The sequence below is a fragment of the Mesocricetus auratus genome, unplaced genomic scaffold, assembly GCF_017639785.1.
Source record: "Mesocricetus auratus isolate SY011 unplaced genomic scaffold, BCM_Maur_2.0 Super-Scaffold_100010, whole genome shotgun sequence".
NCBI lineage: Eukaryota > Metazoa > Chordata > Mammalia > Rodentia > Cricetidae > Mesocricetus > Mesocricetus auratus.
This window is the reverse complement of record NW_024429194.1, coordinates 86,344,746-86,412,873: the sequence shown is the minus strand read 5'-3', so window position 1 is coordinate 86,412,873 and position 68,128 is coordinate 86,344,746. Positions and strand designations below refer to the sequence as shown.

Below are 68,128 nucleotides of genomic sequence, written 5' to 3'. Positions count from 1 at the left end.
TGGCAATGAGGGGCTGTGAGAGGTCCACCTTTTTGTCCTGGAATATGGCACGCAGCTCCTCTGGGCTCTTCTCAAAGCCATCTTCGGTTAGGAAGTTCATGAAGGGCATGTTGACTGAACCGCGGATGTGGCCCGAGTCCAGTCCTGAGTAGCAATAGAGGACATAGATTAGGGAAGACACTGGAGTGGGAACTGGAGGGCCTGGGGCCACCACCAATAAAAATAATGCCTGTGCTCTCTTAGGAACTCAGTTTCTTTCCTCTTCTGCTTATTTTCAACAGGCAAGCTGTAAGAGCCTGAGCCAGGGCCTACAGCCCCTGCCCCATGAGCTGCCTTGATGGAAGGATGTCCCAAGTCACCCTAAGTGACATCTGTATGCATTGCAAGCCCTCCTAATTTTTTCTCCTAACTTTTGCAAATTGCCTCTGCTCTCTACCCCACAGGTTTTCTCAGTTGCAAAATGGGCTCTTTGTAATAACCCTGACCGTCCTAGAACTCGAAATTATAGACCAGGCTGGCCTCAAATGCACAGAGATCCGCCTGCCTCTACCTCCGAGTGCTGGGATTAAAGGTGTACGCCATCACTGCCCAGGATTACTGGGTAGAGCAGATGGAATGAACTCACATAGAAATGGTGAGAAACTATCTGGGCTTTCTTGGACAACAGTTTGCAAGAGTATGGAAGCTGGCTAGCTTTGAGGGCCATTAAATAAATTCGCCTGTAAACCTATTTTACAGGTGAAAACACTGAGGTGTGTTGACATGAATGGCTCAGCTAAAGACACAAAGAAGGACAGGAAGACCCAGGACCACACCCAGTCTTGGTGTTCTGTGAGGTACATAGTTGTGAAAGGAGAAGGGGCGTGGTAGCAAGCATGTGTTCAGATCCTAGCTCTACCACTCCCTACACTGGTAAGCGCCGTTGCCTCTATGGGGAGTGAAGACCCCTGGGTGAGGATAAATGGCATAAAGGCAAATACTGAGCCAGACATAGCGGCGCACGCCTTTAATCCCAGCACTCCGGAGGTGGAGGCAGGCGGATCTCTGTGTGTTTGAGGCCAACATGGTCTACAGAGTGAGTTGCAGGACAGCCAGGGCTGTTACACAGAGAAACCCTGTTTCGAAAAACAAACAAGAAGACAAATATTGAACCTAATGGTGCCTGTCCCCATGCTGCAATCCCAGTGCCGAGCTCCACCTGTGTGCACGGTCCTGCCGTCCCCTCCACACACCTCTAAAGCTTAAGCAAGAGCAGGGCAGAGGTGGGCAGGCCAGGGTCTGTTCTAGAACACAGCCAGCAGGAGTGGCGGGTATGCATGGTAACACACATCTGCAGTCCCTGTGTGCTGGAGGCTGAGGCAGGAGGATGAAAGGTTTGAAGCCAGCCTAGTCTACATAGTGAGTTACAAGTCAGTCTGGGCTATAGAATGAGACCTTGTTTGAAAAACATCAGACGAGTAAAAAGGGGAGGCCCTCGCCAACAGCAAGGGTGGGCGGTGGCTGACTGCTGGCACCCAAAGGAGCCACGCCTTAGCAGTCCCTGCGTGCTCAGCCATTTCGCCCGTCCTTGTGCATCCTGCACCCCTCCACAGACGACACTGAGAGTAAGGCCCATGTCAAAGCTGCCTCCATCATTCAGGTTCCACAAGCCCCCACCACCTTTAAACTTGGACCACGAGGCAGGGCAGAACCAGCATGGTAGGCATGGTGGGAAGGGGAAGAAAGGGCCTTGATTGCTATGAGCAAGTCATATCCCAGCACTGAGCAGCATCAGACAGACAGACAGACAGACAGGCTCGCCCTCAGGGCCTCGGTCCACCCTCCTGTAGGTAAAAGCCCCAGTGAGCCCCAGAGCACAGCGGGCACATGGCTGGTCAATGCAGCAATGTGGGAACCCCCTCATCCCAAAGAAGATTCTAGACTCACTAGCATAAGCAGCCTTTGACTGAATACATGTCCCTGTGCAAAGGGTGGTGACATCAGGAGATGCCTTCCTGCTGTGATCTGAAACCAGCTATGTGTAACCCTCCAGTGAGGAGTTGCTGCCCTATGGACATCTACTGTCCGGTTACAGCAGTTCCCGCAGGCGTTGGGGAGCCAGATCATTTGCTCAGGGCTGTTCTCTTCTGGTCCACGACACACCAGCTTTATTGCTTTCTTGAGTCTCTAAAGGGGGCCTTGTCCGAGTAAGGTTGAAGTCAGGGATGCTGGGAAACCTTGGTTCCAGCCTGATGACATAGCAATGGCCACCTCTGCCAGGAAGGCTCAGGGCCCACCTGATTTTTCTTTCTTGAGGTGAGGGGGAGGCAGCTTGGGGAGTGTACCGGTGCGGACATGTCCCTGGAGCTGAGAGGACCACCTAGGCTAATGTTCCCCATTGGCCCGCCCCCTGGAATTTGCTGTTCTAGGGAGGCTAGATGAAGTGAGCCCCAGAGATCTGCCTGTCTCTGCCTCCCCAGTGCTGGGACAAGCACAGGTTATCAAGCTGGGCTCAGGGGATCTAACCCAGGTCCTCCCGAACTTCCGAGGCAAGGACTTGACTCACTGAGTTATTTCTCCAGCCTCTACCTGGGGACTTTAAAGGAACAGAGGCCTCAGCCTGTGTGCAGAGGGAGAGCCCAGGGAAGCCACGGGCAGGGCCAGAGAACTCTGGAATACTGCCAACCTGAGGAAGGGCTTGCAGCCAGAAGCAGGCCTCTGTCATATGCTTCTGGCCTCCCTTCCCCCACGGTGGGCCTGCCACTATTCAGGCAGCTTCCGGCAACCCAGCACCCCAAAAGTGGGTTCTCTAGAGAACTATATCTCCCTCATCCCTCACAAAACTGAAGAGACCTTCCTCCTGGCTCTTAATATGAATCCCAGGCTAAGGGAGAGGCAATAATTTCCCCAGGGACACACAGCAGAGTTACGTGAAGTCAGGTGGGACTCCAAAGGCTCTGTTTTTCAGTCACTCTGAGCTCCCCTAGAAAAGAAGGCTGAGGCAAGGGAATTACTGAGACAACTTCTTGTGTTCCTCAACTGCCTAGAAATCTAAGAATTTCTGTTCCAGATTTTGCTGAGGAGACGAAAGTCAGCATAGTAAGATCCCTTAGACCACGGACGGACGGGCATGGCTGTTGGAGGCCAGGAAAACCTGTTTGGACCTTTCTCCCCGCCCCCCATCCTCATGTTTGCTCTCACACCACCCTCCATAGCAGCCATAGGCAAGCCTCACTTTGGTGCCTGCAGCCCTGAGTGGAGGGGGCCAGGCCCTCAACAAGGCTACTGAGGATTCTAGAAGTGACTGTATCCAGAGGACTGCAAATCAAAGTGCTCAGCATGAACCAACACCCTCCCCACATCCACAACCACCCCCACCCCCGGGGACACAGGCTAAGCAACTGAGAAACAAGTGATACCAGGCCCAAATGTAGCATTCCCATTTTATAGATGAAGAAAACTGAGGCTTGCAGAGGGGTGGCAGCTTGCTACTGGCAAGCCTTCCAGAGACCCCTGGACTCTAAAGTCCCTCTCTTCTCTATGATTTTTCCTAATTACTCTGGGTGTCCAGCCCTGGGTCTGAGGGACACAGGTCACTTCTGCCCTCATTTGCTAGTGTTCCTTTATGGGGACAGTTTTTTCTGGTGGACACACACAGCTGCACCTGAATATCCTTTTCTTCTTCACTCTTACTCAGGACCCTGGAAGGCACGTGAAGGCCCAAGGGGAAGGTGATTGCTCCCAGAGGACAGGAAGTAGCCATGGGGTCTCTGAAGACCTGTTTCTTGTCTCACTCAGAGTCAAGGCTTCCCCCCCCCCCCCCCCGTGCTTTATAGATGGACTTCTGAACCCACAGGACCGTCACCGAACCCATCCTAGGCAGCAGACCATGACCTTAGCAGTGTGCACCTGTGTCCAGCAAATCCTCTAATAGAATTGGGCAAGCTGCCCATCGCCTACCTGTCTAGATGGCCCTGGACTTTGCTCAATGCCTTCCCCACCAAAGAATCCCCTTGCTGGCTTGTTGTGTGGAACAAAGGCCCTGTGCATGTGGCAGGGCTGGGCACCTCTGCTTGTTTATGACTGGGAAATGCAAGACCAAGCAGGGCTCAGTACCCTGCACATAGGAATGGCTGGCTGGCAATCAGATGAGGGAAGTGACTTGGAGAGCAGGGGCGCTTTGGAGCTCAGGCAGGCTTCTCCGCTCTCCAAGTCTTGGTTTGCCTGGTCTATAAAATGGTGGAACCCTATGGCTCTGTATCCCTCATCTCTGTTTGCCTTTCGGCCTGCTGGGAAAGCTCCACAGCCAGCTTCCCTCTCCCTTCCCCCAGCATAAGTTCCAAGAAGAAAAAGCACTTTCAGCCAAGACCAGGAGGGGCTGCAGGCATTCCTTGTCCTGGGTCTCTGCAAAATGCCTAATGAACATGAATCTCTCTCTTCTGGCCTTCCCAGAGCAAAGCAGTCAGGGATTATCAAAGGCCTGGACAGAGCTGGACTGGAGAACTCTGCCCACAACTAAACGTGTGGCCTCCACCTGCTCCTGTCTGTGGGCCTCAGCCTCCCTCTGTCCAATGGGTTGTCGGTTTAGTATTAAGACTTTAGAAACAGTGTTGCCAACATCAACCGGTAAAACGGAAGAGACATTTTGCAACAAGTTAGACAAAATGTTACCCCGGGTAAAGTCCTAAAGGGCTGGACTAAGAAAAACTAAGAGCCCAGGGGGTTGCTGGCCACCTACCAGCCAGCAGTTGCCTCTGGTTAGAAGCCTCTAGAAGACAGCATTTCCTCTCCAAAGACTTTTTGTGACTGCTAAGCTGTGCAGACTCCTTCAGCCCTCCCCCCCCACACACACACATAAGAGGGGACTCGAGGGCCATCTCTCGGGGAATGCCTGGCACAGGAGGCTCCCCTAAACCCTAGGAAGTGGTGGTAGTATTGAATGGGTTTATATATGGTTTTAGAGCCTTGGTTTAAAGCAAATTAGTACAGGGTTCAAATCCTGGCCCTGCCACTTAACTGATCAAATAACAGTATCATGGCTGTTCATCTTCCCATCTAAGCTGGGGTATTTCACAGGATCAACATCCCTGGCACAACCTGGCAGCTGGTGTCACAGCTCCACAGATGAGCTGAAGCTGCTTGTTGAGATGTGAACAGAGCTGCCTTTCAAGACACGAGCTGGGGTCCCAGAAGAACTCAGGAAAGGTCTCTGTTGATGTTTGAAAAGGTTTCGGGATCTAGAGGGTGCGAGTATATTTGTAGAACTCTGTACAGCCCTGCAAATGGTTGCTTGTGGGTAGGACACCCTTTGGTCCATCCCAGTGCATGTGGGAGAGTTGATTCCTAGCCGTGGACATGGACGGACAGGCCACCAGTCACCTCTACTGATGTGGGCAACTTGTTAGCTCACGGCTATGGGCACACTGGGCCCTCACATCAGAGCTACAAAAGCCTTAAAGGTTAGCTGTCCCTTCCATTTCACAAATAGGAGAGTCTACGTGGAGGGGCCGAGGGTCCCAGCTATTCTGATTCCCCACCCTCTTGTTGACAATCCTCCCCAAAGGTCACGGGGACACCTACCTACGATATCCGGCTCCGGTTCCGTGCCCAGGTACCGTCCTTGGGCACGGGAGTCCACCAGTTGGAACCTCTTAGACTGGAGGTTCTCCAGGACTTGCTCATAGGTCTTGAGCAGGGAGCGGTCCAGTGTGGCTTTGAAAACGGCTGGCTCTGGACGTGAGGGCTCAGATGTCACAGGGTGGCCCTCCTTCAGCCAGTTCCGGAAGCCACCATTAAGCACTGACACTGTGCGGTGGCCAAACACACGGAACATCCACCACACTCTGGGCGCATAGAAGCTGCCCAGGTCGTCTCCATCGTACACCACCACGTGTGTGTCGTTGCTGATTCCCAGACTGCCCACGTAGTCCCCAAAGTGGGCCTCACTGGGCAGCATCATCTCATAAGGCGAAGCCGTGTCCCTGCACTCCTCTATATCAAAGAAGGACGCGCCAGGCACGTGGCGTTCCTGGTACTCTTTGCGGGCCTGACGGGTCCCCGGAGAGTACCATGACGCGTCCAACACCCGAAGGCCGGGCCCCAGGCTGCCAGACCGAATCGACTCCGCCAGCCATTTGGTGGAGACCAGCGCCCGGTAGAGCACTTGATGAACCATAGTGTCAGCTGTGTGTGTCACCTGGCGCGGGTGGAAACAAGGAAAAAGTCCTCAAAGGACTGAGTGCGGTGGGCGGAGCCCGGGAGGCGGGGCTGTTGTCCCCACTACACTTTCCCAGCGTGCAATGGTAACTACACCCGGAGTTTAACTGGGGAGACTATGGGATAGGTTGGCACATTCCCTAGGGAAAACCCGCTCCGCCCCTCCCACTGCCCCGGCGCCCGCCCAGTCTGGTTCCAGGGAAAGCAGATGGGCGTGGCCAAGAGTTTCGGAGCGCTCTTTTGGCAGCAGCTGCTCAGGACCCTGTCTGCAAAATGCGGAGAACATGGGTCCTAGGTAGGGAAGATGGACCTTGGGCTTTGAGTTCCTTCTCCGGGGCGAACTGACCATTCGCCAGCCATTCTGTTTCGGTTCCCTGCAATTTGGGTTCTCTGGCTCCTAGAATGCCTAAATCGGGTGAAGAGATCTAAGCACTCAGCCCTACTTTCTCCACTAGGACCTTCCCCTGGGCCACAAGTGGCCCAACCGGCGGCCCTATCATGGGCGGCCCGATGCATTCACTCGCCCTGATAGCTGCGCAAGAACTCGCCCTTGCGCTCCGGAGACTCTAGTAGGTTCAAACCCGGAGCCGGGAGTGTCCCCAATTGGACCGAACCATTGTGCCGCCTCCCATGGGGAAGGACTTCTCTTGCAGACAGTTGGGACTTCCAGCAGCCCTGCGCTTTCGCACCGGAACTCTGTTTGCCCCTCCTGATGTGAAGCATCTCACATCTATAGGGACTATTGGAGTCTCGGGGTGACACTGGGACAGTGAACAACCCGACTACATGGCGCGTGAGTCCCCCGCAGCCCGGAGAATGGAAGGTGCTGCCAGCAGCGTCTCGGAGTGGCCGAGGCAGTGGGCCGTGCCCAAGTCTCCTCCCTTTGGCTGGCGACAGGTTGGTGGCGGAAGGAGGGGACCACTGAGGGAGCGGGGAGGGGGTGACAAAGCTGGGAACCCTGCTATCTGCTGCCCAATGCGTCCTATTTGCTTTACTGTGAGGGAGGGCGCTTTTCGGGAGGGCATAGTGTGGTACCACGCGGGAGTGGAGGAAGGGACACAGTCTATGAGAGAAGAGTTTCCAGGGCGCCCCTAATTTGCCTTAAGGGGGACTGCCCGCTGTGCTTGTGACCGCCTGTGGGTTGGGGTGGGGGTAAGAGTCAGGTGGGTAGCGGTGTCTGGTTGGGGTTTGGAATGGCCTGGTGCCTCCTGAGAAAGTAGTAAGGCCCGAGGGCGGCAGTGGTTCGAAGATCCTGTGTCCCGCAAAAAGAGAAAGTAGCAGAACCAACTGTTTCCAGGCTCGCCTGCGGTGGCACGGCCTTAAGGACCCTGATGGACAGGGCTGAAACTTCCCCCAACACGAGAAACAGGCAGTGCCAGGGCGCGCGCTCTAGACTGCCTGAGCCCCTCCTTCAGGGGTGCAGCATACAGGCTTACACTAGCCCTACGATGGCCTGGGGCCGTCCCATGTGTCCTGACGGTCCTCCAGAGACCCACTCTCCCCCGGGATCTTGTCCTTCCAAGCACAAAGGCACCTAGTCTGGTTTCTGCCCCTCAGGGACACCCACTAGCCTAGCTTCTCTGTCACTCTTTCTGCAGCCCAGGGTCCTTTGTGAGAACTGTCAATCAAACAGGGAGACAGGGTCAGGTGTCCTCGGACCTCTATAGTCCCAGCCCTGGAAGTTTTAAGAATCTGCCCCTGTAGATTCAAGAGCCACTTAGGAGAGTAAAGTGGGAAATAATGCTTTTCATTCCAATGCCCTAAATGATCAACCAAAGAAACTGCACATAGGGTATTTGGTAGCCCTTCTGTATTCATCTTTAAATCTCATTTTAAAAGGTTTTGGAGTCTGGCATGGTGATATCTGCTCATAATTCCTTTGCTCTGGAAGCTGATGCAGGAGGGGGGATGATTTCAAGTCCCAGGATAGTTTAGGATATATAGTGAGACCTTGGAGGGGGCAGGCATGGTGGTGGGATAACCCGGTTGATAAAGTACTTGCCTTGCAAGCACAAGGCCCAGAGCCTGCATAAATGGCACAAGGCATGTTACATGCCTGGAATCCCAGCACTGGGGAAGGCATGACAGGTAGAGTCCTGGGGCTCAGTGACCTGCCAACTAAAGTGAGTCCTAGGCCATAGAAAGACCCCATCTCGAAATGAAATACAATTAAATGGCTGATGCCTGAGGACCCATCTGACTTCTGAGGTTGTCCTCTGCCCTACACACACACACACACACACACACACACACACACACACAGGTTGGAAGCTTCAGTATTAGACACATAAGCCAGCAACCCTTATATACCCACACGAGCAGCCTGTGCCATGGCATTTCTGCCTGCTTTGGAGGTCTCTCTGACTTCCAAACCAGAGTTGGGAAGGCAAAATTCCCAAGAATGATGGCGTAAAGGAGCTGCTATAGTTCACAAGAGGATTGTTTCACCGCCCTGGCCTCCTTGCTCTCTGCACACACACACACCCCTGCACCCCCACTAACACATCTCATTGCATGGCAAGCACTGGGATCAGTCCTTAGCCGGAGTCCATGTCTACTTGCTTATTCCTATCCCTAAGTCAAAATGTGACTCTGCTTCCTTCAAAAAGCCCTTCCATCCCCTCCCTCCCATCGAGGCCCTGGTGCTCACACTGAACTCCAGAATTCTTCTCTCACATGGTTGCTTGAGCTGCTCTGATGCCTACCAAAGTAAAAGGTTCTCAGTGCCTCCAGCACAGAGCCTAGGCCAGTGATCCAAACCTCCCCCCACTGAGTATGTTGGTTGCTTTTTACTTTTTTGTTCTGCTTTATTGAGATGGTCTTGCTGAGCAGCCCAGGCTGGTCTGGAACTTACTATGTAGACTAGGCCCGCCCTGAACTCTGGTTCTCCTGCCTTAGTCCCCTGGATATTGATTGGTATTACACCAGGTGACTCAAAGCACATCTAGGAGCCTCAGTGGCTTTCAGGAAAAGGTGACAGTACCAAAAATCTTAAAAGGCTGTTCCTCCAACAGGTTAGGGAGAGGCTGCTGTGTCAAGTGTTGTAATACATGAGGATTAAATGGCACTAGGCTAAGGGTGAATTCTGCTTATTGCTCCTATTGGACTCCTAGAACTAAGTGCTCAATGAATGAGTGAATTTGATTGGTTGCAAAGCTGGGCTACATCTTAGAGAAGGCTGAAACTTTGGCCTTGTTTGCTTTACTTAAGGGTCAATCGGGCCTGCCCCTGGCCCTGTCCTACTCACCTGCATGCTGGACAAGGAATAGAGAGTGAGGGGCGCGCACCACCCTCCCCTGGCGCCTGTAGTCATAACATTAGTTGGAGCTGTGTGTTATTTAAGACCTGGCAGGGTGAGTCTCTGGGTGATAAAGCCTGATGCTGGCTTCACCCCAATCCTTTCTGTATTCTTGGACTCTGCTCTGCCGGCGCTCAGGCTCCACCTCCGCGGATTAACACACATGTCCCAGCCACAGCCCCTGACAGCAGGCCAGTCTCTCGATTCTGATATCTTCCCTGTCTTGCAGGCCCGCAATCCAAGCATCCCGGAAGCCATGGCCGCCCCTCAGCTTTTCCGAGCGCTCGTGTCTGCTCAGTGGGTGGCCGAGGCTCTGAAGTCCCCGCGAGCCTCGCAGCCGCTGAAGTTGCTGGATGCATCCTGGTACCTGCCAAAGCTGGGCCGCAACGCGCGACGGGAGTTCGAGGAGCGCCACATCCCAGGTGCCACCTTCTTTGACATTGATCATTGCAGCGACCACACTTCGCCCTACGATCACATGCTACCTAGCGCCGAGCACTTCGCCGACTACGCGGGAAGCCTGGGCGTGGGCGCTGCCACGCACGTTGTGATCTACGATGGCAGCGACCAGGGCCTCTACTCCGCTCCGCGGGTCTGGTGGATGTTCCGTGCCTTCGGCCACCGCTCGGTGTCGCTGCTGGACGGCGGCTTCCGCCACTGGCTGAGCCAGAACCTACCAATCAGCTCTGGCAAAAGCCACTCGGAGCCCGCGGAGTTCCACGCGCAGTTAGATCCCTCCTTCATCAAGACTCACGAGAACATCCTGGAGAACCTGGAGACCCGGAGCTTCCAGGTGGTGGACGCCCGCGCAGCTGGCCGGTTCCGGGGCACAGAGCCGGAACCCCGAGATGGTAACACTCTGGGGGAGCAGGGCGTAGGGACAGGCTGGTGTGCCCCTACACCGCCTAGCCTTGTGCTGGTCTTTAAAAGCACACAGAGCAGAGCAGAAGGGTTGCTTTCTGGGCACCTCATCCTGAGCTTGCTTCCTTCCTATATTGGAGGCCTCAACACCACCTCACGGTTTCGGAACTTGGGGCAGAAGTTGCTTAAGTACCTTGAGAATTCAAGGAGGCCCTGTATGAGCTTGACAACTCAGATAGCTCTGCAATACGGTGCTCATGTGTGGCCACGCATAACAGCCTGAGGCAGCCCCGCCTGGTTTAGGAAGCACCCAAGCTTGGTTCCTGAGTTGATGGGGTACAAGGTGTCTGCAACTCCACCAGAGTTGCTGAGAGATTCCAAGAGGGGAAGAGGGTGTGTCGTCCAAACTGAGTGGTTGGTGCCCCAGGGAAGAACCAAACGGGTTGCCTATGGCCTGGGCTTCTCCAGGAAAAGCCCTGTGTGGTGTGGGAAGGGACCCCACAAAGCAGACAGGGCTGTAGCCATGCTAATGTGAGTCTTTGAAAACTCTGAGGAGATAGACACAGCCAGCTTCAGTACCGTAGAGACCACGTCCCTGTGTTTAAACAACCTCAGCAAACAGTTTTTCCTTTGTCTGTGCTGAGAGTGTGCAGTTCCTTTCCTGATCATTATTCCTAAATGATAACAGTATAAACTACATAGCTTTTACAAACGCTATGGTAAAATGGATATTGGAAGTAATCTAGAGACGGGTGCAGCAGCTCTTGGATGGAATCCCAGCATTTGGAGGCTGAGGTAGGTGGATCATGAGTTTAGGCCAGCCTGGGCTCCACAGTGATTTCCAGGTCAGCCTGGACTCTAGAGTGAGACCCTGTCTCAAAACTTAAAAGGAAGAGAGAGGAGCTGGAGAGAATGTAGAGATGTCTTAAATGTTAGGAGGCTATGTGTAGGTTACATGGTAGGATAGCATTTCATATGATTTGGCATTCTGGGGGTCCGGGCACCAATTCTCCAGAAATCATGGAGCGATGCATGTACTGCCCTTGTGCAGGGGAGGGAAATAGCCCTGGGATGGTTGCCTTGTCCTAGGTCTCAGGAAGGAGCCACTCTGGATCAGACTCCTCCTGCATACTAACCACGAGTGAGCCACCAACAACCCCCCATCATTTGTCTCCGGCCTGCTCCTGTGCAGGAGCCAGCTGTAGCCCTGGAAGTTCTCCTAGGCCCTCTCTGCCCACTCTTACAGTATCTGGGCTCACAGTGCAGCCTGACAGTCAGTAGCTTGCATCGAGTTCATGTCCCAGAGGTGTTTGTGACTTCAGAGCCTCCTGCCACCTGGAGTCCTGTAGAATATTACTTCTGTGTCTACAACCCTCAGAGACTGTGGACATACCCCACCAGTTTTGAACCTACTCGGATAGCAGTTTCCGGTGGACTAGGCTCATGAGAGTGCCACCAAACTAAGTCCCAGGGGAAAAGCACCAGAAGCATCTGCTGGTACAGACTTGGGTTCAGAGCCCTGTCTCTGCGTGTACTTTCTATGTAGCACCTGGCAGGTCACCTAGCCCCTCTGGATGGTGGCCCTTGAATGTGTATGATGGGAGCAATAAGTAGGAGGGACCATAATGGGTGATGTCATGGTGTGAAAGAGCAAACGTACGTACCTAAATTGCCCAGCCCCATTCACCCATGCAAATAAACTACATTCAGTGGGGAATGGCATCAGCTCGGGCTCCTTCAGGGGCGTGTAGGGTGTCCCACCATCAGACTTACCTCTGAATGGGAGGGAATGCTGAGAACCTAGCAGGCTAGTTAGGCTGGTACAGGCTGCCAGGCAGGAGGGCTTTCTATTTACAGTGTCACCATTTCTGCTCCACTACCCAGCACACCTCTGATTTGCTCTTTCGGTCCATCAGGGCAGGGTGCATGTTTTCCTGGGTAAAGCTGAAGGCATGAGGAAGCCCTGACAAGATTTATCTGTAGCATCCTGGAGGGATAGCTTGCTCCTCACAGGGCTTTGGGAAGGGCTGCTGGGATGACTTTGAGCAGGCCCACTTCACTGGGGATGACCAGCCTCCCGAATCCTCTCTAAGCTCAGGAGTGCTGTCTCCCACTATCCCCTGAGGATAGAGACCCATGTGGCCCAGGAGCTCATACAAAGACCTGTCCCTCCCTGTACAGAAAAACCAAGGCACAAGTTTCTCAGAGCCTCCTTTCAGAATCCAGATGGCCCGCTGGTGAGCATCTCGGCTCCTGTGAAATGGGCATTGGTAACTTTTGGCTGAAAGAAAGACAAAATGTGCATTGGAGCTCTTGGGGCTTCAGAGCCCGGGTAAAGTGATACTCCTGTTTAACCACACTTCTGGTTTTGCTGGGGTCCTCATCTATCAGACTTTTTTTTGGGGGGGAGTGGGGGGACAGAGTCTCATGTAGCCCAGGTTGGCTTCGAACACACTGTGTACCTTAGAATGGCCTTAGACTTCCGATCCTCTTGCCTTTACTCCCCAAGTGCTGGGATTACAGGCACCACCAGAATTGGGTTTGGAGGTGCTGAGGGTGCAACCCAAACCTTCGTGCATGCTAGGCAAGCAGTCTACTAGCTGAGCCACACACACACACACACACACACACACACCCCGCACCAAGACTGAACTCTACGAGTAAACCTGATTTCCCCTCCGGCCAGACTGGAGCCCAAAGTCCTCTTCCAGGCCTCCCTCCCTGTTGCCTGGCCGTGGTGCTTTTTGCCTAACTTCGGGGTTTCTGGGTTCTTCCTGCCTTCCATGCTCTTAGTCCCACTGTCAGCCCCCCCCCCCCGACTGGGTGACTGCTACTCATCCTGGGAGAAGGCTCCACCCTCTCTAGGCACTGAGGCCTGCTCCATGGCAGCACAGGCTCTGAGGTGGGTACCGTTCGTTCTGCCCAGCACGAGCTAGAGCGTGCTACTCTTTGTATCTTATTCTCCTAGGGGAGGGGTGACACTCATTTCTTTCCCATGGCCTTGGGGTGGTACTAAAGGAGAAGATGCTGCTGAGGGGGTCCAGGCACAAAGCAAGCATTCGGCCGTGTCAGCTGTCCTGATGACTACTGCCAATTTTACGCTACAGCCCCAGGGCATTTTTGTCACACTAGCAATTATCTGGTTATTGCCTATCTGTCCTTCAGGCCTCCAGGTGCCCCAAACCATACCTGGACAGAGGTCATGTGCATTGCTCTGCTGCCCCGCAAGGTTCAAGGTCAGGAAGCCCAGGATCTTCCGTAGCTCTGGTGGAGTCTAGTTCCAGGATTCAAACTCTAGCTGGCAATTAGCTGAGTGTATCTACTTTGGGTGTTGCTTAGCCTTTAGTTTGGCCATCTGTGTGGTGGGGGTACCTAGCCCTGGTGGCTGGAGGATAAGATCAGACATTGGAGACACGTGTGGCCCCCTGCCATGGTGGGAGGCTCGATACCACGAATGCCATCAACACTAGATGTCACTCACACTGCCCTTCCATGTGTTCATTTCTGCAGGCATCGAACCTGGACATATCCCTGGCTCAGTAAACATCCCGTTCACTGAATTCCTGACCAAGGAGGGGCTAGAGAAGAGCCCAGAAGAGATCCAGTGCCTGTTCCAGGAGAAGAATGTGGACCTGTCCAAGCCCTTAGTAGCCACATGTGGCTCCGGTGTCACAGCCTGCCACGTGGCCCTGGGGGCCTTCCTGTGTGGCAAACCTGATGTGCCTGTCTATGATGGCTCCTGGGTAGAGTGGTACATGCGTGCCCAGCCTGAGCATATCATCTCCGAGGGCCGAGGGAAGACCCATTGAGGCCAGGCAGGACACACAGTACAGCTCAGGTGACATCTGACCGTCATGGTGCCAACCTGGTGGCCCTGACTCTGCTTTGCCAAGAGTCCTTCCTCAGACAACTCAGGTGGTGTTCAGAGTGACATTGGAGACCAGGAGTTCCAATGGTTATGGGCACCCAGCAAAGGTAGCACAGCAGGTGACATTAAGAATGTACCTAAGGGAGGGAGGGAGGCCAGACAGCAGAACAGCCTGCATGGTGCTAAGCTGGGTCCCCCTAGCTTGTTTCACTGTTGGGAAATAAAACACCAAGCACAAAACCTTTGTGGCTGTGAGAATGTCTGTTTCCTGGGGAGCAGGGGACTCTTGGACAGCCAGAGGAGGTCGTTCTGGAGGAACCTTGGCTGCCTTCACTTGATCCTGGGAACCCAGAGACCTTGTTCCCAGATGCTGTGGCAAACTGTCATCTGCCTATAATCCTGGAGTCCCTCTGGCTTCTGGGTTCTTCATTTTATTTGTGTGTGTGTATGCATGTGAGTTTGTGTGTGTGGTTGTGCATGTGTGTTGAGATCAGAGGACAACCCCCTTTGTTGTTCCTCAAATACTGTCCACCTTGTTTTTTTGCGATAGGGTCTCTCATTGGTTGAGAACTCTTGCCAAGTAGGCTAGACTGGCTGGTCAGCAAACCCCAGGGATCCACCCCACCCCGCAATGCTGGCACAGTGAGGGCACAGCCCCATGGCGAGCACACATTACCATGCCTGGCTTGTTCACATGGGCCCTGAGGACTGAGCGCAAGTCCTGTAAGCACTGTCTCCAAGTCCTGCCTCTGGGTATCAGGTAAAGTTAGCTATGACTTGTCTGGGATCCCACAGGGAGCCTTGTGCATGCGGGTGAACACAGGTCCTATCAGGAGAGCTGGGCCCACAGCCTCGGAAGCTGTCCCAACCTTGCCAGAGTATTCTGACGAGGGGCTGAGTCTTGGAGAGAATCAGGCCTCCATCTCTGTGAGCTTTCACTCAAAACCGGTCTCTGAAGTCGTGGCATGAAATAAAGTTTGTGACGTAATAAAAACGTTCTAATGGAGCCATTGAGACAACTCAGGGGATAAAGGTTTGCCAAGGAACCTCATGATACCTACATTTAATCCCTGGGACTCAGGAGCTAGAAATTGATCCTCTGATCTCCACAGGGATGCTGTGACATGTGCATACACACACACACACACACACACACACACACAGAGTCCTCTGACCTCCATGCAGCTGCCTTGGCATGTACACACACATACTCACACATGCTTGCAAACTAATAAATATGTAATGAACTCACACTATGGGTGGACTCAGGGCTTTGAGCCTTTCTGCTCCATTGTCCTAGAGTAGAGGCTCCATGTGCGACTGTCTTAACTTATCCTCTGGCAAAGTTGAACATGGTGTCTAGAAATCTCCTCTTGGTCTATCAAGACCTGGATCACCCTTCCCTGACTTTTCTGCCCCCTTCTGGCAGTGGAGGGAATTGAACCCAGGGCCTCAGCAGTTGTACTACCTAGCCAAGCCATACTTCTCTCATCTTTTCTCTGAATGCTCTCACCCTGAGGCACTAGATAGTTGTTACTAGGACCGTGGAAGCAGCATTGTTTTATCTTCTGGGAATAAATCCAAGCTAGGCCATGTGCTTCCAGCAGAGCTGAGACTCGGGCCCAGCATCCTGACTCTGAGTTCCCTTCCCCTTCAATTCTCCTGAGTCCACTGGACAAGGAGCAGCCAGCAGCATGGCCTTTTGCTATCACCAGCAAGATCTCTGTGGGAAGCCCGGCCCCGGGGAGCCCCAGCCCCTGTTTTATAAAGTAGGAAGCCAGTTCACTCCAGAAGGGGAGAGTCAGACAGGAACCTAGGCCAGCGCCAGACAGTCTTGGTCTAAGACATTTCAACCTGCGGTCTCAGGCTGGACAACTCTGCTGTGAGGGCATCCCGCGCCCATAGAATACTCAGCGGCATGTTGGCCGCTGCCCACTGGAAGCCGATTGACACCCAACACTCCAAGGAGAACACATTACCCCACAAGCACAGGACATTTTACAGCAGCAGTCAGGAGCCACATAGGCAGAGACATTCCCCAGCCCCTCAGTTGATGTGAAGCCCCTTACCTTCATACCCAGTCGTCCCCGGAGCTCCCTTCCTGCCTGCCTCTAGCAAACCTTGCTTTCTCAGTTCTAGGAGACGCATGAGCCCCGTGCCTGCCCTCCTGACTCAGCTCCTCCAGAGGCTCTTCTTGACTGACCGACTGTGGGCAGACAGACTCTCTTGGCTTTGCTTTCTTCTTCTCTTAAATGGGTATCACTGTGCCTTAGCAACAGGCGGGATAAACTGACATAATCCACAGAGATGATTCAGCCCGGTGCTAGACACAGTTAAGATCAAGCACTAGTGTTTTGGTTTTTATTTACTTATTTACTTGTTTTGTATTTTTCCGTTCTCTCTCTCTCTCCTGGGGAAGTCCATGGCGATTGGAACAGATCTGAGGAAAGCTGAGCTCTGCCAGGGCTTCCAGCAATGACCCAGGGCCCCCTCTGAACTCTGCCCTGCGGCCCTAGGCTGTACACCAGAATAATTGACTGCCCTAACAGGGCCCACAGTAGCTTGCATGTGCCCCGCCCCCGCCCTCTCTGTGGGTGTCCAGGAAGGAATTTGCAACACCAGCAAAGGCCAGAGTCTTGTCTACTTGGCAAATATTTGCTGAGCGCCCTCACAGCACTGAAGCCGTTCCCTGCCCTGACTAACCGGCTGCATCAGAGTGCTCCAGGTCTCTGGACCCCTGTGGCTGAGGGTCATGGTCCAAAGCACCCATCAACCAGAGGGTTGAATCCGGGATCAGTGCAGGGCCTCGGGCCTGGTCCTGTGGAGTTGGCTTTGCCCAGGAGCTCTCCTCCAGGGCCTCAGCCTTTCTTCTGAAAAACGGAAGCAGGAGTCCTTCCGGGCAAGCCTTGGCACCCACTGGAAGCCCCTCATTCAGTGAACACAGGGGAGGGTGGAGTCACCAGGGGAAAGGATCAAGCTCTCAAGGAACCTGAAAGCTTCATTATAAGCATAAAGATCTCCAGCCCCTGTTGGTGGCGCATGCCTTTAATCCCAGCACTCGGGAGGCAGAGACAGGCGGATCTCTGTGAGTTCGAGACCAGTCTGGTCTACAAGAGCTAGTTCCAGGACAGCCTCCAAAGCCACAGAGAAAAACCCTGTCTCGAAAAACCAAAAAAAAAAAAAAAAAAAGATCTCCAGCCCGCAATGGTGGTGCACACCTTTAGACCCAGCACTCGGAAGGCAGAGGCAGGCAGACCACCAAGTTCAAGGCCAGCCTACAGAGTAAGTTCCAGGAAAAGCCAGGGCTACACAGAGAAACCCTAACCCTCCACACCCTAGTGCCCCCCAAAAAGGAAAGAAAAATATCCTCGACACACATTTTCCTGACTGGGGTAAGGTGTACCCCAACTCCCAAGGCTTTGTTTGGTGTTTTTAGTGCATGGTGCTACCTTCAGACGCTGATTGTTCCCAAACCAGAGTTCAAACTATTAGTACCTGGCAGCAGCAGGGCCATAGGAATGCTGGTTGGTCCCGCTGACTGACTGGATTCTCAGCCCAAACTCTTCCTCCTGCTTGCCTCTAAGTGAGTCCACTCCTTCACTCAAGGCAATGGCTTAGAGCCGGGTGGTGGTGGCGCACGCCTGTAATCCCAGCACTCAGGAGGCAGAGGCAGGGGGATCTCTGGGAGTTCAAGGCCAGCCTGGTCTATAAGGGCTAAGGCAATGGCTTGGATCACTGTGGCCTCCGGCTACCCACAGCCTCCCGGACCCCTCATCTGCACCCCTTCACCTGTCATCTCCATTTCAGTGCGTGGCCACCACCCTTGAGTCGCCTGTGGCTCAGACCTGGCAGTGATGTCTCTGAAATTCCCCCTTACCCGTATCCCACCAGCAGGAGACCTGCAGAGTCCTGCCTCTGTCCCCACTGCCATCACCAAGTCCCCATGACCCAGACCAGCCCAGTGCACATTCTCAGAACCCTCCCCGACTCCCAGGAACTGGAGACATGGAGGACAGCCCTAAGAAGTGCATTGCCCGCCGGTAAGGGGGACCACACAGACACCTTGGTGACCAAGCATGGAGGGGCATCGGGGACTGGACTCAGAGAACAGAGAGCGTGCAGGGCAGCTTCAGGTGAGAGAGGCGTCTTCACTCGCACAGGGTGACAGTGCCAAGCTTGAATTCTCTGGACTGTGTCCCTTACTCCAGCAGAGGATTTGGTGAGGGAGCTCACAACACGTTCTTCAGAGTCCCACCTCCTCTTTTCCAAGTCCGTGAGCAACTTGATTTCTCTCTACTAGTAAAATAACCAGTCTCTAAAATATTAATTCCTAAAACCAAAAAAGAAAAATGGAAAAAGAAAAAAAAGCCAGGCGTTGGTGGCGCATACCTTTAATCCCAGCACTCGGGAGGCAGAGGCAGGCGGATCTCTGTGAGTTCGAGGCCAGCCTGATCTACAGAGTGAGTTCTAGGACAGCCTCCAAAACAATACAGAGAAACCCTGTCTCGAAAAACCAAATAAATAAATAAATAAATTTTTGGTTTTTTTACGAGACAGGGTTTCTCTGTATTGTTTTGGAGGCTGTCGGTCCAGCCTGGCCTCGAACTCACAGAGATCCGTCTGCTTCTGCCTCCCGAGTGCTGGGATTAAAGGCGTGCACCACCACCGCCCGGCTAAAATATTAATTCCTAGTGGAGCATGGTGGTACATTCTGGAGTTTCTGATGACTGAAGCTGGAAGATAGTGGGTCTCAGGCCAGCCTAGGACGAACCACTAAGAGTTTGAAGGACAGAAGGAAAGCTGTTCTGTTATCTGCTTTTCAAGTGATGGCTGTATTCTTGAAATGCCATAGAGACCTGAGAATGAGCGTTACCGGAACAATAATTCCACACTATATAAAATTAACACATGCAAATTGATATTCTACAGACACTCTGACAATAGATAATATAGGGGAAAGAAACCCTTAATTTCAACAGAATAACCTTAATAGTTTTATTATTAATGAGTATTAGGATGTGGTGGGCATGGTGGGTGTGGTGGCCTTGGTGGCAAACTGTGTAACCCCAGCACTTAGGAGGCTGAGGCATGAAGACTGGGGGTTGATGTCAGCCTGGAATACATAGCAAGCCCTTGTTTTACTTATCTTTTAAAGATGCCTTATTTATTGTTTATCTGTGTGTGTGTGTGTGTGTGCGCGCGCGCGTGCGCGCGTGCGCGCGCGTGCCACATGTGTGCAGATGCCCTCAGAGGCCAGAAGACGATGTTGGATCCCATGGGCTGTCCCCTGGTAGAGCAGAGAGTGCTCTGAAGTGCTGAGCTGTCTCTCTAGCCCTAAGACAGACAGACAGACAGACAGACAGACAGACAGACAGACAGACGAGAAAAGAAAGACAGACAGGAAGGAGGAAAGGCCAGTGAGATGACTCATCAGGTAAAAGTATTTGCTGCATAAGCCTGATAACCTGAGACAGATGGTCAGACAGACAGACACACACTAATAATAATAATAACAAAACATTTTTAAAGAAAAGAGGGAGATGCGAATGAAACCTATAAAACTTCAAATGATGTCTAAGACAAGCGGAAAAAGCAAAGAGGAAGAGAACTTGTGCACTACTGGTTGTGGAGCGCACTGAATCAGAAAACAGGAATACAGAAAGAGGCATGGACCTATTCGTCCCTGTAAAATGTCGTGCCAAAGCATGAATCAGAAAGGCATGAGGCTAGCCACCAGTGGGGATGCGCAGAAACATCAGCATAGATGGGGCACCGGGGGTGGCCCTTTTCCTGTTTTCCTGCTTGTAGCTTTTGACAAACCAAACCAACATCATCCCAACCAACCAGTCAGCAGTGATGAAGGGAGCAGAGCACAGTGCTGTCAGCAGCAGCTAACCCAGCTGTAATTCACACAGAGATGACCACTAAAGGACAGTGAACCCTCGGCTCTCTCAGCCATCAGACCATCGTGGCAATACCCCAATGTGGTATTTGGCTGTAAGGACTGTATGCCTTCAGACAAATGACAAAATGAGAAAACTCAGAAACCTGGAAACCAGCATTCTCTTTGCTAGAAAGAGGAATATGAGGCAGGAGAGGATAAACTCACCATGATGGGTCAGAGTTCAAGTGTCAATGACCTCAGGGATCTGAGAGGAAGGAGAGAGAAACGTGTGTGTGCATTCGTACATGTGCGTAGGTGTGTGTGTGTGTGTGTGTGTGTGTGTGTGTGTGTGTGCAGCCACATGAGACTAAATCCACGTGTCTCCTCCCTAACTCGTGCACTACCTGGGAGCAATGCCCTCGGGGTATGAACCTACCAATTGCCCAGGAATGCATTTTAGCTCATAATCTGCAAAACAGACCTGGGTGTTGCTAGAGCAGGTAGAGACCATGTGAGCATCCACGTGTTATGATTTTCACGGTGGTGGTAGTAGCGGTTGTGAGTCTGTTGGTGCTGAGGATGGAATCAAGGACCCTGCATGTGCTTAACAAATGTCTCTTTCACTGAAACACACTTAAAACTGGTGTGATGCAGATGGGACCAAAGGATGGAGGTGAAGGTGCTATGTAAGGATGCCAAGTTCTAGATTTACAAGGTGTAAGAGTTCTGTAATAGACAGTGCTAATGACGTTAAATATGAGGATATGGTGATAGGGAAAAAGTGGGGATAGTGATATTGATGGGATGGTGGGGATGGTGGGATGGATTGGAGGGCATTGTGGAAATGGTGGAGATGGTGGAGATGGCGGAGATGGTGGAGATGGTGGGGATTGTGGGGATGACAGGATGGTGAGATGGTGTTGATGGTGGGGATGGTAAACTTGGTGGGGACTGTGGACTAGTGAGGATGGTGGTGGTGTAGGGGTGGCAGGTATGGTGGAGGTGAACAGAGTGGAACCAGTGAGTGCTGGGGGAGTTGTGGTGGAAGAGGTGGATGGTTTAGATGGTGGAGATCTTGGGGATGGTAAGGGAGGTGGAGATGACAGTGATGGAGACGGTTGTGGTGACAGCAATGGTGCTGATGGTGGAATGATGATTGTGGTGGGCGTGCACTCAGAGCTATGTCTTTGCGCCATTGAACATTGGCCTTAAAATCTTCTTGGTCATCTAGTGTCATGTTTTGTGTATTTTACCACAATTTTAAGAGATTAAAAATTAGCTTACTTGATAATTCCTGCCCTCCTTTTTTTTTGTTTGTTTGTTTGTTTGTTTTGGTTTTGATTTTTCAAGACAGGACATCTCTGTATCCTGGCTATCCTAGAACTCAATTTATGGACCAGGATTGTAAAGAGATGCCTTTTCCTTGCCAGCAGCTTGGTTTTTCCCCCCGCCGCCATTCGCCTGGGTTCTGCCGCATTGTAGTCCCCAAATAACACACAAGATGCTGTATTAATTATGAAGCTGTTGGCCTTGCTTGTTTCTTACTGGCTAGATCTGGCTTAAGTATTTAACCCATCTCTTACCGGAGAAAGGGGTCCGGACATCTTATTTCTCTGGCAGGCTACATCGTGACTCCCTGTGTTTCTCCTACCCAGAGTCCTCCTGGACTCCTAGTCCCACCTATCTTGCTTCCCTATTGGCCAACAGTGCTTTATTGACATATACACAGGCCTTCCCCAACACAGACCTTGAACTTAGAGCAATCTGCCTACCTCCGCCTTCCAAGTTCTGGGATTAAAATTGTATACCACCACAGCACAGCTTTCTTTTCTTTTCTTTATGTGTTTGCTTGTTTATCAGAGAGGGTTTCACATAGCCCAGGCTGGCCTCACACTCCCAGTACAGCTGAGTATGACTTTGAACTTCTCAACCTCCTCCCTCTACTTCCCAAATGCTGGGGTTACAACCATACACCATGCTGGGACTGCAGTCACACACCATGCCTGGTTTATACTGTGGCTGAGATGGAACCTAGGGCTTTGTGTATGCTGGGTGAGTACTCTGCCAACGGGACACATTTACAGCCCCCAAATTTATTTTTAAAAAAGATACAGAAGCCAGGAAGAGGTTCCCATTAGTCAAATCTTAGATAGGTTGAGTATAAAAATAATAGCAGTACTAACGTTTTAAGCCATGGAATAAAGACTCTAATAGTCTGCATTGATACTAATTAAGGAACAGAAGGAGGCTGTCCAATAGACAAACACCAGTGAATACAGAGAGTGATGGAATTACAAAATTAGAGATTGGCTGTCACCACGGTTGATCATTTCACACAAGAGTAATCAGTGAGTAGTGAAATTCATGACGAGATCAATTAGCTGGAGGAGAGGGGAATCAACATGTCCTCCTCTCCCCCGTCTCCTCGACAGATGACTCATTCCAAAAGGAGAAGCGATTGCACAGCTGAAACCGGCATCCACCGACTCTCTGAGATGGGGGCCCAGAAGACCCCAGCACCTACTGGTCTTTGAAGCTCCAGCCGACAGCACACGGCAAACCTGTGACAGAGGACCAGGCAGAGCCACAGTGGAGGGTGTGTGACACACAGGTCAGAAACAGAAGGCAGAGAAACTGCTGCAGTCTGACCAAGAGCGGAGACTGGGTGTGGTGCCCAAGGCCTGGAATTCCAGCAACTTGAAGGCTATGGCAAGAGGCTCCTGAGTTCCAGGGCAGCCTGGGCTACACAGCAGGGGTGAGGGTGGGAGCGGGGGAGGGGATCTGGCCAACCAAGTACAAGGGAGCTTGGATGCAAATCTTTTTTTTTTTTCTTTCGTATGTATTATCTTCAGTTAGAAAGGACATTGGGTTGGAAGTCTGTAGACAGGTTCCAGTAGCGTGTGCCAGGCTTAGCCCCGCTCCTACCTCCTCTGGATCTTATACTGATCCTACACTGTGGTCATGGGGGAATGCCCTGCTGTTAGAAGCCTTTGCTTAGTTTAGGAGGGAGAAGCCATTGACAGCAGTTTATTCAAAAGTCAGTTTAGGAAGCAAGAAAAGGCGGCGGGGCGTGGGGGGGGCAGACATAGGTTATAGGTAATGAAGTATTGACATTTTGGAATATTTTTGGGTGGGTGTAATTTTTGTGACATTTCTTTAAGCCTGAAGATGGACTTGTTTTGTTTTCTCTTATACAGATTTTCTGATTCTGTTTCCACTGGGGCTGCTAACTAGACTCATATTCTGAAAACGAGTTCAGAGACCATCTAAAGCTGTCCTTCCTAGGGAAGTGGTTAAGGATTTACCTTGGAAGTCGGTGCAGAGACAAAGTCCCAGAGCATCTGGAGGACACACACACTTTACAGGCTGCCACTGTGACCTGGGTACACTTGAGAACTTTTCCTCTCTGAGACAAGGGGCCTTCCTGCAGACTTCAGCAGAGCCCTGTGTCTGGGTACAGCAGGTTCGAAGATGGGGGTTTGGGTGAGGTTCGGGAAAGCTGGCAGGCCAGATACATCGGAAGATATGCAGACTTTCCTGGAGAGCTTTGTACTAGGCATCGGGTGAACCATTCCGAGCAGAGAGGACTCCAAAGTATGACCACCACGAGCACCAGAGAACAAAACCAAAACTAGCCAGCTCGAGTCGCGTGTTCTGGTCACAGGGAAGTCCACCAGAAGAAGGGCCCGGGTAGGGAAGCCTTCTGGCTTCCTTCCTTCTGCTTGCATCCTTAGCGGACAGCAGGAGCTGAGTCTGTACAGGGTGTCAAAGGTATGGGAGGGGGCAGGAAAGAGCCGGAACTTCCCTCTGGATCCTCCCAGAATAGCAGCCAGCTGCAGCTTCCAGCTGGACTGTGGTCATGGGGGAATGCCCTGCTGTTAGAGGCCTTTGCTTAGTTTAGGATGGAGAAGCCATTGACAGCAGCTTATTCAAAAGTCAGTTTAGGAAGCAAGAAAGGGCGGCGGGGGGCGGGGGTGTGTGTGTGACTCATGTGCCTGGCTGGGATGGCCAGTGCTGGGGTCCGGGGAGGATAAACATTATGACATTGAGAAGAGACTGATAACAAGCGGCGGGTTATAGCCTTGTTCTAGGAGCCAGGTTTCTGAAAACTCAACCACCTGGAGCACAACGGAACCAAGCACTGAAACAGGTGGACGGGGGAGTCTGACGAGCGCCCCCTGCTGGCTGAAGGGAGCAGCTCCCAGGCCCAGGACCACGTGGCCCCCCTGGTGCCCAGGTATGTCTGCGAATGTGAGCAGGTACCCCTTCCTCCTGGAACTCGCCATGTAGACCAGGACGGCCTTGAACTCTCCTCCTGCCTCTGCCTCTCGAGTGCTGGGATTAAAGGCACGTGCCTCTGTGCCTGGCCTCAGACTGCCCTTTTACAACATAAGAGTGTTGAGAAGGTACCGCATGGAGTGGAAAACAGTTATAGGCCCTTCCTGTGGACTCAAGGGGAGGGTGGAGAACTCATCTGATCTATGTATCTATCTATCTGTCTGTCTGTCTATCTATCTATCTATATGTGTGAGACATCTGTCTTTGAGACAGGGTCTTTGCAGCCTTCCCGCCCTCCCCTCCCAAATAGTAGGATTACAGGTGTGCCCCCCCCCCCCCCGACTCTGGGTTTTCTCTGAAACCAAATCCCCATCCCTGAGACAGACTTGGTGAATATCTGCTAAAATTCTAGAACATTTGAGGTAATAACATGGTGACGCCATTGTTAGGAACACTCTGTTCTCTCCCCCCACCGCACATACACACACACACACACACACCAGTGTGTTGCCCCTGCCAAGGCTCAGCACACAGTAGGTGTTCAGTCATGGGAGCCAATATTTACTACCCATTAGGACACTGGAAAATGCAATAACGTCATGGCTTAGTTATTGCAAATAGTGTAAGTGAGGTTTGGTGAGGTCACAGACCTAGCTAACCAGATGTCATGAGTGGAGGACCCCGGGGCAGATTCAGACCCTAGATTTCTGAAGCCTGTTGCTCAGTAGGAATAGTCCCTGCGGCCAGGTGTGCGGTCTCTGGCCCACCCCATCCCATTCTCTCCTCAGGTGACCTAACACGGTGCTGACTCCCAGGTACACCCACACAGGGATAAGCCGCAGAGCCAGCCTCCCAGGCAGGGGCGGAATTGATGTGAGGAACCAAACAAGGACTTGGAGCTAATCTCGATGTTCTGACATTCTGAACTTGGAGATGAGGAGAACAGAATGAATGACATCCTCGTCACAGAACTGCCAGCAGAGCTGACACAAGCCACTCAGATGCTAGCACTGCTAAACGGAAAGATTAAAAACAGGACAACCCACGGACGATGTGCTCAGGCAGGAACCCAGGGCGTATTCTGAGTCCCACCATGGAATGACTTGAGGATCACTTTAGGCGGTGAGACTTGGCACGCAATGGCAACCACTCTGCCCCGGAGCATTTAGGGGTGGCCTCTCTTCCTGTCTTCTCTTCCAGCCTCCCCAGGGAGTGGGTGGTAGCCTTTGTCTCAAGCACTAACCTTGACAGAAAAGCTGCCTGGCTTCGCAAAAGTCGGTACTCTTTGGCCTCGGGGTAGGTGGCAGGGTGAGCACGGGACCTCTAGGCCTTGGGTGCTGGCTGACTGCTTCCTCACAAGCCACTGCATAAAGTAAGTACTGTGGCTCTCGTTTCATAGGTGGAGAATGCGGTTGAGAGAGGTGGAGAATGCTGTTGACCCACAAAGCTGGGCTGCTGGCTGGCATCCTTGCCTGGGAGTCTGCACCCTGTATCCCTACACTTGCCTATCTCACTTTCCAGCTAAACCAGGATCTATGGAAAAGCATCAGACGGGCCAGCAGGGGGCAGTGGAACCAGCTAGCAATTAAGGTTTAACTCTCTTGAGACTTAGTCACCATCCTGGAAAGTATCTAAAGAATATTCGGTGTCTCCCAATTATCTTCTGAGGAAGGTTCAGGTAAGCATGAGAAAAACCGAAGCAAATAAACCACAAAGAAATGACAATGCAGAATTACAGCTAGGCTGCCTGGATTGTGGACTCTATCTAGCCCCCTCAAACCTACCTTCCCTGAGCCAAGCAAGCCCTCCTGGAAGACAGGGGCCACCCCTGACATCTTCAACTCCCGGTTTCAATCTTGGCACACAGTAGGTGCTCAACAAACTCAGTGATACATGAGCGTCATTTGGAGAGGACTCAGGGCCTTTCCACAGTCAGGTGAAGATCCTCCTAGTACATCTTGCTTTCCCACCAAAAAGGGCCAGACAGACACAGGAAGAAATGTAGTAGCAGCCGGTGGCTGTTTGGGGGCCTTGGATCTTGCTACCTGGCCCTGGCTGCGACCCTCATTGGTGAGGGTCCACTTCAGATGGGTTGTGGTTTGGATATAAGGTGACCTCACCCAGTTCATATGTGAAGACTTAGTCTTCATCTGGGGCACTATTTTGAGTGGCTAGCATATGAAGCCACTAGCATTATCAATGAATGAACCCACTGATGGGTTCCAAGCTAAATGGACTCTTCAAAGGTAGGGCCTAGTTGGAGGAAGTGGGTCACTGTGGGGCATGCCTTGGGATAGTAGATCTTTTTTGTTTTGTTTTGTTTTGCTCGTTTGTTTTGTTATTGGTTTTTGAGATAGGGTTTCTCTGTATATCCCGGACTGTCCTGAAACTCTGTAGACCAGGCTGGTCTTGAACTCAGAGATCCACCTGTCTCTGCCTCCTGAGTGCTGGGATTAAAGGCATGCACCACCACTCCCAGTGGAGTAATAGATCTTATCCCTAGTTTCTGTAGTGCATTCTCTCTCTCTCTCTCTCTCTTCTTCTTCTTCTTCTTCTTCTTCTTCTTCTTCTTCTTCTTCTTCTTCTTCTTCTTCTTCTTCTTCTTCTTCACTGTCATGAGGTAAGCAGACCCTAGTTTTAACCCCTGGTACTGCACCCCCCATGGCCCTAAAAAGTCAGTAAACCTTGGAAACTATGAACAAAACGTGGCACCTCTTTCTTCTTTTAAGTTATTTTACTCAGGTTATTTTGTTACAGTAATGAAACATTGACCCAGGGGAGAACTTTAGGTGTCTGTTTGAGGGGGTTCTGTGTGTCCAAAGAGATAGGAACTGTGAAAGAGGGAAAATTGGAGACCAGCCTCCCTCTTTATTGGACCTCAAGGTACTGGCCTGCCTCCATCTGACACCTCCAGAATTGGAGGCAAACGGGGACAATGTTGAGACCTGTGCTGGGCTCAAGTTGGCCTGCTTGGACCAGCTGTGGGGACTGTGGTATCTTCACCTGCGGTGTGGCCTTAAGACTGCCCTTCAGGGTTGCCATGGGATCCATGGGGACAGGAGGGTGGGATGGCATCTGCGTCAGTGAGACCAAACTCCAAGGCTGGCTCTGCCCTCTGCAGCCTCTTCCAACACTGACTGGGAAGAGCCCATGCCCTCTGAGCCTCATTTCCCTACTGTAAGATAGGCACGGAGAAGGAGTATAGGAACTGTGTCCTAGAGTCCCAGAATGATGACAGCCCATGTGTGGGTGCCACCTGAACCAGGAAAAGCCCCAGTGAACAGTACCTGCTGCCTTGGTGGCTGATGCCATCACTATTGTCATGAAAGAATGCCCAGAGCGTGACCCTGAGAACACAGTGGATGTTGAACTTGGCTGAATGCTTTTGGTGTCTATGGTCAGGAACTTATAACAGGACCCTGGCTGGAGGAGGAAGACCTGATCCCTGTCCTAACAAGGGGCTTGTTCCACTCACCTCCCCGGGGAGGGTGGTGAGTTTTAGTCATCAACATGACACTGTCTGGAATCTGTGAGGACGGTTAATGAAGATGTGCCTAGATCAGGTTGGCCCACAGGCATGTCTGTAGGAGATGGTCCTGATTACATTCTCTGATGTGGGAAGACCCAGCCCTCTCTGGACGGTACCATTCCCTGGGTCTGGGTCCTGGACTGTGTAAAAGTAGGACAAGTGAGCTGAGCACCCCTGCATTCACTCTCTCTCTGCCCTTGACTGAGGATGGGACGAGCCACGCCAAGCCTACAACAAAGGGCTGTGACCTGGAATTGTGAGCCAAATAAACCATTTTCCTCCTGAGTTGGCTTTTGGCAGGATGCTGTATCACAGCAACAGAAAGTGAAACTAGGCCATTTCCTGAGTCATGTCCAGTGTTTGGGTACTTTTGGTACCTGCTGTTTTGTCCTGAAAGGGACCCCTGTCCTTGGGAGCCTGCTGAGCAGTTGTGTGGGGGGGGGGCAGAGACCACATCCCTACAACAGCTTCCCTCCATTTTCACCTTCCCATCCATTTTCCCACCCCCAATAATCCTCTGGAACACCAATGCCAGAGTGACTATCCCAAAACATCACCCCAAGGCCATTCCTCCTTTGCAGAGAGCCTTGGTGCTCCGTGGGCCTGTTGCACAGCCCATACTCCTCAAGGACTGGGCAAGGCATCTGGGGGGTATTCCACAACTTCTCTTCCCCCCATCTTGCAAACAGATGTGTGCAGGCTACCAGGTGCCTCACCCGCAAGCTTCAGTCCTATCGTATTTATGGAAGCAGGTGGCATCAGGGAAGCCAGTAACTGAACTTCATCTTCTGGATATCCACTCCTTAGGCAGACTCTGTTTCCTTCAGATTAGCCCAAGACTGGCATCCAGAGCACTCTGGCTCTTGTCCCTGCAGACCTATCTCTGTTCTTGATCCCACTTGATCCACCCTCTCTTCTCTCTTCTCTCCGTCCCTGTAGACCAGTGACCATTGTGATCAGCCCCACAAGCCCCTCAAAGAATTTAGGAGGTAGAGGTGACTCGTTGCCATCCCTGTGATCCTCACCACACACGGGGCAAGCAGAAATATTGCTGCTGTGGTGTAGCATCCCAGAGACCCTGGGTTCCACCCCACACACAGGCATATGCACACACATGCACTCACACACGTGCGTGCATCTATTAGAAAGTGGGTATAGGTAAATGTAGGAGATCTCTGGAGGAAGAAAGTTCTTCTCAGGTCAGGCATGCATCAGCCGCCCCCCCCGCACAAAGAACAAATGGGGAGAATAGCCGATCGGGGATCACTGTTTTCCCAGGGTTCTGGCCTTCTGCAAATCAAGCAGTCTGGTCAAAGGGAGAGACCAGGTGTCAGGGCGCCAAGAAAGGTAATGTGGGGCGGGATCTGCTGTCCCAGCCGCACCAGGACAGGCGCAGAGCATCCCAACCCTGGCTCCAGACTACAGTTCCCGGCATACCCCGCGCCTGGTACCCGCCCGCAGGGAGCGGAGGGGAGGATGCAGACACCGCAGCTGGCGTTGAGGATGGAGGCCGGGGAGGCAGCGCCACTGGCGGGGGCGGGCGGCCGCGCCGGGGGCGGCTGGGGCAAGTGGGTGCGGCTGAATGTGGGGGGCACGGTGTTCCTGACCACCCGCCAGACGCTGTGCCGGGAGCAGAAGTCCTTCCTCAGCCGCCTGTGCCAAGGCGAAGAGCTGCAGTCGGACCGGGTGAGCCCGCCGATGGTGGTGTCCGGGTTCCGCGCTCTGGGGCTGTCCGGCCTGCGCGTCCCTCGGCCTCCGGCCTCCGACCTGGGCGGCGTAGCGTAGCATTCGTAGGATCCTGAGGCGGGAAGCCCGGGCAGGAGGACGGGGAGGAAGCGGAGCTGAGAGGGAATCGCTGTGCCCATTGCCGTGGCAACGGGACAGCACAGGCCGCAGCCATTTGGAGCCTTGGAGGGCTGCCCTGGATCCGGGGCGCTCCCTTGCTGTGGGGCGGTGCTGAGGGACCTACAAGCCCGGCCTGCCGTGCTGCCCGGACTGACTGCAGCTGCTTCTCCCCGCCCTTGGGGTGTGGGCAGCTGAGGGGTGCAGGGAACCGGGTGGAGGAGGCCTGGGTGTCTTGGAGGTGGGCTAAATGTAAGGGAGAGCCCTGGCCTGGCAGATACTACGGGTGGGCTCACCCTGCTCTCCTGCCAACTCCCCGAATGATCTGGGAGTGGGGAGTGGGACGGATTTCCCTGCTCTGGCTTTGACCTCCTCGTGTGCAAGGCCTCTGGAGTTGGCTTGTCAAATCCCCATTCTGTGGCCCTCTGACACTATGTCCTTGGGCGAGTCCCCTGCTTCTTGATGGGGTCGTGCCGATGCCAGCCCTGCCTCCCTGCAGGCTGCAAGTGTCCAATCAGAGAGCAGCTCCTTTGGAAACTTGCAAACATCTGGTGGATAGTGGGGTTGGCTCAGGGGAATAGCCTCCAAGAGGGAAACTTTCCCAGGAGGGAAATTCATTGAGTCCCGCGTTGAGCTAGGGGTTGCTCAGAAGTAAGGTCACCCCCATGCTCGCACTTAATCCTCTGATTATGAGGGAGAAAAGACATGCTCAAGGTCGGCCTGGAGAAGGCAGAGGCAGGGTTGGAACCCGGCGCCTTACTGCTGCGTCTTACCCCTCTTCTTTCCCTGCAGTCCCTTCCCAGCCTGTGATCCGTTGAGCTTATGTGTGTGGCTGGACTTGGGGACACTTACACACCTCTCACTTCCTGTGCCCATCTCCATAGGATGAGACCGGGGCCTACCTCATTGACCGAGACCCCACCTACTTCGGACCCATATTGAACTTCCTCAGGCATGGCAAACTGGTGCTGGACAAGGACATGGCTGAGGAGGGTGAGTTGGTTCATTGGGCTGGTCTGGGCTCCCTGGAGCAGCCAGAGCCATCGGGGTTCCTAACATCGTTCTTGTAGCCAAGGTGGCATCTACTTTTCCCCATTGTTTTCTGCCTGTCCTGGAGTGGGGTCCCATTCTCCACGCCTCTGCCAAGCTCACAGACCCGGGCTGTCACCCAGGGCTGCTGGGGTAGTGATGTGGAAACCCGGAAGAGGATCTAGAGGCCTGAGGCGTCTGCCTTTGGGAATGACCTTTCTCCTGGCCTTCAGGAAGGCCTGATGTGGCCTGGGATGCTCCAGGCTGGGTGGGAGAAGAATGGCCTCATTCCATGCCTCCCAAGCAGGGGCTTGCCATCAGTCAGTCCGTGGAGTTCCCAAAGCAGGCTGTGGGGGTGATGTCCCTGGCAGGGCTGCTGCTCTTCCCTGGCCTGTGGAGGCTCGTACGCAGGCCCAGCTGACCGGAAGCAGTGTGGAGAATGACCAGGGGCAGGGACTATAGTTATTCTCAAACCAGCTCTCCTCTGCACACTTGGGTGTAGCTCTGGATCGGGCCAGGCCAGCTTGAACGTATACTCTTCTCTGGGTCTCCACTGGTGCCTACAAAATGGGCATCATGACCCACATTCGGAGAGTGTGTGTTGAAACTGCAGATGAGTTCCGTGAATCTGTGGCGTTTCACACGGTCCTTGCCCCCAGTCAGAGATCTTCTCTGGCTGACCCCAGTGGGGTACAGTGATCTGAAGAGCCCCAAAGGACAGGGTGATCATCACAGTCAGAGCTCACTGTAGGTAGCTCACTCTGCCTGGTCTACAGCTAGCTGCGGAGCAGCCCGAGGGGAAGAGATCACGTGGGTGGGGCCTGGGCTCAGGAGCAGGTCCCTCTGGGAGGCTCATACTCCAACTGCATCACAGCCAACACCTGTTTATAGCTCTTCAGAGCTCTGGTGCCCTCACATCCTCAGGCGGGCTGGGGAGATATCTGAGGGATGGATTTCAGGAGGAAGCTTACCGTGTGACACTGCAAATGTTAGTTAACCTCTCTGGGTCTTTGAAGTTGGTGACGGTTGTACCTACCACACTAAGCAGTGGGAATGTAGAAGGAAGTTTCCCACAGTAGGAAACAGCCTAGCCTGGGGTACACAGCTTTGGGTTGGATGGCTGTCACCGTTTCTCTCAGCCAGAGCCTGGGAGATTTTGCTGACTCTCCCTGCCAGCATGGATTAGTTGAGCACCAGTAGAGATCAGAATGACCCCCGACACAGTTCCAGCTGCTGTAAGGAAGTACCACAGGCCAGGGGACTATGACAATAGCAGCTGACCCGACCCACTCTGCAGGCTGGGACTCAGGGTCAGTGTGTTAGCCTACGGGCTTCTGACCTGGCCCTTTTCCCTGCTGCCAACTGTCCACCTGTGTGCTCCACACAGACAGAGGGAGTCACCGGCAGTCATTCTTTTCTTTCAGAGGCTGTACTTCCTTGGGTTCCTGTTTTTATGACTCTGACTCCCACTGGTCAGAGCCCCTCCCCCACAGGGCAGGGAGGTTTCAAAGGTTCAGCCTGGGATGGTCCCTGTCTCCAGAGAGTCTAGCAGCCCTCTGCCTTTCAGGGACTTCCTGTAGTCCAGACTCTTGGAAGCTCTCTGTACTTCAGCAAGTGGGAGGAGCTGGCTGACTTGATCTGGAAGTGTATCTACTTGATATGTGTGCCTGTAACACACAGACAGTGACACCTGCTTCCCTCCTGTTCCAGGACCTCTGATGGACCCACAAGGACTTTACCAGCAGTTATGAGTGGTGGCTGGGGGTACCCCAACGGGCTCTAAAGGTGGAGCCTGCCTTGGTTCTGTGGCTTACAGGCCATGTTTCTCTCTTGGCCTCAGTTTCCCCAGTTGTTCAGTGGACATAATGAAAGTGCTCACTTCTAGTTCTGACAAGTGCCGTAAAGGATGTGATGTTCCCAGCACAGGCCTGGTACTTAGCCTGCGTTTGATAAATGGGGGCACACAGTGGGTAGCCTAGGCCCTCCTTGTAGTATTCTAGGGCACAGTCCCAGCGAGCCCCAGGTTCACCAGGTAGTCTTGGGTCACATGCTCATCGAGGCACAGGAGACAGGACTGGCTGACAGTGGCATCTCAGCCTCTTATGTGGGAACTAAGGAAAAAAAATGTTCCCTTTTGTTTGGATTGGACCAGATCTCATAAAGCCTAGCCTGGCTCAAACTTGTTATGTGCATCTCACCCTCCTGTCTCTGCCTCCCAAGTGCTGGGATTACAAGTGCCTGTCACCACCCAGAGCTGGCGCTCAAACCCGGGCTTTTGTGCATGCTAGGGAGTCACTCTACCAACTGAGAAAATCCCTAGACCTGACGCGTTCCCTCTCTCTTGGCCCTTGAACTTACAGTCGCTATCTAGGAATCTGACCAGAGCAGGAAATGGGTCTGGGGACAAGGAGAATGGGGCATGGAGACAGTAGAGATGACAAGGTGCTCTGTGTTCTAGGGGTCCTGGAGGAAGCTGAATTCTACAACATTGGTCCCCTGATCCGAATCATCAAAGACAGGATGGAGGAGAAAGACTACTCAGTGACCCAGGTTGGAGAGAGGGAGCAGGACCAGTGGTGGGAAGAGGAGAAGGGGAGGCCCCCCAGGCTGCTCAGCACAGCCCCAACCTGGATACAGACCGCTAGAGTTCTGTCCCCGACTGACCAAGGCTTATTATGCCCTTCTTTGTTTTCCTTTGTGGAAAGCAGAGATACTCAAAGTTGTCTAGCTACTCTTGTTCACAGAAGATGCCAGAAGCAGTACGTCACCCACCCACCCCTGCCCAAGGCCATGCAGGATGAGTAAATGTCTACTTCCTGGAGCCAGGCAGTCCCCTTGTAGGTACATATGAGCTATTGGGGCTAGCATACCAGAAACTCAGCCCCCAGGCCTCTGGGGGACAGGGTGAGACCTCGCCTCCCTGCCACAGAGGCTAAAGATGTGAGGGCCTGACAACCCAGAGGGTCTCCCCAAACCTTAGCCTGTGTCACCCATATTCCACGCATGGCTCTGGTACCTTTGAGCTGGTGACCCCGGGAAAGTGACTGAACCTCTCTGAGAGCCTCAGTATAGAATTCCATAAGGTGCAAGGGTCTCAGAAGGAGTGAGTGAGCCCTGCATGGGAAGCATCCGGCACATAGTAGGTATTCAGAACATGGCTCCCTCCTGGCTGGTCTAACTTTCTGGCCTCCATCTAGGGTCATACGAGGGGGGAAGAAGCAGATGGGTGCCCGGTACCCTTAGAAGTGTGACTCTCTTACCCACAGGTGCCACCCAAACATGTGTACCGCGTGCTCCAGTGCCAGGAGGAGGAACTCACACAGATGGTCTCCACCATGTCAGACGGCTGGCGCTTCGAGCAGGTAGGCCGGGTACAAGGGACACCCTAAGTTTGTCCCTTTTGCAGTCTCAGCCTCCAGTCCCTCCCCCAGCCCAAACCCAGACTCTTGTTGAACGGGACTAAGCAAGACTAGAAAAGTGCCTGCTGGGCACAGGTAGACTGAGAAGGAGGCAGGGAGCCGTTGCCCCTGGGCATCCTAGTCACTGAGGGTCTGCACAGCTGTCAGTCTCTGGTCCTCAGGGACAGCTCAGGGTTAGGAGACCAGAACCGCAGAGGTGAGTGCCAGACCCTGGGCCTGACCTCCAGGGTCTTGTGACAGATGTGCACAGTGGTAAGGATGTGACCATCCATGCCTCCAGGCCATGTGTGGTTCACCACAGGAGATCCCTGTCACCAGCCACAAGGCCACACTCTGCCTGTTGGGCATAGAACCCCCAAAATGGACCCAAGGTCCAATCTGCCCTGAGAACAAGAGACATTAGTTCCCTACACACCTCCCCACAGAGAAGCTGGAGAAAGCTGGGACTCCAGAATAGCCATTGAGAGGAAGACCAACCAGTTGGCTAGGAGGCGAGGGCACCTTCTCTTCCAGCCCTGCCCTCTGTCACTCCTGCTTCTTGAGCAAGCCAGCCCCTCTCCCAGCCTCTGCATCCTAGGATGTGAACTCATGGTTCCTCCTTCACAAGGCCTTTGTAAAGCTGAGAAGAGCCATCAGGCAAGGCTCTAGTTTTTGGGTAGGACTCCGTATCGTACCCACTATTAGGAGAACCACAGCCACCCTCAGGAGGCGGAGGCAGGAAGTCAAGGTCACCCTCATCTGCATAGCAAGTTTGAGGCCCTGTCTCAGAAAACCTAGAAATGGTATGAGCAAATCTGTTGGACCCCAGGGAGGGTACGAAGGGCTCCTGGACTTGGTCCCTGGCCTGCCTCTTGCCGGCATGTGTGCTCCAGTAGACCGCTGTCTCTCTTGCCCTCTGCTGACAGAGAGGGTGATAATTCCTACCCTTCCCTAGCTGGTGAACATCGGTTCCTCCTACAACTACGGCAGCGAGGACCAGGCTGAGTTCCTGTGTGTGGTGTCCAAGGAACTCCACAGCTCCCCACACGGTCTAAGCTCAGAGTCTAGCCGTAAGACCAAGGTGAGTCCCTGCCCTGTGTGAAGACAGCACCTCTCCCCCATTCTGCTGCCATATCCTCCCTCCTGCTGCACCCACATAACGCTCATGGTCATGGTCACAGCCAACAGCATCCATCCCATGCCGCTACCGTGCAGTCAGCTCACCCCGCTGGCCCAGGCTGGGGAGCAGTCAGGCAGCACCATTCCAAGGGCTCAGGCAGGGTAGACTTGATGTCTCTTATGCACAAGGCCACATGGACAGGCACAAGGTAGAGTACGCTGACCTAGGGACCAGAGTGTGGCTTGCTGCTCTGTATGACCTTTGGCAAGTCTCTCTCCTCACATCTTTGCTGAGTTCTCTGAGAAGGAGGAGGTGGGTTACGAGCCCTTTGGAGATTCCAGGCTGGAATCCCCGAACCTGCTGGTTCATTTCCCAGGGACTAGTGACTGTCTAGTGTCAGCCTAGGTCGGGATTGGGAAATCCCACAGTCCTACGTCCCCCCGGGCCTTTTGGTTAGCTTCCCTGAGTGGCTTCTGGAGTGCTGTGGGCTCTGGCCTAGGCAGCATGCTCCCAAGAGCTCAGCTGGCAGCCGGCCTGTGGGGAAGAATTGAGCCGGGTCCAGTGCCCTTAGACCCACAGTAGGGCCCACACAATACACATGATCCCGGTTGGGATGGTGGAAGCTGTGCCCATGCGCAGGAGTCTTAGCAGCTCTGGCTTCCTGTGTGTCACCTCCCAGCCCTGCTGCGATCCCCTTGCCACCCGCCTCCCCCATGCCAGTGGTTGGCTCCTCCCGGCAAGTGTGCAGGGTACCCTGCTGCTCTGAGTCCCTGGGTCACCAACCTGGCCCAGGCTGCCAGACACTGTTGCTGGCATCTAGATCTGGCTGGTGACTGTCCTGGGACAACCTTGACTTCCTGCTCTGGATCCATCCTCCCAAAGTAAGGCCTTTCCAGGAGCCCACTGGCTCCTCTTCCAGCCCTCCCCGTAGCAGGGCTCTGTAACAGCAGCCTGGCTGGTCTACGCATCCTGTCTGGGCTAGGGAAGACACCCCAGCCGCTTTGGCTGCTGCCCTCCCTTTCTCAGAGGCCCCTTTGCATCCCGCCTGCCCCTCTGTCCTGAGGTCGGGGGTCCCTGCGGATAGCCGCCCGCAGCCCCGCCCCCTCGTCAGTGTCTCCACTCTCTCTTCCCTGGTCGGCGGCGGGTTTGCAGAGCACGGACGAGCAGCTGGAGGAGCGGCGGCGGCAGGAGGTGGAGGAGGTGGAGGTGGCCCAGGTGCAGGTGGAGGCGGATGCCCAGGAGAAAGGTGCAGCCCGCCCCCAAGAGGACGATTGCTAATGACAGCCCGGGCCTCCCGCCCTCTCCCTGCTGGAGCAGCTGCCGCCGGGGACTGCGGGGGCGGGCCACCGGGGTTAGCTCAGCGCCTGGCGCCTCGCCCATAACCATCCCTCTCTCACTTTCTCTTGCAGCCCTGTCATCTCAGGATCCCGCTAACCTTTTCTCCCTCCCACCACCGCCTCCTCCTCCTCCGCTTCCTGCTGGAGGTCCTGCTTCATCTTCATCCACCTCCTCTTCCTCCTGGATCTCATCTGCACCCTGCCTCTTCCCTCTCTGCCCCTGCCCAGGTTTCCTCTCTGCCTGCTCCCGTCTGCACCCTGGGGCTGCCCTAGTCCCAGTGTCCCGTGCCCTCTCCCCGGGCCCCCTGGCCCTGCATCCCCAAGCATCCTGCCTGCCGCCTCCTGCGCCCCTTTCGGCCCCTTCTGCCTCCTGGCCTGGGGAGGAGGGGCGTGGCCGCATCTGCTCTATGTCCTCCAACCCAGCAGGACACCTCTGAGGCCGGCCTTGGCCACAGGCCCCACTCTTCCCGCTTGCCTCCTCACGTTTCCTCCTTGCAGGTCCCTGTCCGCACCCTCCCAGACCCAAGCCTGAGCTTGCTGTGAGAGCTCCTCGGCCCCGCGCCCGCCCCCAGAGCTGCCGCCCCTGGTTTGTAGCCTGGCAGAGCTGGAGGGAGGGGCGGAAGCAAGGAGGGTGCTCATTTCTTGTCCTTGGACTTGAGCAGAGCTTTTGGCTGATTCTCACCCCCCCCCCCCACCAAAGTCTCTCAGCTTATCTGGGCCTTGGGGTGAGGCCCTGAGAACTGAAACAGCCCGGAGGTGGAGTCTCTTGTACCTGCCTGCCTGTAGTCAGTAGACACCGGAGCCAGGCCAGGGAGGGAAGGGCTAGCCTCGTTGCCTCTGCCCGTCACACATGGCTAGAAGCTCGTGCGGCACTGCATGTGTCCCCTAGACCTGTGGAGTGGGTGCCAGCCACATGTGGCGTCCCTTGGCTAACGAGGTGGTCAGAGCCTGCCAAGGATCGGAGCGTGGCAAGGAAAGGCCTGTTCTCTGACCGGGGTGACGGTAGCCCCCAGTCAGACAGATCTCCCTACGTGACCTTGGGCAAGTCACTGCCTCTCTTTGGGCCACAGCTGGATTCTAAGATGGGGTGGACAGCTGCTTCCGGCGGCCCCTTTCTGCCTGGGAGAGCAGTGATCTGCCCCTCCTAGCCCCCCACCCCCACCAGGCTGCCACCACCAGCGCAGGACTGGCAGTTTCTCCCCTCCTTGGTCCTGACTCCGCCTTCCTTGGGCCTCAGCCCCACCCCTCCTCCAGAGCCAGCCTGGGACTCACTTGCCTTTCTCTCTCCCTCTCTCCCTCCCTCTCCCCAACTCTCCTGTCCCGGCATCACCCTGCCCTCACCCCCACCCTGGTTTTCTGACCCCCTCTCCTCTTCCTTCTGTCCCTCCCCTCTCTTATTTTCTAGCTATTACAAGCCAGAGGCACCCGGATGTGAGCCCCCAGATCACCTCCAGGGACTTGGGGTTCCGATCTGAAATCCTTTATTTTTGTACCACGGGGTGGGCCCCCGGCCCGAGGAGGAAGACTTGCCCTCTCCCTTGTCACTGCTACCTGCATCTGCCGGGCTGGGGCTCAGCCCTGCCTCCAGGCCCGGGCCTGGGGCCCTCTGGGACCTTGGAAGGCCTGAGGTGGGCCCTGGTGTGTCCAGGCAGAGTCACCTGCCCATGGCCGAAGTGTGGCACTGCCCACCCCTATCTCCCGGGCCCCTCTGTCCCCTCGCCTGGGTCCCCTTGCTGCATGGCGGACACTCTCTCTCCCAGCCCAGTCATAGCACCTCCTTGAGCCTCTGTCTCCATGGCGCCCCTCCTCCCACCCACCTCACAGGGGTGTTGTGAGGGTCAGGAGGAATGGGGTTCCTGGAGCCCTAAGTGTCTAGGGCCGCAGTCGTTACCTTTGCGGGGAGGGAACTCTAGCCTGGCCCCCCAGTGGGACACTGGTGGGGGACACCACGAGGACTAAGCCAAGCAGGAAGCAAGGCACAGAACTGGTGTCACCGTGGCTGCCCTTCCCCTTTGCCGCCACGTGTTTGGCAGCAGAGTCATGAGGCTGCCCAGGGACTTGTGATGGGGAAGGGGCAGGTGTGAAAGGGGCTGAGCTGCCCCTCCATGTGACCCCTGGGATGGGCACACGTGTGTCAGCCGTGTCCCGCCCGCCATGAAATAAACCTGAACCAACAGCCTGGCCTGGCTGCCTCCCTCTCTCTCTGGGCTCCTTTTGGGAACAGGGCTCCTTTTGGGGACAGGTAGGCCTGCTTTTCTTGAGGCCCCTGGTCATGGTCACTTTCCTGGGTGTGTGACTAAGTCCCGTGCCCAGGAGTCAGAATTGAGACCGCTTGCTCTGTCAACAGCCCTGCTGTAGCCTTAGCCCTGGGCCAACCCTCCTCTTCCTTCTGGGCCGCCTCACCTCTTGCTCCACACGTTCGTGAAGCTGGGCGGCTGGCTTCCGGGTGTCCCTACACCTGGGGTGCTGCACTAAGGTCAGGGGCCAGGGCACCCTCCCGACAGCTCACAGCTTGGAAAGCATCACCACAACCTAGAGACACGCACTCCCTAAAGGTGAGCCCCCTTTCCTGCCAGCTTCTCAGGAGCCAGCTGGAGTCTTGCTAAAAGACGGGGTCCTCCTTTCCCACCTGTTTGAAGATTAATGGAGGGTAGGTGGGACCCCTATTTTAGCAGAGCCCCCAGGACAGGCATTTGGGGGGCTGACATACGGCCCTTTCGTGCCTTAGCCACGGTGCCAGAGGCCCTCCCTGCCCGCCTGACCCCACCCCTTCCTAGCAGGATCCAATGCCTCCCACTGTTTCCGGGTCAGCCTCCCCCTTCCCCCTTAGCTCCTTGTCAGTTCCAGAGCTCTACGCTCGTGACGCCTGTCACCGCTGTCTCCAGGGGGCGCCCCTGTGACCCACATCTTCACCTCATCTCCATCGCTGGCCCCAACCATCTCTGCCCCTCCCTGGATGTCTTCTCCCTTCATCCTTCTCCAGCTCCCCCAACATGGTGGGAGTGCTGGCTGTAAAACGTGAAGCGACTCTACTTTGCAGCCTGCCTGGCTCCCATAGTTCCCAATCTTCTGGTTATTCGAGGGTCTCGCCCCCCTGCAGCCCCCTGCAGAGCTCCTGTCTTTCCCTCTGTTCTAGCTGTACCCAGCTTGCTGTTCCTTGCATGCCCCTGATATGTGGGGCAATCTGCCCTCGGCCCTTTCCTTTCCTCCAGGGAACCCCCACCTCCCACTGCTTTCCACGGCGGCCCCTCCGCATACCACAAGGGACTAAACAAGCAGCAGATCTGTCCGGTGGCAGGCGTTAAGATGCATGGGGACGCAGATGCCAGCGTCAGGGCTTGGTCAGCTGCTTTATTTCCACAACAGGTGGTGGGCCTCCAGTGACTGGCAGGGAGGGCCCCGTAGCAGACAGAGCTGTAGCCGGCACCTGCAGCTGGGGCTGCCCTATGGTTTGGCCTTCAGTGTGGACCACTTGGCAGTCTCAAGGGCTCTGAGGATTCCCCTTGATAGAGGCACCTTCCCCGCACCCAACCAAGGTACACAGGGAGGAGCCTCGCAGGTTGGAATCTGCTCTCTGAGCCAGTTCCCTCCAAGAGGCTTTTGTGTGGGGAAGGGACCTTACTTTCCTGCAGAGACTGGGAGCCAGTATCATTGCCACCAGATCCCACCCCAAAACAATGGCAGGAGAGGGAAGAGAGGAAACAATTAGAATGGGGCTGGACCCCAAACCTCAGGAGACACCCCGGCCACCAGCTGACATTCCTTCTCTGTGCTGTCACTGGGGTAGGCCCGAGGGAACAGGCCTCAGCAGGGCCGCTGGCCCCGGAATACTTGTGCCCTGGCTGGGTGGGTGCCCGGAACTTGGGCGGGAGGCAGGTCCAGCTGTGTAGAACAGCCCCTCAGGTCAGCACCTGCTGGATCCAGTTGATCACACGCGTGACACGAGTGTAGACGCCGAAGAAGTTGGGTCGGCCACAGCCCAGACCCCAGCTGACCAACCCTGCCAGGAACCAGCGGCCACTGGGCTCCTTGCAAACCAGTGGACCTCCAGAGTCACCCTAAAAGAGGAGTGGAGAGACATGTCTGCCTCCGGGTAAGGGCATCCCTTCAGCCCTCCCCTGCATGACCCCAGGCCCAAAGTCTTGGGACATCAAGGAGCAGAGCCCAAGTCCTCCCACCCCAAGGTGTGCTATGCGCCTCCGCAGCCATGAGCAACCCTCTCGGCCTCCGAAGGCCTCAGGCTCCCCATCTGTAAAGTGGGTAGTCATCTTCCCATCAGTCCACACTCCACAGGTAGTTACCTGGCAGGCATCCTTCTTGCCCTTGCGGTAGCCAGCACAGAGCATGCGCGGGGTCACCTGGTAGCGGTAGGCCTCATTGCACAGGTCTTGAGGGACCAACTGCACATCCACCTTCTGCAGGGTGCTGCTGCTGGGCCCTGCAGGGAGGACGGTAGCCCATGCGAGAGGCTAGGAGCCTGTCCCCGCTGCGGTCACCCTAACCTCTCAGGAGCCCTTCCCCGTCCGCCCTGCCACTGCCGACTCCTCTGCGCGGTCACGATGACAGAGAACCCCCCTCTGTCCCCCTCATCCTTCCTCTCAAGGGCTGCTGGAGGTCGGACACCCTTCTGTTCTATTGTAGCCCCAGGGGATGCTATCAAACACACGTACAAGCCCCCCTCACTGCACTCTCTTTGTTTTGGTTTGCTTTGGGTTTTGGTTTTTCGAGACAGGGTTCCTCTACAGCTTTGGAGCCTGTAGGCCAGGGTGGCCTCTGCCTCCCAAGTGCTGGGATTAAAGGCGTGCGCCACCACCGCCCGGCTCCTCACTGTACTCTTAACATCTTAGCAGACCTTGCTCCAGCCCAGATCTTGTCCCGCAGAACTATGGGATAGTATCCCACCAGTCTGGTGCTGGGCCAGACCCTGGGGTTTTGAAACCGCTTTGGTTTTAAGATGTGGGTGGGGAGGACTTCTCACCCATGAGCCCTGTGGTAGCCTTCACGGCTCACTTGCTCCAAGGCCTCCCCTAGGCACACCTACCCTGACTCTCCTCCAGCTGGCAGCTGCTAACATCCTCAAGTCCTTCAACCTGTCACCTGGGCCTTCGCCATGAACAACATGTGGTTCCCAGAACTGCTCAGTAGTCATCCCAGCCTCTGTAGACCCCTCCTCCTGATGCCATGCCGGGCAGGCACCTTCTCCAGGCTGTTTCCTGCTCCCGTCTGTGGTAGTTCATATCATGGTCTTTCCCAAGAATGTTCTCACCTTCACGTCCCTTGTCTGCCTCAATGCTTGACACATAGTAGGTGCTCATGTGTGTGTGTTGCCGAGTGAGTGGCCAAGCGAGAAACCCTTGCTTTGTCACTGTCATCGTGGCCAAGTCACCTTTCTGAGCCTCAGTGTCCCCATCTTTAAGGTATCTCTACAGAGGTCGGGTGTGGCGGGGCCTTGGCATATGTGAGGCCCTTGTTCAATCCCCACACCTGCCCATACTTCCATGTGCCAAGGCTGCACTGTAGTCTGTAGTTAAGCCAGCCAAGCCTATGTTTGCAGAACTGAGGGGCAGCCTCTAGAGATGGCAGCTCCTGTCAGCTAAGGCCTGGAGGGGAGAATACCCTTCCTAGCAGCAGCAGCAGAAAACTCTGGGCCCTAGAGAGAAGGCCATCAGTCCTAGATCTAAGGGACTCAGTCAACCTCAGTTTTCTCATTAACAAAATGGGGCCACAGTGCCCACCCCTAAGGCTGAGTGGCTTATATGACATTTTGCCCTCAATCCGATCTGCAGTAATAAAGAGCTCCATCCGACCCCGCCCTTCCCCCCAAGGTTCATACAGCCAAGCTGTGGCATCCTTGCCTTATTCCCTATGCTCCCCCTGCTCAAGTTCTTCAGGGCCTTCCAAGGCAGAGGAGAGCTAGGAGGGCAGTTAGCAGGACCCACGGGTCATTTTACAGAGTTTGTCCTATAAACTTAGCCAGGCTCCGTTGATCCCAAAGCTGGAGGTGGGACCCTGACAGTCCTCCTGCAAGCCTGCCCCCGATGCCCCAGGCCCCGCCACCTGCCCCCCATGCCCCAGGCCCCGCCACCTGCCCCCCATGCCCCAGGCCCCGCCACCTGCCCCCCATGCCCCAGGCCCCGCCACCTGCCCCCCATGCCCCAGGCCCCGCCACCTGCCCCCAATGCCCCAGGCCCCGCCACCTGCCCCCCATGCCCCAGGCCCCGCCACCTGCCCCTGCTCACCGCCCTCTCGCAGGGCTCCCCAGCCAGTGATCCAGCAGAGCTGGCCTGGCTCGAAGAAGTGAGAGTGCGCAGGCAGGCAGACGGGGCGCACAGTGGCCGAGTACACCACCGGGTGGTCCAGCTGCAGCAGGGCCACGTCGTAGTCGTGGCTGTCCTCCTCGTGATACGGGTGCAGGAACAGGCGCCTCACCTTAAAGGACACCTCGCCAGGCCAGCGTGAGTTCTGCTGCATCTTGCCCAAGAACACAGTCCATAGCCTCGGGGAGGCCATGCTGGGTGGGAAGCAGGGGAAGGCATCACAGCTCGGCTGCTTGCTTAGCCTCCTATCCAGAGGCCCAGCCGGCAACAGCCAGCTCTCCCACTGGGGTGGGGGCCCTGTCTCCCTCTACACAGTCTTTCCTTTCTTCTCTCAAACCCCTGACTGGCTGAACACATGCCTAGGTTTCCCCACCTGAGCTTCACCCCTAGCCTCATCCCTCCCTAGTGAGGCCTGGCCTCCTCCAGCCTCAGCCCTGCCATCTGTGAAATGGGAACATTCTCTACTTCCGTGTTCCTAGGTGACTCTAATGAGGCCCATAAGAAGAGGCCAGTGCCAGTCCCCGGGGCGTGTTTTCCTGCTTGTAGCCCACTTTGCAGGGGGGAGAACAACATGGCTCCTGTGAAGCAATTGGCAGGTGGGCGGGGCAGACTGTGCCTGGGGAAGATAAACAGGTCCCCAGGAGCCAATAGAGGACTCAGGAGAGTTGGCTTCTGTGTGAGGGGCTTGAGGGGTTTGGGGCTGAGATCTGGTTAGGACTGGACTCAGCAGGAAAAGAAGTTTGGGGGCCAGTGAGACACCCCCCGAGAGCTCCGCTGGTCTCCCCGTCACAGGTCATATTACAGTAGGGGTTAGGCCTGTGGCCAGCATGGGCAGTGGTCTCCCCCACTGTCTCCCTAATGCTCAGCACAGCCCCTGGCACGTAGGAGGGCACAATTGTCGGGCTAACGGGATGAGTCAATGATAGCGGCGCCGACTTAGAGCAAGAGGAGAGCACAGGAAGACTGAACAGTGCACTTAGCATGTTTAGGTTGGGGCCAGACAGATCCCATCTATCATGGCAGCCAGTGGGGGGCTCCTCTCCACCCCTTCCTCTGAGTACAGCCTGCACGTACGGGAGCTCCTGCCCTACACCACCTCCAGACCCCGTGCCGTCCCTCACCTGTCCTCCTGGAAGCAGTGGGCGGCTGTTATGACCCAACGGTCAGCGACGAGAGCCCCCCCACAGATGTGTCGACCCCGAATCTGGAGGCTGGCCTGCCACGGCCACTCACCCTCGGAGGACATGGACCCGCCCACAATGCGGCTGGAGGGGCCCTGCAGGCCACAGTCTGGGGGTGGGAGAGAGCCGGGCGCGGGAGTGGACGGAGAAAAAGGAGGAGGGGAGGAAGAAGGGCTGGTGAGAAATGGAGGCAGAAACCAAGGAAGGGAGGGAGAGACACGGGGGCCTCGAAAGGAGCGACAGGCCCCCGAAAAGGAGGCAGAGGCAGAGAGGTACAGAATGGACATACGGGACACTCCCCTCGCGCCCCAGGAGAGTCCCTGCCCCCCCCGGTTGTCTTCACGCACAGCCGGCAGGCTCACCACAGCGTTTCTCGTCTGAACCATCACTGCAGTCCTTCTGCCCGTCACACTCTGGGTTAGGCTTCTTCACACAGCTCTGGTCCTCACACTGGAAGGTGAATGTCCCACAGGGCACTCCTGGGATGGAGGGGACCAGGCAGGCCACCAGAGGTGGGTCTTGGAGCCCCGAGGGAGTCTTCCAAAGTGAGACCCGGAAAAAATGGCACCAGGAGAGGCCAGGAGACTAGGGAGAGGTGCCAGTCACACCAAAGGGTTCCCCAAGTTTCCTCTGGGGTCTGCTCCCACCCCCGTTCAGCTTGGCCCCATTGATGGTGAGGCTGTGTTCCCTCTCCCAGAATAGAGCTGTTTGACCTCACACTCCCATGAGGCCACTGAGGGCAAAACGGTGACTCTCCTATCAAACTAGAGGCCCGAGAGCAGGCCCTGTCTCCCCATCAGCTCTTTGTTGCAATGGACATCCCAGCGCCACCTGCCCTGCCTGTCCTTGCTTCCCCCCAGACTGTTTAAATTCCAGCTGTCTGCAGGGCCCAGCTAAAAGCTTACATCTGAGAAGCTCCTCATGCCCCCAGCATCCCCACGCCACTGCACACAGTGTCCTTGCAAAGGCTTTTGTTCACCTGTCATGTCCTCTTACTAAGAGGTAACCCCTTGAAGGGCGAAGATGGAAGGGTGTCTGATGAGTGAGTGGGCAGGTGGATTAATGGGTGGGGTGGATGTTGGATGGTTGGATGGATAAATGGGTGGGGTAGATGGCTGGATGGATGCTGGATGGTTGGGTGAGTGAATGAATGGATGGGTGGATGGATAGACAGACCTCTGAGTGGACAGCTGACCATGCTGACACAGGTACGGTAGGCTGACGGTGTTTGAACAGGAAGACAGAGACCTTTGTAGGAGAAGGTGTTGCTGTGACCCCCTTTGGTCTCCTCGGAGACGCTAGGCAGGGCCCCTACCTTCTTGGCACCGCTCTTCATCACTGCCATTGAGACAGTCAGGCTGCTGGTCACAGACTCTAGGCAGGGAAATGCACGTGCTGTCCTCTTGGCACTGGAACATGGCTCTGCAGACTGTGGGTACGGAAGACAGTAGTTGTGGGGCCACAGGACCAGGCTGGGCTTTACAGTGGCAGCAGATGCTCCCTGCACCACATGTCCACCACATGTCCACCATCACATGTCCACCACATGTCCACCACATGTCCGTCACATATCCACCACATGTCCACCACATGTCCACCATCACATGTCCACCACATGTCCACCACATGTCCATCACATATCCACCACATGTCCACCACATGTCCCACCACATGTCCACCATCACATGTCCACCACATGTCCATCACATGTCCACCACATGTCCATCACATGTCCCACCACATGTCCACCATCACATGTCCACCACATGTCCATCACATGTCCACCACATGTCCACCACATGTCCCACCACATGTCCCACCACATGTCCACCACATGTCCCACCACATGTCCCACCACATGTCCCACCACATGTCCACCACATGTCCACCATCACATGTCCACCATCACATGTCCACCATCACATGTCCACCATCACATGTCCATCACATGTCCACCACATGTCCATCACATGTCCACCACATGTCCACCATCGCAAGTCCCTCTCCTAGCAATCCCCGCAAGCCCTGCTTCATTGGTGGGAACGGACACGAATGACGTGTATGAGGTGCGCAGACATTCAGGGTCAAACGTGAAATGCCTTCCTCTGGTTCTCTCCTCACAGACTGAGAGCTGACAGTGGGGTCTGGAGCATCACTGCCCAGATGCCTTGGTGCTCCGATGCCCGGATGGTGGGTCTGGGCCAGAGGCTGGCATTTTCTCAGAACTGTTCCTGAGAGCCCTAGCCTGGAGACCACCAGTTCCTGGCTCAGCTGGAGGGATGAGGGCCCCATTCCTACCTGGGTCCCATTCCCTGACAGTCCTGACCCAGGAGCCATTCCTGCCTGGTCCTGCCCCCTCCCTCTTGGTCATTTTCCAGAAGACTAGCTAGGACAGGTAACTGGCATATTTGCCAGTGATGAAGGGAAAAATCTGAGCTGAGGGTCACAGCTTGTTCCAGACACTGCCTCATGTGGCTCTGGGGAAGCCACTTTCCTACGCTGCCTCCATCTTGGCATCCTGACACAGTACAAGAACCCTGGGTTCTTGGGTGCCCATAAGTGAGGGGGCACACATGGGGTAGCCTAAGGTCAATGCAGGGAGTGAGCAGAGAGGAGGGGCGGTGGCAGACTGCTCACCACAGTTTCTCTCGTCCAGGCCATTGGGACAGTCCTTGATCCCATCGCAGGCAGGGACACACAGTCCATTCACAGAGCAGAGAAACTCTCCAGGGCAGGCTGGGGACCCACAGGAGGCCATGGAAGCAGAAGGGCACCATTAGGGCATGGCACGAAATACATGAATCTATGTCCTTACACACATGCGATCAGCGCCCATACGCCTGCTCCAGTGCCCGCGTCCATGGCCCATGCAAAACCACGCCCCTATGACACACACAAAGGGGTACACGGAGCTGCCTCCTGGCCCACGGGCACGCACAAACCGCACCCTCACTGTGGTCTAGCCTCATAAATGCTTGTGCACAACTGGGGACAGCCAAGGGACACAGGGCAGCCCCCTCGGCGCCCCACCCCGTTGTACTCACGGTCTGACTGGTTGTACAGGCTATAGTACACTTGCACGCCAGGGCCTGTAAGGGAGATCTGGGAGGTGAAGTTGATGGTGACACCAGCCGAGGCTACCATGGGGATCCTCTCTGCATATGGCTGGAGGGTGCGGAAGCCGCACAGCCTAGGGGTGACGAGGGATGGCTCAGACACACGGACCGGTTTCCCAGCCGAGGTCTCTATGCACAGACTCAGCCCATAACTGGGAGCAGTGCAAGGTGGAACAAGAATCTAGACCCCTCCAACCCAGCTCCCTGCAGGAGCTCTGGAGAGCGAGCTCCCCAGACCCCTGACTGTCACCCTCAGGTTCCTACCCAGACTCTGGCTCCGGGCGCATCTGTGACCTCACACCCACTGGTAGCTCTCAGAGTGCAGTCCTAAAAGTCACCTGTATAGCGTCACTCCAGTGCTATCTGACCCCTCCTGTATTCTCTCACACCACCCCAGCAGAATTTTCCAGGTAGATGATTGGTACCCCATAACTGATGGCAGATGGGGTGTGGGGTGCCAGTCCTGGACTATTAAGCCCGTTATTAAATCTTCAAAAAAACTGGAGGCTCCACATTTGTGTCACTAAATGTTGGGGTGCTCCATCATTTTAAGGCAAATGAAGGGGCCCTGAAAAAGGAGCATCTTGAAAGCCCCAGAACACAGCTGCTTGTCATAGAAAGGGATCACCACCAGGGGGTGCTCCGAGCAAGCCCAGCCCTTGGTACTCTCCACCCCCTTTTCAGGCTAAGGAAACGCTGGTTTTTGTGGATAAAAAGATAGAACCCTAGGTTACTATCCTCAGAGGACAGCCCCTGGAAGTGGGCTGCAACTTTGGGAAATGTGATTTTTCAAAAATGTTATTTACATTAAAATGTGCATTTTAAAGGACTTGTTTCTTTCTCCTGCCCTACACCACCTCATGGGTGGGGAGATATTCGCAGACCCCCGTGGACACCAGAAGTTCCTGCCGGTGCCAAACACTACCTGTACTATGCTCTGCCTATACGCATGTTAAAATTAAGTCTGTCTTTGTAAAGCAGGCCCTGAAATGAAACAGATTCGCTGCTGGAATTTTCCACTCAAGTGTTTTCCGATCGCAGATTACCGTGAGTGATTGAGAGGGAACTGATGAAACGCACATTTCTGAACTTCTCAGGTTTAACTCCTGACACAGGCATTTAACCTGCACAAGCGAGGATGCTAACCTGTGTCAAAGAGAGGGGAGAGATCTCCAGAGAGGAGAGCCAGAGTCCAGCTGCCAAACAGAGTTGGTGAATGCCACCAGGGGCTGTCCTGCGGCAAGCCCAGGCCCTTCCTAGCTAAGGGAAACCCCACTGTGATTTGAGGGGATATGTATACATTATAAATTTGTGTTATAGTTATGATCACATCGTTATTATAGACTGCTGTCCTTGGAAAGGGCCCCAGGAAGTGGACAGGGGAGCTGGGAGCATCCCTGAACAAATTTAAGACTCAGGCATATGGGGGCGCTGTTCCCCTGCGTGGCCCTCTGAGTTTCTGGCCCTCCACCCCCTTGTTCACCAGGCCCTCTCTCCTCAGCAGCTAAGTGCTGGAGTCAGAAGGTACTGGGGCCTGTGTGGGCTGCCCTGCTGTCTCACCCCTCTGGGTTTGGGGGGGCCTTTCCCTCAGGGCTTACCCAGGTGCTGAGGGAGCACCCTGTCGTCTGGCAATGAGCAGCTCCCTACAGAGGGAGAGAGGCTGAGTGGCTGGTCTTCAGAAGCATGGGCAAGAGGAAAGGAGGGAGGAGGGGCCAGGCCTCAGAAAGGCGCACGGCTTCCTCCAAGGACGCGTTGAAGGAAGGAGGGCAGGCAGACAGCACTGAGGAGGGGACAGAGGCCTGCTCTGTGGTGGCCAGAGCACTTGACTAGCACTGCCGAGCTGAATTTGACATAGCTTTGTCACCCAGCAAGCCGTGTGACTTTGGGGGCAGCAAGCTTCAGGGCTCAGTGTGTGTGGTGGCGGCGCAGCATCCCCCACCTCCTCACTGACATTTCTGAGAGGACCTGGAAACTCGGTTTTGGGAAAAGCGACACCTAACACAAAGTGACAGCATGCTGGCCACAGGGCCTCGGGGATGTAGAAGGGCCACCTACAGCCAGGCCAATCCACAGGGGGCTGCCAAGGGCCTCTAGTTCCACCTCATCTCTTGACTGGAAGCTAGCAGAAAGGGTCAGGCAGGTCACAGGAGAATGACATCACAGGAGAGGAAGTGAGGGCAGGTTCCTGGAAGGGGGGAAGCTGTCACTGCGGTAGCACCCAGGAAGGAGGTTCTGCGAAACCCAGCAGCCAGCAGCTGGATCTTACAAGGACAAGAGTCTCCACCAGCTATAGGCCACCGGAGGATTCTGCCAGGCCATAGGGACATCAGGAAGAGCTGGGAGAAAACGGCGGATGGGGTGGGGACCAAAGGTGTCTAGCAGTCACTAGACTGGCACCTGGAAGCAGGGATCCAGCCGCCGTTCAAGTGTGCCTCTCAATGGCAGGGCCTACGGACCTGGTCTCCCTCTCTCTCCTCCACCCCTCAGGCCTCGGCTACCCAGATTTTCCAAGACTCGGTCTTCAGAGAGTTTCCCAGCAATGACATCTCCTTATCAACCCACAGAAACCAGAGGCTGGCCCCAGGCCTCTGTGTGTTGCCTTCCACCAGGCCTGGCATGCATAGGACAGGGAGATGGATAGGTCGGTCTCCACTGGGGGACCCTTCATCCCAACTGAGGGGCTGAGGCCAGGTGGGACTTTCCCAGCTGCTCTCAGAGGAACTGGAGAGAGCAAAAGAGATTGGCTTGCTGGGTGCCCCGGCTGGGAGCAGCTCTCCTGAGACAGCAGCCATCACAGGCCGCTTGGAGCCCTTGTGGGGAGATACTGCACAAGAGAGCCCTCTCACGGGTGCACATGCACACTCGGACAGACACAGCTGGCTGGGCAGTCATTACTCTCCCCGCCCCTGCCCCCCGGGCGGCCTGAGCTCAGTGATGATGTCATAAGCCACAGGGGCTTTTGGCAAATGACTCAGCCCCTGGGCCCCAGGCTCCCTGCTGTTGTCAGGCTCTGGGCAAGCCCCTGAAAGTCTCAGTTGGAAACTGTGCTTGAAGGAAAGACATTTTGGGAGGTGACTGGGTCAGGGGCTGCACTTGGTGAAGGCGCTAGTCTATTCATGAATTAGCAGATAAAGGGACTGGAAGCATCGATGGGTGGCCTTAAGAGTGGAGTCTTCACGTAAGCCGTGTTGGCCCTGACTCATCACATGACCCCCTCTGTCATGCTATGACTCAGCAGAAAGTCAAACAGATACTGAATACCGATGCCATGTTCTTGGAATTCAGCCTTCAAACCCATGAGCCAAGCAGACCTCTATTCTTTCTAAACCACCCTGCTTTGGGGATTTTGTTATAGACACACAAACAACAACAACAAAACCAGGTAGAAAGACATGATCTCAGCGTGACTTCCTTACTAGACTGTAGGACACTCAGTCTCTTTCCATTCCTGCCTGACAAAGAGTGAGAGCCAATTAGCATTCGCGGTTGTACGTTCTCCACCCGCCCTCTTTCTTAGTCGTCAGCAGAAGGGGTCTGTCTCATGCCCTTTATTGTTTGTTCCTGTGTGGTAGAAAGGCCCTCTTGTTAGCCACAGCGGGTCTGTGGAAGCCAAAGAACAACTTCTGGGAGTCAGTTCTTTCTCTCCGCCATGTTGGTTTTAGGGACTGAACCCAGGTCCTCAGGGTGGTCACAACAGTAGACTTTGCCAGCCTCAGCCCGTGCTCACAATCTGTCTGTCTGTCTGTCTGTTTGCCTGTCTGTCTGTTGATCATCTATCTATCTACCATCTATTTCCATCTATCTGTCTGTCTATCATCTATCTATCTATCATCTATCTATCTATCTATCTATCTATCTATCTATCTATCTATCTATCAATCTGCTATCTCCCAGGCCAGGCAGGGATGGTGGGGCTTGAGGAGGAGGAGGGGGAGGGGAAAGCGGAGGGGGAGAGGGAAGGGGAGGGGGAGGGGGAAGGGGGGAGGGCTACCTCCTGTTCTGGATCATCCACTGGCCTTGAGTACACAGCAGGTTGTACTTCTGCCTCCTTAGTGCATAGGCATCAAACCAGAGTGCCAAGCCGTAGTCCAGAGAGGGCACCTGGGAAGGGAGGGCAAGCAGTCACATGTCTCATAGGGTATGGCCAAGGTGGGGCACCTACCCCTCAGATAAACAAGCTACAGCCCTCACCCCCCCCAGCAGACTTTGTGCTAAGCCTGTGAGCACTTGGGCAGGACGGGATGCCACCGTCTCCCATCCCAGGTGCTACGGATTGCTTGGGGCAGGGGGGTAGGCTGCAGGAGGGGCAGAACTCACCGTGAGATGCCAGGAGCAGTGGGTTTTGGGTGAGTAGTAGCTAGGGTAATAGGGTGTGCTGAGGAAGCCCTGCAGGTCCAGCCGGCCCTCCAGTGTGAGGTTCACGTGGCAGTCTGGGTCCAAGAACAACTATCAGGCTGTGTCCCTCGGCCCTCCCACAATGCCTCGCTGCACTCCACTACCTCCAACAGCAAAGCTTGGGGCCAAACATGGCCTTGTAAATGTGCCTCAGTTTCCTCATCTACAAAATGGGGAGAAGAGTGTTCACCCGGCGGTGAGCAGATGCAATGGACATAGCACATTCCACCTGCCGGCCAGGTAGACCTTGCTGAGTGACCTGAACACTTAACAGAATGCAAAATAGGCTCACAGCAGGCCTCACAGTGCAGCTGCGGAGTGAAGCCCGCTCTCTCTGCAAAGAGGAGGCTTGGAGGCTGAGGGCGTGACTCCACGCTAGAACATTTTCAAACTTGCTAAAAATGGGTTGACCTTGGGAGGAGTGTGAAGGAGAAAGGGGGAATGAAGTAGCAAAGGGGGGAGGGGGAGGGGGCTGCTGCCCAGTGAAGGCTTCCAGACCCTTTCCATCGCCAATGGGGACGGCATAGGACACGCCGCCGGAAACCAGGGCCCGTGTCCATGCCACCCCTTCTGTCCTTGGGAGCCCTCACCCTGGAAGGCCACAGACTTCACTGAGAGCATGAAGGGGTCATAGTAGCTGTGCAGGCCTTTCTTCCACACCACTGCCATGACGGAGCCCGACGCCAGCACCTCCATCACCGGTTCCTGGCGGCTGCACCCATACACCCTGACAGAGCAGAGAAGAGTGCAAGATGACATGACCCAACAGACATAGAAATGACGCCACTTTGTCCCTCAGCACACAGTGAGTCGGCAGTGACACAGTCAGCACTGCCTGCCCCACTCCCTGAAGAGTCATGCACTCGAGTCCAGCTACCTTCTGCCCACCCTGGAGGAGAGGGTCACAATGGCTGCATTTCTTGGTTAGTCCCTAACTGGCACGGATGGTGAGATTTGGAGTCTCACAATCCCACCAAATGGTGAGCAAGAGTGTACACCCATTTTACAGATGAGAAAAGCTGAAGTTTAAAAAGGCAAACCCCCTGTCTTAGGGCATACAACTAGGGTGCAGCGGAGTGGTGGTTGGAATACCAGGCTGCTGCCAGATTCTAGAATGTCCTAATAGGCCATTTACCTTCCCAGAGTAGACCTTAGGGATCACTTACAACAGCTGATTAGTTACACCCAGTTAGAGGTGACTGGAGACGGCTGCTTGGCACACAACCTTCTAGCCTCCTCTTCCAGTGCCCTCCCCAGCAACCATGTGGGCCTGAGGCTGCAGCGCCTGGCCCCGGCATAGAGAGTGTGACCTTTGACCTTGGGTCTCCCTCAGCCCTGTAGGGACTCACGAAGTGATGAGTCTCTTCTCCAGGGGCCCAGCTGCGTCATACATCGCCACCCGGTCTCTGCAGTCAACCCGGGTCCACTCGAGCCTCACTTTGAGCATGAGGTCCTCAGGCCCCTGGAGGTGCCACAGGCAGCTAGAGGCCTGCTGGTCGGGCCCTCTCAACCGGAGGACCTGGCCTGGCTTCACGTAGCTGTAGCGGTAGCAGCCTGAGGTGGAGAAGGATAGAGCAAGCCCTCAGCCAGAAAGAGAGGCTGGGAATGGCCACAGAGTCTCCTCCAGCCCTAGGGGGAAGATAGGGCGGAGAGGGGCTGGGCTAGGCTTGGGCACCCCCCCTAGCTTCCCTGTCCAACCCCCGACTCATGCACTCGTTCATTCAACAAGCTCACTGAGCCCTGTGTGCCTGTGTGGATGCCGGATACAGATAGCACAGGAGATGCAGGCCTTGGACCCAGCCCAAGGTGCATGGATGGCAAGGAGTAGAGAAGCCTGAGGGAGCTTTGCAAAATCTGATCACAGGGCAGGTGTTACACAGAGAACGAGGTAGAGACGGAGAGGCAGGCCCGGATCACATCAAAACCAGCCCTGCTCTGTGCTGTGGCCACAGGGAGCCGTAGAAGGCTAAGCAGGGCTGCCACAGGCTGAGGAGAACACACGCCAGGGTCTGAGGAGCCAGAAATGCTGCCAGCGGTGGCTACAGAACAGTGCCTGTTCTCTGGCCGTGAGGAGAGAAAGGCAGAGGAGAAAGCACTGTGGCTTGTCACCCCAAAGCTGTCCTCACTGGAGACTCAGCCCCAAGCACCTCACAGCCACCCTCACTTCACAACTGCTCTCCAATCTCACCCCACAGACCCCACACCCCAGGGTATCCTCCCCATTAAATTCAACCTAATTGAATGCGCCTTGTTTCCTTATTAAGCATAATAAATTAAATGCACTTGGAAAATGTAATTTACTTAAATCTCATTTAATCCACGAGCTCATATGCCACTCCAGAGCTAGCAAAGCTGTGTCTCCAGAGTACCCAGTAAGCCTGGCCCTAAGCTTCATGCGGCAAGGAGGCCAGGCGCTCTGCCAGCAGGCGTGGGGAATCTAGGACTGAACCTGACATGGGGGAGGCAGCTGGGAGTCCCTGAGGTAACCCTGGCACCAACATGCCTCAGCTGTGTGACTCTGAGTTCTGGCACACAGAAGTAGCCATCATGCCTGGCCTCACAGGGGTCAGAAAGGGTCTGAGGCTACAACCTGTCACCCGGCTCCCTCTCCTGCCCTGGCCACCCAGATTCCAGGGGACACAGACCTCGTGGGCACGGGGGCTACACAGGCATTTTCCTGGGAAAGGGAGAGACCTCACTGCTATCTGGCTTCTTGTAGGTGTTTGCTCATGGCCTGAGAAGCCGCGCCTCCTCTGGCCACGGTGTTCCTGCCCTCTCAACCCAAGGAACTCCCAGCTCCCCAGGGCTCACACCTGACACCTGACACTAGGAAGGAAGGCTTTAGATGCTGGGCCAGAGCCGCTGCCTCCTTCCTCCCTGGACTCCCTCACGGAGTCCACCCCACCCCCAGACCCGTTCTTTCCCTCACAGCCTGACTGTTCTGGCACTGGCACCTGGCCTGCGATACTCTGTGTGTGTCTGTCTCCCTGTGGGGATCAGAGCTCCTCAGTCACCGTGCAAGCCTGGCATGGGGGATTCAGTCTGCCTGAAGGAGTCCTTGGCGTGGTCCTGACCACAAGACTGGCATGCACGGTCACTGGGTTCAATCCCAGCACTGAAAAAAAGAGAGGGTTTGAGTTCTCATTCACACTTTGGCCTCTGTGTCCTAGAAGGCAGGGGTTCTGCCAGGCACCCCCACGAGCAAAAAGCACAACTCCACCACCAGAAACGCAAGGTTTACATCAGAGCAGACATGGCATAGACTGGACACAGATGACTGCCACAGGACTGACTCGGGAGGCTAGCCATGGCTAGCGGTTGCTGCTGAGGTCCAGCATTGTCTACCCTGGGGCACCCAGGGTGACGAAGCTGACACTGACACCTTGCTGACCATGACCTTTCAAAGGAGCCCCATAAAGCAGATACGAGGAGGCTGGTGGCTTGCTTATTTGGGGTGTGGCTCAGGCTAATCTTAAAAGTCCTATGAGCCTGCCTCCACCTTCCAAGTTCTGGGATCAACATGTGTGCCACCCCACTCAGATGCGTGATGTACTAAAGTCATTTCCTGTGATGAGAAATAAAACCACCTAAGGAGGGAATAAACAGAAAGAGGGTTGTGCCAAGGGTCTTTCTGACCAACGAGGATTTCTCAGTGTGGCATCCCTGGGTCCTGAGGGGTCAGGGCCAGACTCTTTTTTTCATAGTAACACTAAAGCCCTTGTTTCTTTTGTCTCTAGGAGAGCATAGCAGAATGTTCCTTAGTCCTGTGACCCCTGATGTCACAGCGGACCAAATACAGACACCCACAAGAGCAGTCATGACCGACACCAATGGACAGGTGTCACAATGAATGGTAATTCTTCAAAAAGCAAATTGGCTTTAGGGAAAACTCCCACTTCTTACAGAGATATTTTTGTTGATATGAATGGGCTTGTTGTTATTTTAAAAATAAAGTCCAGGGTGGTGGCCCACACCTGAAATCCCAATGCCCAGTGCAGGAGGATTGAGAGCTTGGGGGTCTGCCTGGCCTACATAGGGAATCCTTTTCTTAAAAATAAAATGTAAGCCTGCACAGTGGAGCACACCTTTAATCCCAGCATTCAGGAGGCAAAAACAGGTTGATCTCTGTGAATTCTAGGACAACCTGGTCTACTTAGCAAGAGTTCCAAGATTCCCAGGACTGTGTAGAGAGACCTTGTCTCAAAAAATGTATGAGATAAAAATAAAATGTACACAGTTTTAATGTTCGATGGATCGATAGATGATGACTTTTTTTTTTTTTTAGTTTTTACGAGACAGGGTTTCTCTGTATTGTTTTGGAGGCTATCGGTCCAGCCCGGCCTTGAACTCACAGAGATCCGCCTGCCTCTGCCTCCCGAGTGCTGGGATTAAAGGCGTGCGCCACCACCGCCCGGCGATAGATGACTTCTTGATGCTTCGGTTTTAATTGGTAAATATGTCTACAGCTCATGGGAATAAGTTCTTCAAGGTCCCAGAGGTTCCTGGGGGATCAAGGAATCCTGAGGGGCATTGTCCTAGGTCAGACAGGAAAAGGCTAGATAGGAATGGCAAAGGCCTTTCAAGTTAAGAGGCAAAATTGGGGCTGCTATGGGGGAGCTTCTAGAATGAGAAAGAAAACACATTTGCACAAGACATTTTCCCATCATTTAAAAGTGTGAAATCACCATTAGCTCACAGCCCCTGCAGAGCCGGCTGGCACACAGCAGAGCGGGCTGACCCGCAGCTCACTCGCCTGTCCCCAAGCCACATCTATCAAGTGGGAGTGAGGGCTGGCCCAGACTCATTGTGACTTCTGGAGACAGGCTCTTGAGGGCTGTGTGTTAACTGAGGGGCTGTTAAGCCACGAGTGATCTTGGCTTACTGGAAAACTCACGCCATGGTCAGAGTGTCACCGCATCTGACTCTGCAGTGCCATTGCAGATTGACTTGCCACGGGTGACAGATAGATGGATGAATAGATGCTGCACAGATAGAAGGTAGATATATACACAGGTGACACAGAGAGGATAAACAGGGGACGATGGGTAGCTAGGCGAAAGGCACATGGACAGATGACTGACAGACAGACAGACAGACAGACAGACAGACAGACAGACAGACAGACATGATGGAAAGAGGATCTGTGTTCTTGCCCTCCCCAACATCCCTCATCAAGGTAGGTACATTTGACCCTGCTCAGCACAGCTGCGAAAAATATCTTGGCTTTAAGTCTTGAAACTGCTTTGAGGTCAGTGCTTCCATTCACCAATGAAAAGGAGGAAAGGGAATCAGAACAGGAGCTACTGGGATCTTAAGCCATCTTCCTCCCTGAGAGGGGTCGAGGCACTCACCCTTACTTTAGCTCTGGGTGGAAACTGGTTCTCAACCTTCCTAATACTGCGACCCTTCAATATAGGTCCTCATGTTGTGGTGATCGCCAACCATAAGATTATCTTTGTTACTACTTCCTAACTATAATCTTACTACTGCTATGAACTGTAATGTAAACATCTGATATACAGGATATCTGATATGCAATCCTGTGTGACCCAAAGGGGTCGTGACCCACAGGCTGAGAACTACTGCTCTAGCTAGTCTAGAAAAATCTGAACACAGAAGGCCTGTGTGTTCCGAGTCACAGGGTACATTAGCCTAGATAGCACATGCACAACTCCAGGAGTCACCAGCCCATAGATGACAGCCTGCATGGTCCCCTTAGCCTTGTAAGGCAGGGTGCTCTAGCCGGCAGCTGGCTTCTCAGAGTTCAGCACGAAGCCAGTGGGGCCTCTGGGAGAAAAGCAAAGTGATTCTAACAATGCGGTATCGGGCGGAGAGAGGGGGGCAGGTTAGCCCAGCTGAGGAGGGAAGGGTAAAGAGAGAGTTCTTGAATAAGCCAGGACCATCCCCTCCAACAGACCAGTTTAAATGCTGAGTAAACCAGGGACCAAGCATGGATTAGCAAGACTGCTTCTACCTCTCCGAAAGAAAAAGGGTGGGCGGGAAGGTGGCCATGAGTGACAGGCTGCAGGGGTAGGTTTCCTTATGACTGACCTACAGCTCCTCACACTCACATCCAAGGCACAGGCATGCAGCAAACACACCTCTACCCGAATCCCCACCCTTCAGCCTTGCTCAGAGCCCTCACCCAGGGCCCCCTGTGACATCCCCCAATGTCCCTGGATCAGGGCTCCCTGCACCCACAGTGGAAGCCTTAGGACCCCAACAATGGACCAGACAAGAAGACCTGGGATTCAAAAGGAAAAAGGCCAAAGCAAGGACCCAGCAGCGTACCCAGCGTGGAATTCAGTACGACTATGTCATTCACGCTGGCTTCTGTCAAAAGGAAATGAACAAACAAATAAACAAGGGCAAAAACAAATAAACAGGACACTGAAAATAAAAACAGGGAAGAAGAGCAGAGCCAGGCTCATCCGAGGGCAGTCCCCCGTGCCCCCTGCCCCCGCCCTCTGTCCTCTGTCCTGGCTCCAGGGTCACAGGGGGTCACCTGAGCATCCGCCCCGCCCCCTGGGGGAAGGGTATCCTCTCCCAGCCCTGCTGGTCTACCTGCATCCCCTCCCAGTACTGACCTAGGATCACCAGGCTTTCGGGGGCCACCTCATACTCTGTCCTATAGGAAGCCAGGGTCGAGCCGTTGGACAGCAGCTCAGCCACCAGGAGCTCGTGCACCACCTCGGGGTTCAGCGTCAGCCGCTGGTACTCGGGGATGTCAAGGATAAACCAGAAGAAGCAGGTGAGGGATCCCTCCCTGTGCAGACAGAAGTGAAAGGGACCTGCAGCCCCGCCCCTGTGTAGCCCTCCACTCGAGGGAAACGGCCGAGACTCGGACTCTGGGTACCTACGATGCGCTCTTCCCATTCTCACCCACAGGAGGAGAGACTGAGTCACAGCAGGTCATAGACCATACTCCCAACCTGGACCTGCCTACATGAGACATCCCCAGTCCTAGTGTGGTGTGAACCCTGTCACAACACACTACCAGCTGCAGATGACAAGACCAAGTTCAACAAAGGGGAAGCGCATGCAGGAGGCTGAGTGCCTGCTCCGTGCCTCAGTTTCCCCATGCTGGCTGTTTTCTTTGGAGTTTTGAGAAGGAGTCTGATTAGGGTACTGTGTCAGAAGCCTGTAGGGCCCAGCCCCTCCTGCCCTTAGAGCTGGGGCTCTCACCAGGGCCCATTTGGGCTGGGACAACTCACCCAAGGGAGTAGATGGAGCTGGAGTTGTAGTAAGCACCCAGGCGGGTGCTGGCAATCAGCTCTTTGAGCTGTGAGAAGGGAGACAAGGCCCTGGTTACCCTCCACCGTGGCTCGGATACAGGCTTCCCAAGCGCCTTCCCCGTCTTTCGGTCTTTCCGGCCTGACATGGTGAGGGCTCGCCACTGTCACAGGCATAGACCTCCCCATGCCACAGTCTCGCCCACACCCTGCAAAGCCCCCCTTCACTTTTGGCTCCCCTTTCCTTCTCCCAGTGACTTCCGGTACGGCCAGCCCACTCTGGGAGCTCCGCTTGCCTGTTGTTAATGAGCAGGTTACTGCTGAGGGCAATGGAGAGCTATCAAGAGGGCGCACCTGGGACACCGTGTGAAGCACCCTGCACTGTCCCCTCTCTCATGGCTGAGGGGTGCCTCCAGCATGTGTACCTGCCCCCTGGATAACAGCCCGGTGCTTGCTGGGAGTGAAGGGGCTAGCAGCTCACTGTCCCTAGTGCAGTGGCCATTGCACTGTATGAGAGTGGCAGGGCCCTGGCAGTATGAGCTGCACAGCCTCAGTCTCCCTGCTGCACTCCTGGAAAGTGGCAAAATTAAGATATCTGCATGGCCCTTCCCACAGTAGCCAGGACAGGGTCTACCCCAGTAAGCACGCCCTGCAAAGCGATGGACAAACCCACCAGGCTCCCCCACACATGCCCTAGCCTCTTCACCCTCCCACGTTTCTGCCTCCTGCCTTCCTGTCCCTCCCTACCATCCTCTGGGCTTTGGCAGTTTCACTGCGGAAAGCACTGGACTCTCGTCGGGCCAGGTCCTGGGAGAAATGGCGGTTGAGCACCCGGAGGCTGCCCGAGTACACCTGGCTTACGGTCGCTTCTGTCTTGTAACCTGGTCAGAAAGGAACGGGTTACCAAAGAAGCATGTCCAAAGGTCTCTTGGCTCTCACCTGTCACCCCAGCCCTCAGCACGTCCCCAGAGTCTTGTGCCTCCAAGGCAGCACTGTTGGCACTCTGCTCTGTAGCCCCATCTACCAAGCTAACAGGGATTCCCCAAAGTAGATGCTTAGCATCCGCTGCGTTGGGAAAACGGGGAGAGGGGTAAGTAGAGGAAGGAGCTGCATGGCCAAAATGGATGCCCGCAGGCACGTGGACATGGGGAAGCGGGATTGTAGGGACTGGGGAGAGCTGTGTTCTGCACACTTGGGGTTAGAGGGGATCCTTGGACATCCAGGTGGAGAGACAGCAACAGACCTGAGCTGGACAAGCAAATGTGGAAGTCACCAGGGATAAAGGACATTTGATCACCAAGGATGCCAAGGAAAAGTGGGTGGAGGCAAAAGGAGAACCTTCCTTGGCAGAGGATGCTGAGGAAGGGAGAGCAGAGGTTGAAGGCACCGGCATGGTCATGGCAAGGAGACTGTGCTCCTGGCCCAATGCAATGCAGGACACCTGGGTCCAAGGTTCGGTGATGAACACGATAGAGACTAAAAGAGTGGGGGGGGGGCAGAGCCTGGCTGCACAGGGCATATGAGAGGAGACGTCCAGTGGAGGTCTCCACACTGCATAACACCTTCTAGGAATGCTGCAGTGGGACCCGTTGTGTGAGTAAGGTGGGTGGGACTGGAATCCGGCTTTAGGTGGCTCTCGGGGAGGGCTGGTGCCTGGCACTGGATGGGTGGGTGGATTACGGGTAGATGGATTGATGGGTCGATGGCAGATGTGTGTGTATCTGAATTATGGATGGATGAATGGATTTATGGATGAATGATTGGCAGATAACAGATGAATGTTTGAATGGTTAGATGGTTGTGTTGCTGATGGATAAAGGGATGGGTGGATGATGGATTAATGGATAAGCCAATGAGTGGATGATGGATCGATGGATGGCTGATGAATGGATGGCAGATGGTTGGATGGACAATGAATGAATAGATGGAAGAATGATTGGATGGGTAAATAGATGAGTGGATGGTTGACGGACGGATGGTGATAGATGGGTTGTCCATGGGGCCCCATGGATTGCTTGAGGGCCATGATATCAGGGCCAAAGAGGTGAAGTCAGATATGAGGAAGAGGTTCCCAAGCCTGGGTACTGTCTAGTGGTCCCCTTGATTCTCCATGCTGAGCCCTAGAGACACAGAGGTGATGAAGCTATAGTCCTCTCCCCGGAGTAATGCCTGGGGCTCAAATGAGCAGAGGCACTAATTGGTACCAGGTCCTGTGGGTGCCTCTGGGCCTCCTGCAGCAAAGTACATGGCTCTGAGCCCAAGGGATAGCCCAGGAGGTCCTCCCTCCCCAGCTGAAGGAATCAGGGCACAGACCAAACCATGGGACTCAACAAAGGTCTAGCAGAGTGCTCAGCTGGAGGGGCATGGGGGAGGGTGGCTCAAGAGGTAGAACACAGGCAGTAGAAAAAAGCACTGTATAACCAGGAATACTGGTCCATCCTTTGTACGCCCCCACAGCCATGACAGTCTTCCCTGCATCCACCCTGAACACTCCCAGGGTGCCACTCCAATTGGGCCTCATTTCCTGTTACCTAGGAAATACCAAAGCATGACTCCTGCTGAAGCCAAAGCAGCCAAAACCAGTAATAGCGGCGTGAAGCGGGTATAGTCCCGGGCTTTTCTCTTGCTGTTTTTCGGGGTCTTGAACATTCCCTCTGGATCAGCAGCTTCCTCTCCATCGCCTCCATCACCCTGCCCACCTACTTGGGGGACCTCAGCGTTGGGCATCCTGGTAGAACAGGAGAGATGAAAACATATTGGCATCTGCAAGGGAAGCAAGGCAGCACGCCTGCCCTTGGCATGGAAGGGGCAGGGACTGGGAGTGGCTGCTGAGCAGCTCGCAGACAGCAGAGGTGGCCTCAGGGGGATGTCCCAGAAGGCGGGCAGCAGGACTGGATGGTTTGACTCCCTGTGGGTCCTGAGGCAATGCCCACAAACAGATGGAACTATGAACACAGACTTCTGCCGCTCTCCCAGTGGCTGAACACAGACTTCTGCCGCTCTCCCAGTGGTGTCCCTTCCTTGTGGATCATGCGTTTCCCTCCTGGGGTGTCGTGTGCATCCCAGTCCCCAGACGCCCTGAGCCATCCCTGACCTGGGCCCAGACTGTTTCCCTGAAAGTTTCACTGGCCTTTGCTCTCCTCATCTTCTCAAAAATCTCGTGGAGCTGAGGACAGCCACCACAGTTCATGATGGTCTCATTCCTTTGGGAGACATTTTACACATCACTTTATTGAATCCACAGGTTGCCCAGGATATGGACCACTGTCACCATATGTTCTTCCCCAGCCCTCCCTGTGCAAGTGCTCCATGTAAGCCTCTTGGGAAGTTGCACCCATTGGACAGATGAAGAAAGTGAGACTCAGAGCATCCTGGGAATAGCCCAGGCTAGGATTTGCCTAGCCTCACTTTCCTGGTGTACGTGAATGCCCAAGATTTACGCAAACAAAAACCAATTGATGCTCAGAGAGTCTGAGTCCCCTGGTTACGATCACACAGCAGGATCTAAGTGTTGGACTTTCTCCCTACTCTGACTGTCTCCTATAATTAGCAAGTCATAGTCAAGTAACAATGGGAAGTCACCGTTCCTAGTTCCTTCTGTCGCTCTACCTTAGATACTCCTAAGCAAACTTTGGACATGGAAGGTCACCCCCCACCCCACCACCACACACACCACAGCAAAGATTCCAGTTCACTAGGATATCACTTTCTGTCCTGTGTCACCTATAGATGTCACTGTGACCCCAAAGTGCACCCCCAGAACATGTGTTGGTAGGACGATTCACCTGGACTCTTGGAGCAGCCTCCTAGCTGGGTTGCCTGCTTCGTGTCCCCTCCTCTGATCCATCCTCCACATTGTTACCAGAAAGATCTCCTGCTGCTGCTCTCATCCCTGCTGTGAATTCCTCCATGGCTCCCAACTACTGTGCCTGGGCATCCAAGCCTGCTTACTCTCTCTTGTCATATATATCACCCTTTATACAAGCCCATGAGACCTCACCCTAATATGGCCACAGTGGGGTTGGATGGAGCATGGGGACCCTTCCTATGCACTGTGTGGCAATGGGTTCAGGGGTCCAAGGTCCTTGGTTAATTAATCCACTCATCTCCTTGCACCCTGGTTAAAATCAACATGCCTGGCTTTGGACCCTTTTAAATGGTCCAAACATTTAACATGCCTGCAGCTGCCCTTTTAAAATAGGAGCTGGGACTGGGGAGACGGCTCGCCAAGTAAAATGCTTGCTGGGCAAGTGTGAGGACCCACATCTGGATCCCCAGAACCTACATAAAAACGGAATGCAAAAGCGGGCGTCTGTAGTCACGGCACTCCTGCAGCAAGACAGGTAAAGCCCCAGAGGCTTGTGAGCCAGATAACACAAACAAGATCCTGTCCCAGAGAAGGTAGGAGGTGAGGACCTTTCCTTTAACTGTCACACGCATGTTGTGGCATGCATGCACTTTATTCATACCCAAAGAAAACACACACACAAAAGCAAAACAAGCAAACCCCAAAGCAGAGTCGTGAGGTGCGTTTGTGGTGCACATCCACAATCCTAGGCCTCAGGAGTCTGAGTCTGAGACAGGAGGGTCACCTGTTCTAGACCACTCTGGGATTACTTGTCCTAAACAAGCCAGCCAGCCAAGCAAGCGAAAGCAGGCAACCTTTGGTCTTGTTCACCTCTGGGCTCCTCTGGGAGCCCAGCTCAGGGTGTTTCTCTCAAATGAGTAATGGGTGCTGGGGTGGAGCAAGGGGGCAACCACGTCTCCAGGCACGGTGTCCCCCCCTCCTCATCTCATTGCCTATGGGAAGCAGAGCCTAGGTGGCTTAGATCCAGAGAGGATGCTGAGTCTGCCACAAGCGCCCCAGTCAAGTGACAGGTTAAGTCACCTCTTTTTGTTATAGCTCTCACTTAAAGTCAAAATCTGTGCTGGACATGGGGTGGGGTTCGCAATGAATCCAGAGCCCCTGGCTCCATCTTCAGTACCCACTATGAGGACGGCCACTCCACTACCTTTACCATTAGACGATGCTTCTCTCGTTGTTCTGTGGTCCAGCTCATCATAAAAACATGTGACTCTGTCTCCTCACTACACGAAGAACCCACAGCCTTGCTGTGTATCCCAGGCTAGCCTTGAGCTTAAAGTTCCCCCAGCTCCTCTCCTGAGTGCTGGCATTGCAGAAATGTGGCCTCCGTCCAGCTCTCCCCGTCCTTCCCTGGCATCTCCTTGGCTCTCCGTGCTCTACCGTCATCTAGACCGCTTCATCCGCCTCTGCCAGGCCAACTGTCACTTTAATGGCCAGTCATGACCGCTTCCACCTGCAGATCCCCACACAACTGCCAACACGTCATCACCATGCGCCCAGCTTGCAAGCCACACCTGGCTGCAGCCTCCTAGAGCACGGTCCCTAAAGGGCCCCACGTGTCTTCCTCTGCCCTCCCTCCTTTGACTAAAGACACTCTGCTTTCGGGACTGCTACCTCCACCTCAGGGCTTTGTGCTTTCCCCTTCCCCTGCCGGGAACGTTTCTCCTTCCGTTCACCTCATGGCCCATATCTCTCCTTTGAGCCTTTCTGTCCTGATAACATTTTCTTTATGGCATTTCTGGAGCCCATGATATGCCTATGAGTCTTCTGTTAGCCCTACGGCTGCACGAACACACGATTTTCTCCATCGCCTCAGTGTACCCTGCTCCTGTGCAGAGTCTGGTATAGGCTGGGTCTTCACTTGCTGTCCAGTGAGTGAATGTAAGACCCCAGGCCCTTCCCACCTAGCCCAGAGGCGCCACGGCCCCCATGGCTGACTCCCTCTCTTGTCTCCTAACGTGGGTCTTCTTCTGGTCGTAAACTTGAACAAGGACAATAGTAACCTTGTGAACCAAGTGCCAGTCACCAGCCAGGGGCATGGTGTTGGTTGAGCTCTCGTTCACTGGCAAGCGCCTCCTTCCCCAACGTCCCTCTTATGCTAAGCTCCCTCCTGAAGTAACCTCTCTCCACCAGTGGATCCAGCACCTTCCAGAAGCATTCTCAGAGTGCCCATGGAGGGGTGGTGGCCCCATCAGTGCAATGGACCGGGTAGGTGTGCTCTCTGTCTGACCGATGATGCAGAGACCCTGGAAGGGGGCAATCTCCTCCCCTGGCGGAGCATCTGAGGGACCCAGCCCCTGCCCTGTCCCTGCCTCACCCTCCTGACCGTGCTTGTCCACCTCCTGCGGGCTGAGTTCCCTGGGGCAGGGCCACTAGCTAGGTAGCACAGAGCAGATCTGGACTCAACCACGGCGTGAGGATCCGCTCCAGCCATGTTCTACATGAGACATGCAGGCTCCATTCCATCCCCCGCAGCCTCCGCTGTTTGCTCTCCTGTCTCTGCTTAGTGGAATCAGAAGTTCCGGGACATGGACTCCCGAGGACTGAGCAGAAGGACGCAGCTGGGACTCTGACCCAGGGACATGGTTGGCACCTGGAGGAAGCCCTGCTGGGAACAGCTGAAGCTGGGGACCTGAGTGTGGGCCACTAGGAGGGGACTGTTGGGAGCTCCCGCCACACACATAAATCCATGCACACCTACCCCCGATGTGTGGAGACGGAGATACATTGAGGAATGCGTACCCATCTGTTCATTCACAGGGCCCCTAGGCATACACCCTGGCCTCCCATGTACTGGCACACACACACACACACACACACACACACATGCACATGCACATGCGCACACACACACGCACACGCACACACAGTTTCAGACTATGAGTCAAGGGTCCTGTGTGTAAATCACACATGGGTGCAGAGTGGGACTCTGGGTCTGTCTTGTTCTCCAGAAAGTCCTCCATGTGAAGCGGTATGTGGAATGAGAAATAAGTCGACTAGTCCCACAAACTAGGCCTTTCCTGTCTTGGGACACCTGAATCCCAGGCCACCCGGTCCCTAGAAGCCCTCAGGCACCCCACATCCTACACCCAGCTAGGTTTACTCCACCTACAATTCACCAATTGCAGTGTGGTGCACCCCATGGCCTCGGCTCCGGGTCACCCTGGCCGAGGAGGCCCTGAAGGCTCAGTTCAGAGCAGCTCAGGCCCCTCAGAGCTCCAGGAAGCCAGGCCTGACTCTGAGAGGAGATATTTCACCAGGCCACTCATGGATCCTGGTCCCCTGCGTGTCCCAGAGGCCCCTGCTTACCTTCAAGAGTGGAAGGTAGGTGTAGGGCCTGCACACAGGCCTGGAAGCCTGTTTATCCAGGCCAAGGTCTCTCCTCCCCCAACTGGTCAGCCTAGGCTGGATCAATGGCCTGGAGCCATGGCCGGGGTGTCTGGCCCTTGTCCCCTGTGGCCTGTGGCCGCAAGCTCCATGGGCCTCCTGTCAGGTCCAGGGTGACAATGTAACTGAACACAGGTAAACAGGCGGGAGGCAGGAGACCAGCAAAGCCCGCCTACCCAGCCCCGCCCTGCCCCATGGGTACCCAGGGGGGCAGGCAGAAGCAGGAGACCTGAGCTGTCCCCCGGGGCCTGTTGCTTAGTGACATTCCTGCCTTGTTACAGCCCCTGCTCCCCCAAGAGCATGAGTGGGAGCAGATTCTGCTGGGGGATTTCAGAGGCCCACTCAGGTGAGATCAGGGCTCACACATCCTATACCAGCCAGAAGGGTCTGGGTTCATGCCTTCTGGGGACAGAAGTGAAGTGTGTGTGTGTGTGTGTGTGTGTGTGTGTGTGTGTGTGTGTGTATGCGTGTGTTGGGGTATTGACACCCTCTTCCACTGATCTAGGAATCACCTGTATTCTACAAAGCCCCGTTTCCCAGAGCAGTGTCCACAGGCCACATGTGACTCTTGGCTGTGAAATAGAGTCAGTATAAACTGAGATGGGCTCATAAGTAATATACACCCCAGATTTCCAGATCCCAAGCAAGCAAAAAAAAGAGTCAGTTATCGCGTCGATCATTTGGATAATGTTTGTAGATTGAAATGTTAGCTTGACTGCTCTCTTGTGTTAGATGAAATGCGCAGAAGTGAATCCCACCTGCTTCCTTGCATTTGGATGCACCCCCTGGGAAACTGAAGCTCATATTAGAATTCTATAGAACAGTGGCATGGCAGAAGGGGCGGGCCTCGCCCGAACATTCCTCAGTTTGCATGATGCAAGCCAGGGCTGCCTGCAGAGAGCTGCATGCGCACCTGAGGTCCAGTGTGCTGTGGACACGTGGTTCCCGGGGTGTGTGTGTGTGCGTGCGTGCGTGCGTGCGTGCGTGCGTGCGTGTGTGTGTGTGTGTGTGTGTGTGTGTGTGTGTACCAGGCATGTAGGGAATATTCGTGCATCATGGACTGGATGTGTGGGTAGACGGTGTGTGTATGGGAACATGTGAAAGATGTATGCATGAAGGACATGCCTGTAGGGTGAAGTGGGCATGTGTAAGGCTGGCTGGGGGGCATGGGGGAGATCTATGTGTGAGTTTAAGTGGGCGTGTGCGTGTTCACAGTGTGACGGACATAGTATATGAGGCCTGGGGTATGTGTGGAGCTGTGAGGCACATGTACAAGACGTGTGCAAGGGATGTGAGGTCTGTGGCACGCGGCTATAAGGGGGGGAGGGTGCGGTGCGGGAAACTATCGAGTGTAAAACGAGTGTGGACACACACATGTTCTGCGGTGCCAGCTGCATGTTCAGTGGACACGGTCCCTTTTGTGACAGAGGAACCAGGGCAGGTCCCTGTGTGATTAGCTGCAGCCATCAGCCCTTCCTGGGCCAATAGGAAAATAGCTGGCATGTGAAAGCCAGGGTTGCGCGTGTGGAGAGGCATGGCTGGTTATTGTTCAGAGGGAGGTAGCTCTCCTGCCTCCTGGCCCTCAGCCCTATCTGGGTTCTTGCCCCACTTATGGGTCTGACCCTTGACCCTGTGAGGGAAGACTCCACTCTTGCCTTCCCCCTCATTCCCAGCCCAGTTCATTTTCCTTCCTCTCCGCAGAGTCTCCCGCAAATCCTCTAAGGAACAAGAACTTAGGATGGGAACAGGGTCCACATGCCACTAGGACACAGCCACCCTGAGCCCCTCTCCTGTGCCATTTCCTGTCCTCTGGAATGTCAACTGGCCTGGGCCCTGGCCCAGGCAGGATGGCAACTGGGAGATCTAAGAAAGAGCTTACACAATTGGTGGCCTCTGCACCTGGTGGCCACAGCTATCGATCCACTCAGCCATGGGGAGGGGCTGGGCCAAGGAGGGCAAGGGCCTCGGATCCCCAGGATCTCAGAGCCTGGCTCTG

The 68,128-nt window shown here is 54.7% G+C and overlaps 4 protein-coding genes across 12 annotated transcripts in view; 2 read left to right on the top strand and 2 right to left on the bottom strand.

Moving 5' to 3' along the window:
• Positions 1 to 6,225, bottom strand: part of Tst (thiosulfate sulfurtransferase) — a 6,549-nt gene extending 324 nt beyond the window's left edge. Inside the window, exons 1-2 of the mRNA XM_021225356.2 lie at positions 5,560 to 6,225; positions 1 to 144 (exon numbers count right to left, since the gene is read on the bottom strand). The exon at positions 1 to 144 is cut by the window's left edge and continues 324 nt beyond it. Coding sequence (XP_021081015.1) covers positions 1 to 144; positions 5,560 to 6,154 — 739 coding nt within the window. The 5' untranslated portion in view covers positions 6,155 to 6,225. The remainder of the gene's footprint in view (positions 145 to 5,559) is intronic.
• Positions 1 to 14,462, top strand: part of Mpst (mercaptopyruvate sulfurtransferase) — a 17,569-nt gene extending 3,107 nt beyond the window's left edge. The window contains exons 4-6 of the mRNA XM_040754205.1: positions 6,932 to 7,092; positions 9,723 to 10,344; positions 13,865 to 14,462. Coding sequence (XP_040610139.1) covers positions 6,982 to 7,092; positions 9,723 to 10,344; positions 13,865 to 14,163 — 1,032 coding nt within the window. The 5' untranslated portion in view covers positions 6,932 to 6,981 and the 3' untranslated portion in view covers positions 14,164 to 14,462. The remainder of the gene's footprint in view (positions 1 to 6,931; positions 7,093 to 9,722; positions 10,345 to 13,864) is intronic.
• Positions 14,463 to 29,374: 14,912 nt separating this feature from the next.
• On the top strand, positions 29,375 to 38,815 carry Kctd17 (potassium channel tetramerization domain containing 17). 8 transcript variants are annotated; one of them, XM_005066955.3, is made up of 9 exons: positions 29,375 to 29,599; positions 30,640 to 30,748; positions 33,243 to 33,334; positions 34,051 to 34,146; positions 35,138 to 35,263; positions 36,455 to 36,548; positions 36,712 to 36,786; positions 37,138 to 37,225; positions 38,045 to 38,815. In XM_005066955.3, exons 1-9 carry the CDS (start codon positions 29,390 to 29,392, stop codon positions 38,112 to 38,114), a joined length of 960 nt encoding a protein of 319 aa, XP_005067012.1. In that variant the 5' UTR covers positions 29,375 to 29,389; the 3' UTR covers positions 38,115 to 38,815. The 8 variants fall into 8 exon arrangements, 7 of the variants coding, with proteins under 7 accessions (XP_005067012.1, XP_040610135.1, XP_040610138.1 ...); XM_040754201.1 differs by having other exon boundaries at positions 36,712 to 36,867; XR_005880111.1 differs by having other exon boundaries at positions 36,712 to 37,225; positions 38,045 to 38,103.
• Positions 38,816 to 39,970: 1,155 nt separating this feature from the next.
• On the bottom strand, positions 39,971 to 66,239 carry Tmprss6 (transmembrane serine protease 6). Of its 2 annotated transcripts, XM_040754200.1 has the most exons (18): positions 66,055 to 66,239; positions 61,412 to 61,608; positions 59,628 to 59,761; positions 58,863 to 58,930; positions 58,236 to 58,414; positions 57,940 to 57,981; positions 52,998 to 53,202; positions 52,239 to 52,375; positions 51,571 to 51,683; positions 51,245 to 51,354; positions 47,182 to 47,327; positions 46,775 to 46,873; positions 45,453 to 45,566; positions 44,500 to 44,616; positions 44,078 to 44,246; positions 42,879 to 43,150; positions 40,941 to 41,077; positions 39,971 to 40,697 (listed from the first exon to the last, which is right to left on the bottom strand). In XM_040754200.1, the coding sequence occupies exons 2-18, from the start codon at positions 61,605 to 61,607 to the stop codon at positions 40,539 to 40,541; spliced, it is 2,397 nt and encodes a 798-aa protein (XP_040610134.1). In that variant the 5' UTR covers position 61,608; positions 66,055 to 66,239; the 3' UTR covers positions 39,971 to 40,538. The 2 variants fall into 2 exon arrangements, with proteins under 2 accessions (XP_040610134.1, XP_040610133.1); XM_040754199.1 differs by lacking the exon at positions 66,055 to 66,239 and having other exon boundaries at positions 61,412 to 61,643.
• Positions 66,240 to 68,128: the final 1,889 nt, after the last annotated feature.

Bases quoted from the DNA above. Each gene is read 5' to 3' on its own strand.
- Kctd17 (XM_040754201.1), top strand. From the start codon at position 29,390: ATGCAGACACCGCAGCTGGCGTTGAGGATGGAGGCCGGGGAGGCAGCG. The intron at 30,749-33,242 runs GTGAGTTGGTTC...TCTGTGTTCTAG, and splicing joins CAAGGACATGGCTGAGGAGG to GGGTCCTGGAGGAAGCTGAA. The intron at 35,264-36,454 runs GTGAGTCCCTGC...GCGGGTTTGCAG, and splicing joins AGTCTAGCCGTAAGACCAAG to AGCACGGACGAGCAGCTGGA.
- Tmprss6 (XM_040754199.1), bottom strand. From the start codon at position 61,643: ATGCCAATATGTTTTCATCTCTCCTGTTCTACCAGGATGCCCAACGCT. The intron at 58,415-58,862 runs GTGAGTTGTCCC...CTGTCTGCACAG, and splicing joins AGCTCCATCTACTCCCTTGG to GGAGGGATCCCTCACCTGCT. The intron at 41,078-42,878 runs GTGAGCAGGGGC...TCCTCCCTGCAG, and splicing joins GGGAGCCCTGCGAGAGGGCG to GGCCCAGCAGCAGCACCCTG.